The 60,948-nt window shown below is 42.8% G+C and overlaps 1 protein-coding gene across 1 annotated transcript; it reads right to left on the bottom strand.

Moving 5' to 3' along the window:
* Positions 1-2,879: 2,879 nt before the first annotated feature.
* Positions 2,880-50,124, bottom strand: CD180 (CD180 molecule). Its single transcript, XM_033929964.1, has 3 exons — positions 50,005-50,124; positions 28,583-28,749; positions 2,880-5,239 (listed from the first exon to the last, which is right to left on the bottom strand). Exons 1-3 carry the CDS (start codon positions 50,086-50,088, stop codon positions 3,505-3,507), a joined length of 1,986 nt encoding a protein of 661 aa, XP_033785855.1. The 5' UTR covers positions 50,089-50,124; the 3' UTR covers positions 2,880-3,504.
* Between the last annotated feature and the right edge of the window lie 10,824 nt (positions 50,125-60,948).

Raw genomic sequence — 60,948 nt, 5'->3', positions numbered from 1 at the left:
TATAATGAGTCCTTCCTACTGACTCAATTGACAATCTCATCACTTTTTCAGATTTTAGAGAATGTGCTGGCAAATACCTCCTCAGAGCCTGTGTTTTATACCAAGGTGCTGTTCCATAGATTATTTGATGCACAATTGTCAGAACTTTATATTCAATCCTAAACTCCATCGGTAACCAGTGTAATCGTTTTAACACTGGCGAAACGTGCTCATACCTAGATACCCCTGAAATCAGTCATACTGCAGTATTTTGCACAACCTGCAATGCCTTCACTCTGTTTTTTGCAATCCCTAAAAGCAATGCATTACAGAAGTCTAATTTTGCAATTACCTGTACTACTGTCCGAAAGTCGGACACAACATCATAGATTTTAATCTAGACAATATTTGTAGCTGAAAAAAAGCACCCTTAATCACCTGTAGTATATGAGCTTGCAGAGTAAGTCTCGTATCCAGAAGTACCCCCAGTATTCTCATATGTGACAAAATTGAAAATTTCACATCACTTACTTGCACTTCCTTTAAATTCTAAAGTGAGTTATCATTCCCTAGAAACATCATTTCTGTCTTCTGCAAATTCAGCCTTAACTGATTATCCCTCATCCAGTTTTATATCTTTTCCATACATGTGCTTTGCTTGAGTAATGTATTATTAAACATCTTTTTCTATTATCATCAAATAGGAGTCCTCTTTAGCTCCAAAATAGAGGTTTAGTATGCAATATATGTATTTTTTTTCATGTGCTTTGCTTAAGTAATGCATTATTAAACATATTTTGACCTTAATATCAACTTGGGAGTCCTCCTTAGCCCCCAAAATTAAGCCCCATTCACCTATATGCAGATGCCTCCAGTATGTCTAGGAGATGCCTAAGTCACATCTACCTAACTGAAGCCTATCTAGCGCCAAACTCACACTCAAAAGTAGACCTGCTTTTGCAAGCAGTCCTCTTGCTAAAAAATTAAAGGATTTAGTATGCAATATATATATATATATATATATTTATTTATTTATTTTATTTTTTTTCATGTACTTTGAGGAACTTAGAGGTCAAAAGAGGAACTGGACTTATTGTATTTCGCTGAATGTCCAGCACTCTTGATTGTAAACCGCCTAGAAGTCGCAAGATTGTGGCGGTATAGAAGAATAAAGTTATTATTATTATTATTATTATTGAAGGAACATGTTTGATATTTATCCTAGAGAAATGACTGTTTGTAAATCCAGAGGATATAAGCTTGGCTTTGGAATTGACATGCGGTTTATTATTTGAGTGTGTGTGGTGCAATGGTTATAGCTAAAGCCTTAGCACCCTAATGTTGTTGGTTCAAATCCCCCACTGCTCCTTGTGAACCTGGGCAACTGGAACAGAAGAGAAATATGATAAATGAGCCAAATGTAAATACCACATAGGATATAAGTGGTATATAAATTAAAAGATAAATAAAATATAATAGTGGTACCAGCCTTATACTGCATACAATTTTAATGTACAAAAGAAAAGCATAAAATTGCCATTCTAATGATGTCATAATGCTAACACATGGGAACGTTATAGATGTTTGGGCATCTATGTAATGCCTAAAAGGCGAATCTGCAAAAGACATTTAACAATATAGAAGCACTTAGATTCACTCAGCACTGCTGAGCACGATTCTCTATAGTGCAGTGTTTTTCAACCGCTGTTCCGCGGCACACTAGTGTGCCGCGAGATGTTGCCTGGTGTGCCGCAGGGCCGCCGGGCCCGGAGCTGACAGGGGGCCCGAGGCAGGGGCGCCAGTAGCTCGCCAAGGCAAAGTGAGTCGATCACCCAGGACTCACTTTGTCTTGGCGATCTAATCTATCGAGCCGATAAGTCTTCTTCTCCCCGACGTCAATTCTGCAGTCGGAGAGGAAGTTCGGGCCAGCCAATCGCTGCCTGGCTGGGTGGAACTTCCTCTCCGATTGCAGAATTGACGTCAGGGAGAGCATGCGTCGGCGTCGGCTTTGGGGCCTGTTATCCATTGGTGGGCCCTGTTCCCCGATGGCAGCGGCAGTGGCAGTGGCTTGGGGAACGGCAGGGAGAAAGAAAGAAAGGGGGCAGGCAGGGAAACAGAAGGAAAGAAGAGAAACAGAAAAAAAGAAAGAAAGGTCAGGAAGAGAGGAAGAAAAAGTTGGGGGAGGGAATGAGGTGTGGAGGAGAGAAAGCATACAGGCTGATAGAAGGGAAGAAAGATTGGATGCACAGTCAGAAGAAGAAAGTGCAACCAGAAATCACCAGACACGGTAGGAAAAATGATTTTATTTTAAATTTAGCAAAGTGGAGGCAGTATTACCACAGTTTTCAAAGGAATTTGCCCAAATAACTTAATAGTTAACTGGGTAAATTCCCAGAGATGAAAACTTCCCTTCACTTACTATGCACAGTTCTGAATTTATATCTGCTGTCTATATTTTACAATATGGTCACCTTTTACTAAACCGCAATAGTGGTTTTTAGCGCAGGGAGCCTATGAGCGTCAAGAGCAGCGCTGGACATTCAGCGCAGCTCCCTGCGCTAAAAACTGCTATTGTGGTTTAATAATAAGGATGGAGGGTATATTTGTCTATTTTTGTATGCTATAAAAACCAAATACAGAGAGAGACTGAGAGCTGTTGACGAAGAGCTACGTGTGTGTCTTTCTTCGATTCCAGCCAGAATATCAGCTTTGTGTTCAGCCAAACAGGCCCAGGTTTCGCACTGAATAAAGTATTTTATAATTTTTATAATTTTTATTTCGTAATAAAGTAATTATAAAATACTTTCTTTGTGTTTATTTGATTCCTATTCAAGAGAATTACTTTATATATAGTCAATATAGGCAGAGAGTTAAATTTTTTAACATTTTCTAATGGTGGTGTGCCTCGTGATTTTTTTCATGAAACAAGTGTGCCTTTGCCCAAAAAAGGTTGAAAAACACTGCTATAGTGTGTCTATGCATTATAGAATTGCACTCAGCATTCTGCTGCTGGCTGTCTAAACAACATCTAATTTTTAGACATCCTTTACAGAATCTGGCCCAAAGAATCCACTTCGCCGTGGTACAAAAATTCAGCAGCAGTAGTCCTGCTACATTACTCCAACCACTTCCTGCAGGTGAAAATGACATAATACAAGGCACTAACCCCCCCCCCCCTTTTTTACTAAACCGCAAAAGTGGTTATTAGTGCAGGGAGCTGCACTGAATGTTCCGCACTGTTCCCAATGCGCATAGAGTTCCTATGAGTGTCGGGAGCAACACAAAGCATTACGCGCAGCTCCTGCCAATAACCGCTATCACAGTTTAGTAAAAGAGAGGGGATACAATTTTAAATCAATGTGATAAAACAAAAATCAACAACTGAATAAAATCATGACCCACTACTCATAAATTTGATTTAAAAGCCAAACCTTTAACTGGTTCTGAAAAAGTAAATACCTAAACATGTCTCACAGTTCTTGTCTACTAGCATTCCCACTTTACACAGCCCAATGTCTGAAAGACTTAAATTGATTGATATCTTTTTTTCAGATAACATTTGATCACAACTGTGGTTGTAATGATTAGCAGTAATACTATTAATACAATAATGAGAATCATTGCAGTGGACATCCCACAGGATAGCATTAGACTGGACAGCTGCATACCTTCTACAGCTCTTGGTGTGCCACATACAGTATCTTTGGGGTCTTCAATTTTGTTTATATTCTGTTTGTACCATGAGATAAACCCAATATTGGAACAAACACAAGCCAGTGGATTATGACTTAAATTAATTATACTGTTATCAGATATGCTGTTTACCATTTCCAGAGGTATAATTTGAATCCTGTTGACAGCAAAATTGAGGTACATCGTGTTAACGACATAAAATGCATTGCTACTAAATGTAGTTAGACTATTGTAACTTAGATCCACATGTTTTAGTTTCTTCAGCATTTGGAATGCCTGGTGTTCTATGACTTTTAGTGCACAAGAAGACAAGATTAATACTTCTAGACTGGGCACAAACTGAAATAAGCTGTCATTCTGGATGGTGTCTGAATGAAAATGGTTCTCTTTGAAATCAAGTATGGTAAGTTTCAGCAGGCCCTGTAGAAGGTAGCGATTGTTAGTGTCAATAGAGCTATGAGAAAGATTCAGGACACGAAGGAGTTGTAGGTTGACAAAGGGATTCTTCGATGCCTGAAGACATGTAAAACTAAAATCAAGGATCTCCAGTTTATTGTTTTCTGGAAAAGCCAAATCATGGAGGGAGAGCAAGTCATTGTTACTTAAATTCAGATGCTTCAGATTACTAAGTCCTTTTAATTCTGTACTACAACAGTTTGACGACTTAATGCCACTGCCACTTAAATCTAAATACTGAAGCTGCAAGAGTTTTTCTAAGCAGCCAGAGCCCATTTGCAACTTTTCAAAGTTTCTGTTGACATGAAGGTGAGTTAGGAAAGAAAAGTTAGCTAAGTGGATATCGCAAAGATTTTCAAAGCTGTTTTGGTTTAGAATTAGTTCTGTCAGCAAGCTCATGTTCCCAATATCAGGGGGGAAATAGTCAATGTAGCTATGAGTTAGATCCAGTTTCTGTAGCCTGCTCAAACACTGAAACGTGGAGGCAGAAAAATCAAAGAAATGCATGTTCTCTAAACTGAGTTCAGCTACAGAAATATTGCATAAGCCTTGCAGCATGTTGGAGGTTATTTCTGATTTACCTTCTACATCATCAAATGTACCAAGTTTAAGAATGTGGGTATTTACACCCACCAGTCCGTCTAAAATAACAGAAAGATCACCCTTATTGGCACAACCTGCAAAATTAAGGCTGTAAAAGTTGTTGGAATAGAAAGCTTTGGGCTCAATATATTTAAGGGAATTTCCTTTTAAGCTAAGGCTTAAGTTGGTAATCTGCCTAAGAATTTCCACATCTTTGGTTAATATTTTTTCTATACCATTCAGTTGAAAGTCAAGATGTCTTAGGTTCTTAATTGGAAAACTGTCCAGGAGTTGCATGACTGAGATTGGATTGCTCCCTATGTCCAAGGTCTCCAAGTTATCCAAATTATGCATTGGAACAAGCAATAAGCTAGTTAGGCCTGTTTGGGTTAGGAAGAGATGCTTCAGAGAAATTGGCCCAGCAAATGCTGTGTCTGCAAGATACATCAACTGGTTTCCAATTAATACAATTGTCTGCAGATTGGGATTGCTTTGAAATGCTTCATCAAACACCCAGTTAACTTGACACCTTAAACAATGACATAAAGTTAGAGTTAACATGACTTGAATTAGCAAAGGAGTCTGGTTTTTATGGATCATTAAAATTCACATTTTATTCCAGCACCCCACTTAGAAGCCCAGGACAATAACTTAGGACTGAGAGAAAGAGAGAACAATTATTTTGAAACGGGCAAGGTACTTCAAAGTACCATATTGGAGAAGGCAGCAAGATAAGCAAATGTAAAGAAGGTAGGTTGAGACATTTTCTCATTGTGAATGAATTGGGGGGGAGAGGGGGAGTCTTCTGGTCTCAGTACTATAGCCAATGACTATGCTACCAGTTCATCATTGGACATGCATGTAGTATTGGGAGAGAATGTGCGTTATGAAAGCAATTCATTTATTTGGCACCAAGAAGTAGGTGCCACGATGTGCCATGCTTAACACCAATTCCATAATGGCCCTTAGGCTTGCCTAAGTCATTAAAGAACACTAGCACCAAAGGATACTTATATTGGGTCAATGACAAGCGAAAGCTGACAAGCCTAGGTGCCAATCAATGCGTATTCTATAAGTATGCAGTTTGGTGACATGCCCATGGCCCTCCCATGCACTGCCCTTGTGTATACCATGCAGTTACACATGGAAACATGATGGCAGATAAAGGCCACATGGCCCATCCAGTCTGCCTATCCGCAGTAACCATTATCTCTTCCTCTCTCTAAGAGATCCCACGTACAGCACTTTATATGTACATTACTGCTGATAATTAGTATAATGAAGCAAACAACTGGCACATGCTTCTCGATGCTCATATATAGAATTTCACCATATGTGCATGTAGCACACATTCTAAGAAAAGTGTGCAATATATGCTAATCAGGCACAATGAATGACATTGGTTCAAGTGACAGTGCATCCCTAGCAAAAAAAAAAAAAAAGCCTATTAAAAAGGCAAAATGGCAACATACATGGATTCCTTTTACTGAGCTGCAGAGACAAAGATTCATTCTTATTCCCTAATTGCAACAAAATATTTTTTTTCCTATTCCCACCCCATCCCCATAGGAAGCTAACCTCATCCCTTCACTGTCCCTGCATTCTCCATCCCTTCCCCCTCAAAGTTTCTGCAGTCTTAATTTTCTTCCCCGCTAATCGCTTACAGTTAGGGCCAAAGCATTTACACCAGGTAGGGCTAGTCTCAGGTAGGGCGACAGGTAGGGCTAGTCTTAGTTAAGGCGCCGGTCTTTGACCAGACGGCCGCCGTGTGAGTGGACTGCTGGGCATGATGGACCACTGGTCTGACCCAGCAGCGGCAATTCTTATGTTCGGTGCATGTATGCACATACTTAAATGGAAAAAGATAGAACTACTAATCTGTTACACTTTCACAAAAGTATATGAATGTCATGAATCAATGTAAGCAGTGCTGCTTCAGTTTCAGGAGATGTGTGTTTCTCAAAACACGGAGGAAAAAGCCTCAGGCAAATGCCCTCCCACCACCACAATGGTGGAAAAAGGTGGTAGGGTGGTAATCTTCATTGGCAGAAAACCTCCATTACACTCCCTGTTAAGTAAACTGTAAGCAGGGCTGTCTATGCAATCGACAGATGAAAATTAAGTTGAATAATTTTCATCTGTCGATTGCATAGACAGCCCTGCTTACAGTTTACTTAACAGGGAGTGTAATGGAGGTTTTCTGCCAATGAAGATTACCACCCTACCACCTTTTTCCACCATTGTGGTGGTGGGAGGGCATTTGCCTGAGGCTTTTTCCTCCGTGTTTTGAGAAACACACATCTCCTGAAACTGAAGCAGCACTGCTTACATTGATTCATGACATTCATATACTTTTGTGAAAGTGTAACAGATTAGAATATTATTGTATTTCACACATCCGAGTTTCTATCACAAAAGATAGAACTACTACCATTTATCACTTATATAGCACTGAAAGGCAAATGCAGCACTATACATTTTGAGCTGTAAGGAGTATGCAGCGCTGTACATTTTGACTGGTTTTTGTGCGTTGGGTATTTGGCACAGGCACTGAATATAGCTGGTATATTTGCTGACTCCACCCCCTGATCACCTCAGCACAAATCAGACAACTGTGGCAGTCAACAGGGTATACAATAGCTTTTTAGACTATCCTTGTAGTATGGTATTGGGCCATCTGCTACCTTCTGGAATGTATAGGTGGGAGGTGTCAGGAATGTGAGTTGTCTGTGTGTTTGATGCAGATCTTTTCCATTCATGATGGGATTCTTTTTCTTCTCATTTATATATTGTTAAACTAGTGTAACTCACCTTGATCTGACAAAGAATTGGCATTGTATCAAGTTTTAAATAAACTTACAAATCTAAAAAATGTCTTCCCCCCTTCCCCCCCCAATTTTACCTTATTGGATATTTTTTAAAATTCCATTTGCACCTTTGCTTTCCTGACTACATTACCAGTTTCTCTTTTAGACATGGAGGAAGTCACTGCTTGCTCTGGATTGGTAGCACGGAATGTTGTTACTATTTGGTTTTTTTGCCAGGTACTAGTGACCTAGATTGGCCACCATGAGGACGGGCTACTGGGGTCGGTAGCATGGAATGTTGCTATTTTTTTTTTGGGGGGGAGGGCGGTTTGCCAGGTACTAGTGACCTGGATTGGCCACTGTGAGGATGGGCTACTGGACAACTTCTCTAACTGAGGTCCCAATGCAAAGAAAGATTTCCTTGCAAGTAAGACTTGTTTAACCAGCCTTACATGCAAGGAAACTCTCCTGCCGATGCTCAAAAGGGTGCTTCATGGCTTCTATCAATCCTCGTAGCAGCCACTGAGAACCCTATGCAAATGCATTAGTATTTAAATGAACTCTCCTTGCAATGCACAAAAGACTCATTAGTATTTAAATGAGCTATTCTTGAAATGCATAAAAGGGAACACCCCCGACTCTTTTAGGGTTGCTATTTTCAGGCAGCTGTGGAGCTGCCGGTAGCTACTGTGTGTGTGTTGTGCACATACACAACACACACACCACAGCTGTGCTCCTTTAAAAAATAAAAGCACACACACAAAAAAACCACATCACCTTCTCCTTCCCTCCCATCAGATTTGTGCCTTCCCTTGCACCTGAGCCCACCCCCACCTCCCCCCCCAGCAAATTTCCCCCAGTCCTAAAAAAAAATTAATCCCTGGTGGTCTATTGGCCAGGGGCCCCTCTAACACTCCCAACTCTTATTTTGAACACCGGCAGGAGGTGATTTTGAGCCAATCAGGGCCTTCAGCTCCTCCCACTATACCCCAAGATGCATTGGGTGGGGGAAGCCCCATCATTTGCATCACACAGCCCTGCAGGCAGGTGGTAGTGAGCTTCCCTCCTGCCGGTTGCTCTTCCAAAGGTACAGGGAAGAGGATTTCAGAGATGTGGAAGGGGGGCCCAGGAATGTGTGTGTGTGGAGGAGGGGGGAGTGGAGATATCGGGGAATATCAAGGAAGATCCAGGTTGTCAGCGGGATATCAGGGAGAGATCTGGGATATCAGTGGGATATCATGGATGTCAGGGGAGGGTCCAGCTGATGGGGATTCCTTATGCTGCGATCAGCTGATGGGAAATCTACGGGTGTTTGTGTGGGTTTTTTTTGGGGGGGGGAGTTGCTCTTTGGGTGATGGGAGGGATTCATGATGACTGGGGGAGTAAGGTGGTCTTGTCAATTTGGGCACCTTTGTGGAACTTAGACACAATTCAAACAGGTCTAACTGCCAGCGTCTAAGTTCCCTCAAGGAAAGCTTTGATTATGACTGGGGTATGTCCAGGTCGAAGCCTGCCCGATTTCCACCCATAACACACCTCCCAACACGCCCCTTTGCTCTCTGTATGCACAGCAGCTTAGAATTGCTGCTGCATATCCAGAAAGTTGGTTTTAATTATTGGTACTTGGACGTCCCTGCTATTAGGACATCCAAGTGCCGTCTTAGGCTGTTTTTTTGACATTTTAAAGTTTTGATGAGCCCCAAAGTATCTATTTAAAGAGAAAACACAATCCAAATGAAAATAACAATTAATCACCACAAATAAAAGGAAAAAAAAAATTCAGCTCATCGTTAGATACATCAGACCACCAAAAGTTGGGAGGGGATATAAGGAAGACATTTTTTAAGAACCTTAAAGACAAAGGAGAAAAAAAATGATAGAAACCAAAACATTCGACATGCTCAATTTTTTTCCTACCAAGAAGTTGGTTTTCAGGTGTGCTCTTTTTTTTTTTTTTTAATGGGGGGTGGGGGAGGGGTGGACAACACCAGCTAATTATAGTTTTTTGTGCTCCAGAAAAGCGTGGAGGGGCATAATCGAAAGGAACGTCTAAGTCGCAAGTTATCCAAAGTAAAAAACAGCCTAGAACACATTTTTGAAAAATACGACCAAAATTTTTTTCTTTCGAAAATCGTCTAATTATACGTCCTGCCGATCTGATCGTCCAAGTCACTAAATCCTCCATCTTTATACCACATTTTCATCCAACTTTTCGTCCAAGTAAAAAATGCCTAGAACAAACCCTGTTGGATGTGAGAGGGGTCTGCAATGTGATGGACTGAGCACCTAAATAGTGGGGTACCTTACAGGGGCACTGCTGTGAACTTCACCAAAAGGGTGCCATGGCTTTTCCTCACTACAGCTCCCTTATAGGTCATGGTGAGCCCCCCAAACCACCTCCAGAATCCCCTAGACTCACTTATCTACCATCATAATAGCCCTTAGGGCTGCAGGAGTCACTTATATGCCAGTAAAAAAGGGTTTGGGGGTACATAGGGGAGTGCACATGTTTAAGTATCAATGGAGTGATTACAGGGGCTTATGGGCATGGGTCCTTCTCTCCATGAGTCCCTAACCCACTCCCAAGACAGCTTAAGCCGCCTCTGTGCTGGACGACTAGGCTTTCCTATGCCAGGCTGCCAGGTGATGATGGTCTGGAGGCTGAATTTTAAAGGTGTGATTATGATTTTTATGGGGTTGGGAGGGGGGTCGGTGATCACTGGGGAGAGTGTGGAGGTCTGTTTTATGTGTTTGCAGTGCTTATCTAGTGACTTTAGGTGGGTTTTTGTGACTTAGCCCATGCTTTAAATGGTCTAAATCACAACGTCCAAGTTCCGTCGATCCTGGGCTGTATAACTTTTGGTTATACATGCTGTACGACTTGAATAAGTCTAAGCCGGCCCACATCCCGCCCAACTCCCACTCTCGACACTCCTCCTGAAACGCCCCATTTAGCTTTGGTTGTTCAGCGGCACTATGAAGGCCTAGGTTGTTTAGAAATACGTCCAAAACCCGTTTTTATTATCGGCACTTGGACGTATTTGGACAATGTTCGTCCAAGTGCCGACTTAGGCCGGTTTTTGGACATTTTTCTCTTTCGATCATGAGCCCCATAGTTTATTTGGGCAGTTTTTCTGCTCTCCATGCTTGTTGAGTCTTTTTCTTTATATTGTTGTAAGAATATGTCACACCCTCAGCAGAAAAGGAAAAGTATAAAATACACACTACTTGCTTTGTATAATTGATGGTTTGAATTGTGTTCCCTTATTTTGTGTGGTTATTTGAAAATGGAAAGATGGCCATACAAAAGCCTATTCATATAATAAAATCTGCCTTCTAGATAAGCTGCCATCCTACGGTTGTTGTGCAAAGTTCGACATGCTGTGTCACACTGTGCCATGTTTGTCTGTGATGTTCTTTGTTCACATGGTAAGTTTAACGACTTGGAGACAGGGACGAACTGTGAGGTTATTAAATTTTGGATGACACCAAACTCTACAGCAGGGTTAGAACCAAGGAAGACTGTGAAGACCTGCAAAGGGACTTAACGAGATTGGAAGACTGGGCAAGAAAATGGCAAATGAGTTTTAACACTGAGAAATGCAAAGTCATGCATGTAGGGAAAAAGAACCCGATGTTCAACTATAAAATGGGGGGATCATTGCTGGGGGTGAGCAACCTTGAAAGAGACCTGGGGGTGATGGTGGACACAACATTGAAAGCATCAGCACAGTGTGCGACAGCCTCAAAGAAAGCGAACAGAATGTTGGGTATCATCAAAAAGGGTATCACGATCAGGACGAAGGAAGTCATTTTGCCGCTGTATCGGGCAATGGTGCGCCCACGTCTGGAGTACTGTGTCCAGTACTGGTCGCCGTACCTCAAAAAGGACATTGTGGTACTTGAGGGAGTCCAGAGAAGAGTGACAAAACTGATAAAAGGTATGGAAACCTTCTCATACGCTGACAGATTGGAAATGCTGGGGCTATTCTCCCTGGAAAAGCGGAGACTTAGAGGAGACATGATAGAAACCTTCAAAATCATGAAGGGCATAGAGAAGGTAGACAGGGACAAATTCTTCAGGCTGTGGGGAGCCACAAGTACAAGGGGGCACTCGGAGAAAATGAAAAAGGACAGGTTTAGAACAAATGCTAGGAAGTTCTTTTTCACTCAGAGGGTGATGGACACATGGAACGCGCTCCCGGAGGCTGTGATAGGCCAGAGCACGCTACAGGGGTTCAAGGAGGGTCTAGATAGGTTCCTGAAAGAAAAGAGGATTGAGGGGTACAGATAGAAGTGGAGGTAGGTTACAGGAATAGTCAGAAACCACAGGTCGTGGACCTGATGGGCCACCGCAGGAGCGGACCGCTGGGCACGATGGACCTCTGGTCTGACCCAGTGGAGGCAACTTCTTATGTTCTTATTATAATGTTTTAGCATATTATAGGTTTTTTTAGCATTTTATGTTATATTTTTTAGTTAAATCATGTGTCCAGTGGTGTTTTTATACGCTCCTTTTGGTGTGTCTTACTTCTGTTTCATTTTGAATTTATAGAAGTATATTTTTTAAATTTCCATCAACTTATAATTACACTAGAGCAGTGGTTCCCAACCCTGTCCTGGAGGAACACCAGGCCAATTGGGTTTTCAGGCTAGCCCTAATGAATATGCATGAAGCAAATTTGCATGCCTATCACTTCCATCATATGCAAATCTCTCTCATGCATATTCATTAGGGCTAGCCTGAAAACCCGATTGGCCTGGTGTTCCTCCAGGACAGGGTTGGGAATCATTGCACTAGAGGATATATACACTCACGGTTTTAGCATGCGGCCTTATTTATATCCCAAAGCCACATGGGGCTTTTAATCTTTTTGCCTTAACCTTTAATACAGGTCTATAAAGCTGTTTTTTCTCCACTTTTGTTGCTTTGCTTTTTACTTCAGCACAACTTCTCTTTTTACGTGCTTTCTCATTTCCTAAATCTTTGCTGTTCACCTAACTATGGTCATCAGTCAGTTTTGCTTTCTGTAGACCATTAGTCCTTATGTATCATTAGTCCTTATGTACCATTAGTCCTTATGCCATTAGTCCCTATGCATCATGCCATTTATCCTTATGTATCATGCCATATTTGTACCTGTCATTATTATTATTTTTACCTCACATGGTTGTTAATACACTGTTATATATGGATTCCAATTTATCATGTTTTATTTTCACTGCCTTTAGTGTCCATGAGTATGAACATTCAGCTTGCTCTTTAATTATTAGTTCATATATATATAATCCATTCACATCTTTGTTTCATTCATTTCATGGGTGCATTATATTTTATCGTGACCATGCTTTACATATCTTATATCATTTAACTTTAAAATTACAAGATGAAATGATTTGTCTAGTAATTTGATAGCTAAGATTGTCCTGCTGTCTTAGAACCAAGTCATTTTATTCTGTTATTTTAACTGCATTATTCTATGTGTTCATGTCCTATTATGGTTTCTTCATGTTTGAATACGATGTCTTTTTTCTATAGTTTAAAGACAATAGACTGTTTTCAGTCCAATTCTTTATATGTGAGGTTGGCAGCCATTGGTATGTATAATGTCTTCTCGTCATTATATTGTGTCACATATCTCTTCATGTTTTCAAAATCAGACACGTACCATGGTTTCTTCATTCTATTAACTTTTCATTCTTATGGCTTCTCTTAGGCACCTTATGCTTAAGTTTATACTCTAATACACACCTATGGCACTTTTTCCTCTCATGTCTCTTGTCGATGTTTCAAGCCTCTGTATATAGCATGTCACACTTGGCTCACTTGTTTTATCTTGCAGTCGAGTATAGACACTAATATGCATGCTCCAGATTGGCATCATAGTCACTTCTTATCTTTCTATCTTTTCATTTTTTATCTTTCTCTTTATCATTATTCATCATTACCTCTTCCTTTTAGGACCCCTGAGGAAGGCGTGTTTGCCGAAACATGGACCGTGTAGGGTCCGGTTGGATTTTTATCACAGTATTTTTTATCATTGTACTTTTTTAATTGAATTTTCATGGTTTTATATATCAGTGTTTAATAAATTATGTTCAGAATATCTGTATCCACAGTTTTTGTTTTTGTTTTCATCAGTGGATTGTTTTCACTGTGGATTATTGGGTCTCCCCATTTTTCTTTGTTGTGCTGCACCTGGATTTATTATGCATGTAAACTTGTAATCTGTTCTGAGCTCTCCTAGGAGGACGGGATATAAAACCAAATAAATAAATAACTATCAGGCTCTTAATCAAAAAAACATAGATGTTCAAAAAGCATCCTAAATCGGCACTTGGACATCCTAATCGCCAGGACAAGGTGTCTCAGCCTCTGTGTATCCAGAGCACAAGATGGCGTGGTAGAGGTGGGCTTTGGATGTTCCCAAGGGTGGGTTAGACATGGATGTCTTGCAGCGATAAACATTTTGCAAGACATCCTGGACGGAACTTAGACGTTTGGAACTAGACCTGTTTTAGAAGTAACTAAGTTCCACAAAGGTGACCAAACTGACCAAATGACCACTGCATTCATCAAGGTAAGACACTCCCACACTCCCCCAGTGCTCACTGACCTCATTCCACCACCCAAAAATGAGAACAAATAGGTCTCTAAAACAGCACCATCTGGTATGGGGAAGCCTAGTAGAACTGGTGGGTGGGCTAGTGAACCATAGAGAGGAGGAACTAGGCCTATAAGCCACTCTAACCACTACATTTATGGTAGAACATGTGAGCCTACCGAAACCTACTATACTGCCATATAGGTTATTTCATTGGCTTCCTCTCTTACTTTTTTAATACGATATTCGTATTCTGCTTTTTTCAGCAAAGTCAGTTTAGGCAATAGTGTAGCCTTTAGAGTCTTTGTTTAGTGTTTAACATTAGTTTAAAATATAGCTAGAATAAAGTAGCCCTACAGAGCATATTTTTTGTTGTTTATTTATATTATCTATAATAATAAAACCCTAAGCGCGCATGCGCACTCTTCTTGCGTGTTCCGTGATCAGTAGGTCCCTGGCAAATAGGAGTGCACATGCGCACTTAGGGTTCTGTTTTCGTGTAAGGCAGTTTGTCGTCTCCCCCCCCTGGTGCACCTGAACCCTCATTGACCCTCCCACCATGAGATGACTACAAACCTCCCGGCTCCAGCAGCATCCGCAGCACTCTAAACACACTGCTTCGCAGCCTTCTACTGCCCTGATTTCCTCTGCCGCATCCCTGATGGCATCATCAGAGACAGAGACGCGGCAGAGAAAATCATGGCAGTAGAAGGCCGTGAAGCAGCGTGTTTAGAGTGCTGCGGACGCTGCTGGAGCCAGGAGGTTTGTCGGTTGTCTCGCGGTGGGAGGGTCAGTGGGGTCGGCTGCACAGCAGCGGTAGTGGCGAGGGGAGATGGAAACATGCTGCTCAAGGGTTATACTGCGCAGGGGGATGGGAGGTAGGCAGGCTGGCTTCGGAGGGTGGGGGTGGGACAAAGTCTGGAAGGCAGTGAGGGGGACATAGGAAGGAGGCGCTGGGGGCATTAAGGACATAAGAGGCACTGAGGACACTAAGGCCACAGGACAGAGGCACTTGGGGCACTAAGGACATGGGAAGGAGGCACTGGGGGCACTAAGGACATGGGAAGGAGGCATTGGAGGCACTAAGGACATGGGAAGAAGGTACTGGGGGCACTAAGGACATGGGAAGAAGGTACTGGGGGCACTAAGGACATGGGAAGAAGGTACTGGGGGCACTAAGGACATGGGAAGGAGGCACTGGGGGCACTAAGGACATAGGAAGGGGCACTAAGGACATAGGAAGGAGGCACTGATGGCACTAAGAACATAGGAAGGAGGCACTGAGGGCACTAAGGACGGGACACTAAGGACATAGGAAGGCAGAACTGGGGGCACTAAGGACATAGGAAGCAGGCACTGAGGGCACTAAGGACATAGGATGGGATCTACTCTAGCACCCGTTAATGTAACGGGCTTAAATACTAGTTATTTATATACCACTTATATCCTAAGTGGTTTACATTCAGGTACTTTATCATATTTCCCTATCTGTCCCGGTAGGCTCAAATTCTATCTAGTGTACCTGGGGCAATGAGAGGATTAAGTGACCTGCCCAGGGTCACAAGGAGCAGCGAGAGATTTGAACCCACAGCCTCAGGATGCTGAGGCTGTAGCTCTAACCCCTGCGCCCTCATACTCCCATAGTTAGAAAATGTTCTTTTGTTTAGCTTTCAGTTAAGAGATGACGTCCAGAGACAGAGAGATCTGCACTGGTAAGACTTTGTTGGGGAAGTGTTTACAAACTTGGGTAAAGAGAATCCTAAAGCTAAATAGATAAGCTCAGGAACTTACTTTATTTTATTTAAATATTTGTTCACTTAGCAATGGAGTTTTAAAAACATAGAAGATGACGGCAGAAAAGGGCAATAGCCCATCAAGTCTGCCCACTCTAATGACCCACCCCCCCTTGATTTTACCCCCTAGAGATCCCACATGTGTATCCAATTTCCTTTTAAAATCTGGCACGCTGCTGGCCTCAATCACCTGAAGTGGAAGTTCATTCCAATGATCAACTACCCTTTCCGTGAAGAAGAACTTCCTGGTGTCGCCATGAAATTTCCCACCCCTGATTTTCAGCGGATGCCCTCTTGTGGCCGAGGGACCTTTAAGAAAGAAAATATCATCCTCCACCTCAATACGGTCCGTGATATATTTAAACGTCTCTATCATGTCTCCTCTCTCTCTACATTCCTCGAGTGAGTATAGCTGCAATTTATTCAGCCTTTCCTCATACGGGAGATCTTTGAGTCCCGAGACCATCCTGGTAGCCATTCGTTGAACCGACTCAACGCTCAGCACATATTTTTGGTAATGTGACCTCCAGAATTGTACACAATATTCCAGATGAGGCCTCACCATGGATCTGTACAACGGCATTATAACTTCGGACTTCCGGCTGATAAAACTTCTACGGATACAACCCATCTTTTGTCTTGCCTATGATGAAGCCTTCTCCACTTGATTGGCAGTCTTCATATCTTCACTAATGATCACCCCCAAATCACGTTCCGCCTTGGTCCTAGCTAAAGTCTCACCATTTAGTGTGTAAGTTCTGCACGGATTCCCGTTGCCAAGGTGCATGACCTTACATTTTTTAGCATTGAAGCTTAGCTGCCAAGTCGAGGACCAATGTTCCAATAGAAATAGGTCCTGCTTCAAGTTTCAAGTTTATTGGCTTTTAATATACCGACCATCAGCAAGTATCTGGCCGGTTTACAATAAAAATTTTAAAGGAAAAATTAAATAAATAGATAAATTTAAAATAATCAAAGTGTACACTGAAGACATTAACTAGACAAACTTGAAGGTGAGGAAAAAAGGGCTCGGCCCTCAGCTACAGACAAGGGTTGGCTCAGTTGACCCTTTTATAAACTTTGAGTTTACGCCCAGCAGTGTCTACGGTGAGCTGTCGAAGCTCAAGGTTAACAAAGCAATGGGGCCAGACAACCTGCACCCCAGAGTGCTTAGGGAGCTGAGTGATGTCTTGGCGGAGCCACTGTCCGCGCTCTTCAACCTCTCCCTTAGTACAGGCAGCGTCCCGTTGGACTGGAGGACGGCTAACGTCATTCCACTCCACAAGAAAGGCTCAAAGATGGAGACAGCAAACTACAGACCAGTGAGTCTAACATCGATAGTGAGCAAACTAATGGAAACTCTAATTAAACACCAATTGGATAAAATCCTGGATGAAAAGAATCTAAGGGATCCCCGACAACATGGATTTACTAAGGGGAGATCATGCCAATCCAACCTGATCAGCTTCTTTGATTGGGTGACGGAGAAGCTGGATATTGGGGAGTCCCTAGACATCGTGTACCTGGACTTTAGCAAAGCATTCGATAGTGTACCACACCGCAGGTTGCTGGGTAAGATGAGTTCTATAGGATTAGGTGACACATTGACGCAATGGGTTGGGAGCTGGCTTGGAGGTAGGCTTCAAAGGGTGGTGGTGAATGGCACCCCCTCCGAAATGACGGAGGTGATCAGTGGAGTGCCACAGGGCTCGGTCTTGGGCCCAATCCTATTCAACATCTTTATAAGGGACTTGGCAGAAGGGCTTCGAGGTAAAATAACATTATTCGCCGATGACGCCAAACTAAGTAATGTAGTGGGCAAATGCACAACAGACGAAGATTCAATGCCCGACAACATGATGCACGACCTACTCCTGCTGGAGCGCTGGTCTAAGACATGGCAACTCAACTTCAATGCCAAAAAATGCAAAATTATGCACCTGGGCAGCCAAAATCCATGCAAGTCTTATACCCTTAATGGCGAGATCCTAGCAAAAACGGTAGCAGAACGAGACTTGGGGGTAATCGTCAGTGAGGACATGAAGTCTGCCAATCAAGTGGAGCAGGCTTCATCCAAGGCAAGACAAATAATGGGTTGCATACGAAGGGGTTTCGTCAGCCGTAAGGAGGAAGTCATTATGCCATTATATAGATCCATGGTGAGGCCCCACCTGGAATACTGTGTGCAATTTTGGAGGCCACATTATCGCAAGGATGTGCTGAGACTGGAGTCGGTGCAGAGAATGGCCACCCGGATGGTCTCGGGACTCAAGGATCTTCCATATGAAGAACGGCTTGACAAATTGCAGCTATACTCGCTTGAGGAGCGCAGAGAGAGGGGAGACATGATCGAGACGTTCAAGTATCTTACGGGCCGCATCGAGGCGGAGGAAGATATCTTCTTTTTCAAGGGTCCCACGACAACAAGAGGGCATCCGTGGAAACTCAGGGGAGGGAAACTGCGAGGAGACACCAGGAAGTTCTTTTTCACTGAAAGAGTGGTTGATCGCTGGAACAGTCTTCCACTACAGGTGATTGAGGCCAGCAGCGTGCCCGATTTTAAGGCCAAATGGGATAGACACGTGGGATCTATTCACAGAGAAAGATAGGGGAGGGTCATTAGGGTGGGCAGACTAGATGGGCCGTGGCCCTTATCTGCCGTCTATGTCTATGATAGGGGGAAAGTTACATGTTAAAAGAAGAAAGGAGAAAGAGGGAAGAGGGTAAAACAAATAGGGTGGGATCGCTTTATAAAAGCGGTTGGTTAAATATAAAAAGAAGAAAAAGATGAAGAATGGAAGTAAATAGAGAAAGAAAAAGGAAAAGGAAAAAAAAACAAAAAAAAACTATATGTATGTGAAGGAAAATCTAAATACAGGGAAAGGCATCACTAAATAAGAAGTTCTTCAAGCTTATCTTAAATTTGTCGAGTTGATTTTCAGATCGGAGTAGTTGTGGCAGAGCATTCCATACTTCATACTGTCTGGCAAAGTGCTCTTACATACTATGTTGCATAGTTTGGCATCATCGGCGAATAATGTGATTTTACCCTGAAGCCCCTGAGTCAGATCTCCTACAAATATGTTGAAGAGGATCAGGCCCAAGACCGAGCCCTGCGGCACTCCATTGATCACCTCAGACGTTTTTGAAGGGGCACCATTCACCACCACTCTCTGAAGTCTACCGTTTAGCCAATCATTGACCCATGCAGTTAATGTTTCTCCCAGTCCCATTGATTTCATCTTGCTCAATAGCCTGCGGTGTGGGATGCTATCAAAAGCTTTACTAAAGTACACGACGTCTAGGGACTCCCCCTCATCCAGTTTCCTTGTTATCCAGTCAAAGAAACTAATTAGATTGGATTGGCAGGACCTGCCCTTGGTAAATCCATGTTGGCGGGGATCTCGTAGTTTCTTCTCGTCCAGGATCGTATCTAATTTATGCTTAATTAGTGTTTCCATGAGTTTACTCACTATGGATGTGAGACTCACCGGTCTGTAATTCTCAGCCTCTATCCTGCAGCCCTTTTTGTGGAGGGGGATTACATTGGCTGTTTTCCAGTCCAAGGGGACTCTTCTGGTACTCAAGGAAAGATTGAAGAAAGATTGAAGAGCACGGATAACGGCTCTGCCAGGACATCACACAGCTCTCTAAGCACCCTGGGGTGTAGATTGTCCGGTCCCATGGCTTTGTTCACTTTAAGTCTTGATAGTTCACCGTAGACGCTGCTGGGAGTAAACTCGAAATTCCAGAATGGGTCTTCTGAGCTTTGCCTTGCTTGCTTTGCCTTACCGGCGCCTCGCAGGTAAAGACTGAGCAGAAGTATTCGTTTAGTAGTTTGGCTTTATCGGAATCTGATTCTGCATAAGTCCCGTCTGCTTTCCTAAGGCGTACTATACCATCTGTGTTTCTTTTCCTATCACTGATGTACCTGAAGAAGGATTTATCCCCTTTTTTAATGTCCTTTGCTAGATTCTCTTCTATTCGAAGCTTGGCCTCTCTGACTGTCGCTTTGACAGCTTTGGACTTGGCCAGATAGTCTTCTTTTGCCTCTCTTCTTCCTGATTGTTTGTAGGAAACAAATGCTTTTTTCTTTTTCTTAACGAGGTCCGAGATTTCTGTAGTGAACCACTGGGGTCTGTTATTTCTCCGTCGTTTGCTTACTGTTTTTATATAGCGACTTGTTGCTTCATGTAGGGTAGACTTCAGGTTTGACCACATAGCCTCTACATTATTGGTTTCAGCATGGTCTTGCAGCGCCCGCTGGACAAAATCTCCCATGCATTTGAAGTCAGTGCCTCGAAAGTTAAGGACCTTTGTTGTTGTGGTTGATCTGGTGAAACCTTTCCTAAGGTTGAACCAAACCATGTTATGGTCGCTGGAGGCCAGCGTATCACCTACCGAAACTTCCGATACGCTTTCTCCGTTGGTGAGTACCAGGTCTAGTATCGCCTGGTCCCTAGGAAGTCTCTGTATACATAGGCTAACATTTCAAGGGGCTATTTTAAAATAGCTATACACTTCCCCCTCCCCATTCACGGTTTCGGCAATTGCGATTTCACATATTTGCGATTTTTGGGGGAGGGGGAAAAAAGAAAAAACCCACAGTTTAGCCTTCCCCCAGCATCCCAGCCTTACCTGGTGGTCTAGCGGGCTTTTGGGGCAGGAGCGATCTTCCTACACTCCTGCCCCTTGTAGATCGCCAATAGGAAATGGTTGTGGGGAGTTCCCGTCGTAGTCTCGAGAGACTACGGGAACTCATGGCAGCTATTTCCTATTGGCGATCTGCACGGGGCAGGAGCGTAGGAAGATCGCTCCTGCCCCGAAAGCCCGCTAGACCACCAGGTAAGGCCGGGATGCTGGGGGGAAGGCAGGAGGGAGGCGGGGGTGGGTTAGAGCCAGACCAGAAGATATTCACGGTATTTCACCATTCGCGGTCCGGCTCTGCCCCTATCCCCCGCAAATCCGGAGGGAGAAGTGTAGTATCAGTATAAAGCACCTGGTGGTGAGAAGAGCAAAAGGAGAATATGAAGAGAGGCTAGCCAGGGAAGCACAAAATTTCAAACCGTTCTTCAGATATGTTAAAGGGAAGCAGCCGGCTAGGGAGGAGGTGGGACCACTGGATGACAAAGATAGGAAAAGAGTGGTGAAGGAGGAAAAAGAAGTAGCGGATAGACTAAACATGTTCTTTTCGTCAGTATTTACAAAAGAGGACACATCCAACGTGCCAGAACCTGAAAAATATCTTCATAGGAGATCAAGCAGAAAAACTAACATCCATCGAGGTTAGCCTTGAGGACGTACACAAGCAGATAGATAGATTAAAAACTGACAAATCTCCGGGTCCGGATGGAATCCACCCTAGGGTATTGAAAGAACTAAAGGAGGAAATAGCGGAACTACAACAGAAGATTTGTAATATATCCCTGAAAACAGGCGTGATCCCGGAGGATTGGAAGATAGCTAATGTTATGCCCATCTTTAAAAAAGGGTCAAGATGTGACCCAGGGAACTACAGACCGGTGAGTTTGACCAGTTCCAGGGAAGATGGTGGAGGTGCTGATAAAAGACAGCATCGATGAGCACCTAGGAAGGAATAAACTGATGAAACCAAGCCAACATGGTTTCTGCAAGGGAAGATCGTGCCTAACGAACTTATTGCACTTCTTTGAAGGAATAAACAAACGGATGGACAAAGGGGACCCCGTAGACATCGTATACTTAGACTTCCAAAAAGCCTTTGACAAGGTACTCCATGAACGCCTACTACGGAAACTGAAGAACCATGGGGTGGAAGGAGACATACACAGATGGTTCAAAAATTGGTTGGCGGGAAGAAAGCAAAGGGTAGGAGTGAAGGGCCGCCTCTCGGACTGGAGGAGGGTCATGAGTGGAGTTCCACAGGGGTCGGTACTCGGACTGCTGCTGTTCAATGCATTTATAAATGATCTAGAAACAGGGACGAAGTGCGAAATAATAAAATTCGCAGACGACACCAAACTATTTAGTGGAGTTAGGACTAAAGAGGACTGCGAATATTTACAAATAGACTTGAACAAACTAGGAAAGTGGGCGATGAGATGGCAGATGAAGTTTAATGTACAGAAATGTAAAGTCTTGCATGTAGGAAACAGAAACCCGAGGTACAGCTATACGATGGGAGGGCTGGTAATGGGTGAAAGTACCCAAGAAAAGGACTTGGGGGTAATAGTGGACAAGACAATGAAGTTGTCAGCACAGTGCATAGCCGCCTCTAAGAAGGCGAATAGAATGCTAGGAACTATCAAGAAAGGTATTACAACCAGAACGAAATAAGTTATCCTGCCATTGTATCGGGCAATGGTGCGCCCACATCTGGAGTACTGCGTCCAATATTGGTCGCCGTACCTTAAGAAGGATATGGCGATACTCAAGAGGGTCCAGAAAAGAGTGATACGATTGATAAAATGTATGGAAAACCTTTCATATGCTGAAAGATGAGAGAAACTGGGGCTCTTTTCCCAAGAAAAGTGGAGACTTAGAGGGGACATGATAGAGACTTACAAGATCATGAAGGGTATACAGAAAGTAGAGAGGGACAGATTCTTCAAACTTTTGAAAACTACAAGAACGAGAGGGCATTCGGAAAAGTTAAGAGGGGACAGATTCAGAACCAATGCTAGGAAATTCTTCTTCACTCAAAGGGTGGTGGACGACTGGAATGCGCTTCCAGAGGGTGTGACAGGACAGAGTATGGTTTTGGGGTTCAAGAAGGGATTAGATAATTTCCTGAAGGGTATAGATAGAGAATTACTATACAGGTCCTGGACCTGATGGGCCGCCGCGTAAGCGGACTGCTGGGCATGATGGACCTCTGGTCTGACCCAGCAGAGGCACTGCTTATGTTCTAATAGGCACAGGCAGCTTCAGTTTAGACTTGACAACATTACAAAATAATAATAAAAAATAAACATTATCATATCCTAACATATAACTAGAAATCTTGGGGACCTTAGTGTACATATTCTAACTCCCTTAGCAACTTAACAAATAAATCACCAATATTAAGATGCAGGCAGCATTCCATCAGCAAGATGAGGGCTATCTAGTCTTTTGCACTGAGTGTCACATGTTTGATTATCTCCCAGTTGGTGAGAGGTCTTGTGTGTGTGCTCGGTGCAAAGAGCTCCTAGCATTCAGGGATCGGTCTGATCTCTTGAGGTTAGAGTAGCAGACTTGGAGGAACTGAGGGAGACAGAGAGGAGCAAAGAGGAAACCTACAGGGACGTTGTAAAGAAGTCCCACCTCCAGTCTGGCAGAAGGGCTTCGAGATAAAATAACATTATTCGCTGATGACGCCAAACTAAGTAATGTAGTGGGCAAATGCACAACAGATGAAGATTCAATGCCCGACAACACGATGCACGGCCTACTCCTACTGGAGCGCTGGTCTAGGACATGGCAACTCAACTTCAATGCCAAAAAATGCAAAGTTATGCACCTGGGCAGCCAAAATCCATGCAAGTCTCTCATACCCTTAATGGCGAGATCCTAGCAAAAACGGTAGTAGAACGAGACTTGGGGGTAATCGTCAGTGAGTACATGAAGTCTGCCAATCAAGTGGAGTAGGCTTCGTCCAAGGCAAGACAAATCATAGGTTGCATACGAAGGGGTTTCGTCAGCCGTAAGGCGGAAGTCATTATGCCATTGTATAGATCCATGGTGAGGCCCCACCTGGAATACTGTGTGCAATTCTGGAGGCCGCATTATCGCAAGGATGTGCTGAGACTGGAGTCGGTGCAGAGAATGGCCACCCGGATGGTCTTGGGACTCAAGAATCTTCCATACGAAGAACGGCTTGACAAATTACAGCTATACTCGCTCGAGGAGCGCAGGGAGAGGGGGGACATGATCGAGACGTTCAAGTATCTTACGGGCCGCATCGAGGCAGAGGAAGATATCTTCTTTTTCAAGGGTCCCACGACAACTAGAGGGCATCCGTGGAAAATCAGGGGCGGGAAACTACGAGGTGATACCAGGAAATTCTTTTTCACTGAAAGGGTGGTTGATCGCTGGAATAGTCTTCTACTACAGGTGATTGAGGCCAGCAGCGTGCCTGATTTTAAGGCCAAATGGGATCGGCACATGGGATCTATTCACAGGGCAAAGGTAGGGGAGGGACATTAGGGTGGGCAGACTAGATGGGCCGTGGCCCTTATCTGCCGTCTATTTCTATGTTTCTATGAGGGAGGTAATCTTAAAGGAGAGCATCATCCTGGTGAAATAGGAGGCAATCCTGTAGCCAGGCCCTGCCCACTAGAGGATGCCGTGTCCTTTCACATCAAGGATGTGTCTCCAGTGGCTTCTGCCCAGGAGGGAAGGGTTAGGCTGGGAGATAGTGGGAGATTCAATCATTAGGCATGTAGATAGCTGGGTGGCTAACAGACGTAAGGATTGCTTGGTAACATGCCTGCTTGGTGCTAAGGTGGCAGACCTCGTTTGTCACCTAGATAAGATTTTAGATAGTGCTAGGGAAGGAGTATGCTATCTTGCTACATGTGGGTACCAGTGACATAGGGAATGTGGTAGGGAGGTTCTGGAAGCCAAATTTAGACTCTTAGATAGGAAGCTAAAATCCAGAATTTTCAGGGTAGCATTTTCAGAAGTGCTTCCTGTTTTATGTGCAGGGCCCAAAAGACAAAACAGACTGACTATAGTAATAATGTTTAACAGTGAGGAGGGAGTGGACCTCAGCTAAGTGCATTACATCATTTTGTCCATATAGAGAACTTTTTGTTATAAGTTTTGGAATAACACTGCATTGAGTATATGAACCTATACTTTTACCAGTGACCAGAGAGTGATTTTCTACATGTAAATGCAATGATTGGATGGTAAACTCTTCCTTTCAAGAGGTGGTTTTCACCCCCTCTTCAGGGTTTCACTTCTCTGAGCATTTTTTGAACACCAGTAGGTCCACTCCCTCCTCACTGTTAAACATTATTACTATAGTCAGTCTGTTTTTTCTATCATTTAGCAATTTTCTGACTACATTGATATATATCCCTGTATCCTCTTAAACGGGGCCCAAAAGACAGGCAGAGCTTCAGAGTAGTGCTGCCTGATTCAGTGAAAAATATTTTGATTCAATTCGATTCACCCTGTTGAATCGGTTTTTCGATTTGATTCGATTCATTTTCAATGACACAGCTTTTTAAGTTTAAACATTTTATTTAAATAAGACAATATCAAGGAAATTGGGTGGCACTACCATATTCCCCCTCCCCAGCCCCCTTCCCGATTCTCAGCTTCCCCAGGCCCAGAGCATCCCCAAAGAAATAGGCTCCATATTCCCTTCCCTAGGCCCCTCCCCAGAGCATCCCCAAAGCCCCAGCTTCCCCAGAGCAACCCCAAAGAAAGGACCCCATATTCCCCCTCCCCAGCTCCCCCAATTCTCAGCTTCCCCAGGCCCAGAGCATCACCAAAGAAATAGGCCCCTTATTCCCCCTCCCCAGCCCCCTCCCCGATTCTCAGCTTCCCCAGAGCATCCCCAAATAGTCTCCATATTCCCGCTCCCCAGCCCCCCTCCCCGATTCTCAGCTTCCCTAAAGAAAGGTCCTCAGCTTCCCCCTTTGCCCCCCCCCAGTTCCATGGCCTCAGGAAAAGAAGAGAGAACTGCAGCAAAGAGATCCTATACTTACGCTTAAAGTTAGATGCGGGGACTCGAGAGGAGAAATGCTTTTGGGAACGAGCCAACCAAGAGCCAACAACAACAAAAAAAATCAACGTGCTTGCAAGTTGCCACCACCGCCACGGATCACACACTCGTTTTTTTTTTTCTCCTGCACTCATTGGTTGTGAGCGCCTCCGCCTCCACCATCTATTTTCCCAGCCCGCTGCCTGGGGAGATGATCTGCGGTTACTCTAAGGCCGCCACCGGCGCTTACAGGAGAGTTAAGTCAAGGGATCACTCACTTCCTGGAGAGAACCCACCCCTTGCTCCCCCCTCCCCCCAGCTCTGATCAGCAGCAACCAGGTTTGCCTTTCCTGTTGCCTCCGGCTCTTTCACTTTGACATGTCTGCATTAGATGAAGGACTCCGGCGGCTGCAGCAGAAGAAAAGCCTGAATGCGAGTGGGTCTCAAGGGGGCCGCCCTTTGAATCGGTGAGTTTGATTTTTTTTTTTTTTTTTTTTGTGCAAATGAATTGATTTGAACCGATTCACCCAAAGTGAATTGGTGAATCGATTCGAATCGTGAATTGGGCAGCACTACTTCAGAGTCTCAATGCGTGGATGAGGTGATGATGCAGGGAGGAGGGTTTTAAATTTATTAAGAATTGGGCCACATATTGAGGAAGGGGGACCCTATTCCACAAAGATGGGCTCCATATTAACCAGGTGGAACCAAGCTGCTGGCATCAACATTTAACAAGGAGATAGAGCAACTTTTAAACTAGAAACAAGTGGAAGGCTGATAGTTGCTCAAAAGAGCATGGTTCAGAACAAGGTATCATTAAAAGATATCATCATAAAACGGAAGACAGAGCATCCCAATAGCGAGATTGCAATACAGGCCACAGTAGACCAGGTTTCCTTAAATAGAGAGCAGGTTGATTTTAAAGATTGTATATTATCCATGCCAACTGCTGAGCAAATTATTTGAAATGACTGTATGCAAATACCAGAAGCCTAAAAAACAAAGATGGGATAGTTATATCTATCTTTTTATTTAGTGTCATCTATTCTAATTGGCATCTCATAGACCTGATAGAAGGAAGATAACCAATGGGACACTCATACTGGGGTACAAACAATATCGTAGTGATAGAGTGGATCGAATGGTGGAGGGGTAGCGTTATATGTTAAGGAAGGCCTTGAATCGAATGGATTGAAAATTCTACAGGAGCAGAAACACACTTTGAAACCCCAATGGGTAGAAATTCCATATGGTAAGGGGAAAAAGGATAGTGCTAGGAGTGTACTACCCTCTGGCTAGGATGAACAGACAGATGTTGAAATGTTATCAGAAATTAGGGAGGCTAACACAATAATAATGGGTGATTTCAAATACCCCGATATTGATTGGGTAAATGGAACATCAGGGCATGCTAGGGAGAGAAAATTCTTTGATGAAATCAAAGAATGCTTTATGGAACAGCTGGTTCAGGAACTGACAGGAAGCGAAGCAATTGTAGACCTAGTTCTTAGTGGAGAGCATGATTTTCAAAAGGCATTTGTCAAAGTACCTCAGGAAAGACATCTGAGGAAATTGGAAAGTCATGAGATAGGATGTAATGTCCTATTATGGATTAAGGAATGGCTGAAAGGCAGTAAACAAAGAGTAGGTTTAAATGGTCAATATTCTCATTGTAGAAGGGTATATAGTAGAGTTACCAAGGGGTCTGTCCTGGGACCACTGCTTTTTAACATATTTATCAATGATCTAGAGAGGATAATAACTAGTGATATAATTACATTTGCTGATGACACAAAGTTGTTAAATTTCAAGAGGGTTGAGAAAAATTGCAATAGGACCTTGGGAGACTGTGCATCAAAATGACAGATGACATTTAAAGTAAGCAAGTGCAAAGTGATGTATGTGGGAAAGAGGAACACAAAATATAGACACGTAATGCAGGGTTCCACATTAATAGTCACTGCCCAGGAAAAGGATTTGGGCTTCATCGTGAGGATATGTTGAAACCCTCTGCTCAATGTGCGGCAGTGGCTAAGAAAGTAAATAGAATGTTAGGAATTATCAGGAAAGGAATGGAAAATAAAGACGAAAATGTTATAATGCCCTTATATTGCTCTATGATAAGGCCGCACATCAAATACTATGTGCAATTCTGGTCATCGTATCTCAATATCGATATAGCTGAATTAGAAAGGTACAGAGAAGGGCGATGAAAATGATAAAAGGGATGGGACGACTTCCCTTTGAGGAAAGGTTAAAGAAGCTAGGGCTCTGCAGCTTGGAGAAGAGATTGCTCAGGAGTGATATGATAGAGGTGTATAAAATACTGAGTGGAGTGGAAAGAGTAGATGCGAGTTACTGGTATACTCTTTCCAAAAATACTAGGACTAGGAGGCATGCAATGAAGCTACTAAGTAGAAGATTTAAAACACACCAGAGAAATATTTCTTCACACAATGTGTAATTAAACTCTGGTATTCATTGTCAGAGAATATGCTTAGCAGGGTTTTAAAAAATCAGCTTAGCAGGGTTTTAAAAAAATCTATGGATAAATTCCTATAAGAGAAGGCCATAGGCCATTATTGAGTTGACTTGGGAAAATCTACTGCTTATTCCTAGGATAAACAGCATAACATCTGTTTTACTACTTGGGATTGAGGTAGGTACTTGGGACCTAGGATGACCACTGTTGGAAACAGGATACTGAGCTTAATGGACCTTCGGTCTGTCCCAGTATGGCAATTCTTATGTTCTTGTGTTCTGTTCTTCTTTATTCTGTATAATGTACCCATACAGGTCTGCTGAACAGATCAGAATGATGCTGCAACCAGCAATAGTCAAGAAATCTGAAAAGGTACATTCCAAATACAAGTGAGGGAGGTACATTCCAAATAGAAATGAATATGGTGCATTCCAAATACAAATGAATAAGGATCCATCAAGATCAAATGCTTAAATGTAAAACATAAATGAGAATAAAGAAAATCTTACCTTGTCAAATCTAAATAAACCAGCTCCTTTAAACTGCTAAAAGTGAAACTGTAGAGTGCTGAGAGTGCATTGAAGCTGAAGTCTAAGTTCTCTGTAGTAAATGGGAGACTTTCTGGAACTTCCTTCAATCCTAGACCTTCACAACTGTAGGTTTTGTTAACAATGACCTATGAATAAAATATATGCCATCTTGAATACAGGTATAGCTATTCTTTTTTCACAAATAAATCTGTGGTTACATTTTGCTTCTTCAATTCTCACCTACAGATGTAAATAAATGCACCAAAATCCATAGGAATTTAATGGGCTTTGGCACTTACCATGACAGTATTGCAACTGCAGCTTTGTAAAAGGAGCCCTTAGGCATTAGACAAAACAAAGTTATACAGGCAGTAACATAGTAAAAGGGGGTGCCTCTCTTCCTCTCCGCCCCCCACGTACCTCCTTAAATGTTTGGTGCGAGCAGCATCTTCCACTTAATGCTCGTGCCAACGTTGGCTTCCTTCTGACGTCATTTCCTGGTTGAGGAACCAGGACGTGATGTCAGAAGGGAGTTGAGGCTGGCGTAAGCAGTGGGTGGAAGATGCTGCTCACACCAGAGAACATTTCAAATGGTACACGGGGGTGCCCAAGCAGCAGGGAAGAGTGTGGGTGGGTGTGTTGGGGGGCACTACCACCCTGGACGCCAACCTCCTTTGCTATGTCTCTGAGCACAGGGTTATCAAAAAATATCACAAACAGCAAGAGATAGTCATGAGATTGATGGTTTGTTAGATTTATGGAAAGTCTCTATGGCGAATTTAGAAAAGATTAAGGTCTATGTATCAAATATATTTTTCATTTGTATTTATGTAAAAAATGTATCCCATATTATCTAAAAATTTTAAGTGGAAGGCAATGAAACATATGCAATTAAATATGTGAGGAGGGGGATTTCTGTGTTCACTGAATCTTTCAAACTGCAGAAATTCAGCAAACAGGCCTATGATGTTATAGGAAACTGTCTGTACATTTATATAGACTCCTCTTGAAAGGTCACTTGGACACACAAAGTCAAAGGCGTGAAGAAAATACAAGTTTTATTCACAGCATGCATGCTGGACCCCTGAGCTCCAAGCTGGCTCAGAAGTGCCGAAACCAGGAAGTTACTCTTATCTATTCAGCTTACAATGTGGTAAGGTAGGGACATACATTTTAGGCAGATGAAGTCAATAGATTATACACTGTTTTCAGCTATGTAGGCCAGAGCAATATTTTAAACAACAGTTAACTATTTCATGACCCTACATTCCCCCCTTTCAGGCTGGCGTACCTAAGGAGCCAAGCCTGACAAAATAAAGTTAGGGGTCAGGAAAGTCGGGGTCCCCAGTGGGTAAGGGACGATACTGGGAGAGGGCCAATGCAGCAGTGGAACGTTTGACAGCAGAGTCCATAGTTCAGTGGAGCAGCTTTATGGCTATGGGGACCACACAGGGCAGGCAGCAAAGGAGCAGAGAAGACAGGGCGGCAACCAGCAAGATGATATTCAGTGCTGAACCAGAGGGCAACCAGGAGCTGAAGGTACCAGAGATCCAGTCTGCAGTAAGATCACGCCAGGTCTGCTCAGGAACATGAGCCAGTTTGGTGATACGATCCACATCGTTTTCAATCACTTTACTCAAGTTCAAGGCAGCAGTTGGAGAGGTTGAATTTATCACAGGCACAGCAGCTAGTAAATAGTCCAAAGCTAGACGATTCTGATAAATAGCAGTGCGCATTTTAGCATTCGCTCTGCCAATGGTACTCAAAGCTCGGGAGGTCTCATTGGTTATCAGTTCGAGTACAGCTTGTAGATAAATAATGCAGTTCAGCATATAGATTGGGGTCCGATAGCCCCAGATGTCATCCTCGGTCCATGTGGCAGGTTCATAAGCAGCAATGATCCGTTCTGCAGGCCAGTCATCACCCCATTCACCTATTTTAAGGGAATTGGTGGAAGTAGACCACTTTTGGCGACCTCTGGTGTTGAATACAGGGGCTCCCAGGTGTTCACCATCGGGAAGAAGCTGGGACGAATCATGCGAAGCACACGTACCAGTCTAGTTAGCAGGCAATCAAGAGTAGGCAAACAGATCACAGAGCCAGTATCAACTATCAGGAGCTGACCATCATTCATAGGAAGTTCCATTAAGCAGTGTCTGAAGGGCGCTGAAGACAGTGGGAAGCAACAATGGAGGTTCACAAGGCCCATCGTGAAGGTCGTGGACCTGACGTAAAAGTGAGGGTCTGTGAAGTCAGGTTTAACATGTCCAGCTGCTTTGCCTCCCATAGCCACTGTTCTCCCATACCAGTCCCTCCTCATACAAAATAATTGCTAACATTAAGAGTCTGACCTATAGTTTCAGCAAACTATATAAACAGATTTCTAGTGATTACAGGATATCAGTATCTACTTTCATAAAACTGGGGAAACACCAAAGAGTGATGGACAGGAGCACATGAGCGGGATACAATTCAGACATATACATCAGTACCTGAGTCTCACCTTTTACCATCAATATACAATGCCATGCAGTCTCTGGCCTTCTGGACTTGGACATTGGCATTCCAGTTATATGGGTCAGTGATAGTGAAAACCATGGGATTACAGTAGCCTGTAGTACACAAGGGGCCGGAGCTAGGACCTATAGTAAGGGAGGCAGACGGGGTATTCTTTCTCATAAAGGACAGGCTCCACCATTAGTGAAGGTTTCCTCATAGGGGCAGTTCTTAAAGGCATCAGGTTATACAGACCTATATACTTAGCACATTTGGTATAATAACGCTGTCAATCTAGGGAGCCACACAAAACTGAATTAGGGGTAGTAACATGACCTTGAGAAACATCAAATAGCACACATGTATCACAATACAAAGACACCGGGCGAGTGGGGTCTACAATAAGAGTCTAGTTGATAAGTGGACCCTCAACATCATCAATGTAGATTTCCGCCCACTTTTAAACTTCATCACCAGTAGGTTGAAAACAGAAAATACCCTCAAATGTTTGACATTTTCTGTACTTAACTCCTTCATGCAAACAAACATCAGGCAAAGGGGCTGCACTTGTTAAGTACAAAATACAGAAGAAAGAAACATAAGTGAGGGCAACACAAATATCATATCTATATATACTAACATAGGAAGCTCATTTTTCTTTCAGGCACAACTTAGAAAACTTCAAACAGTTATACTCAAGACACTTGCTAAAGGCAGTGTGAACCACAGGCAGTCAATTAAACTCAAACACTTATAAAGAATTATATTCAGAACACCTGCTAAGTACAGTGGTAAATATTCAGAACTTTTGAGGTCTTAGAAAGCTTCAGCTGAAGATCCGTGTTGTAGTGGAACCAAGTTTCATGTCCGGACACCTTGACAACTGTAAGAGAAGAAATTATTACAGTAAAAGGACCTATCCACCTAAGTTTCAGGGGGTCTGACTTCCAAGTTTTAGCCATACTGTATTTACAGGGACATACCCATGGACTTGTGTAGCTATCGATAGTGGGGCCCTTTCCAGGACCCATTTGTGGAGCTCTTAAAGGGCTTTAGCTAAAGACTGGACCTGACTCTGGAGGATATCTGATCCCAGAGTAGCAAAGGAACCAGGATCTGGGTTCACAATGGGTGGTGGCCGGCCGGACATGAGCTCAAATGGGGCTTAGATGGGATGCATCTAATCTGAAAAAGAACAGAAAGCAGCAGGACAGGCCAGGACAGATTAGTTTCTTCAATTCATTTTGTGAGAAGGGTCTTAAGAGTTCTATTTATTCTTTCGACCTGACCAGAGCTCTCAGGATGGTAAGCAGCATATAATTTCTATTCAATTTGGAGGGCCTGAGCAATTTGTTGGACAACATCGGCAATGAAAGCAGGGCCATTGTCACTGCCTATAAAAACAAGGAGATCAAGGCACGGAATTATTCAGGAGGTGTTTGGTTACGTCTCTGGCGCGTTCAGTGCAAATAAGGAAGGCTTTGACCCATCTAGTCAGGGTGTCTGTGAAGACTAGGAAGTGACTGAGGGAACGGGAAATGGGCATGTGGGTAAAATCTACAGACAGAACCTGCATCGGATATGTTCCAATAGGTTGGTATCCAAGAGGTGGCAGTCATCTGATTGGGAATTTTATTCTAGAACCGACAACACACTGTCGGACCATATTCCGGACTAGCTGATCAAGGTGATTGATAAAGAAATGTCTCTTGAGAGTCAATTTTAATAGCGGGTTCTCCAGAGTGTGCCAGATCATGGCATCTTTTGACAATTGTGAGGGCCAGGTGTTGAGGAATAACTATGAGGGTGTTGTGCTTGCGTTTGAAGTATCAGTGTGTGGGTCTGGATTGGCACTTGAATTGGCGCATTTTGTATCCACCCCCCTTTCAGGACAGACTGGCCCAAAATAATGCATGCCCAAGTCTGTTCCTGAGAAGCGTACTGGGGTGTAAGGGAATCCAGAAAAGGAATGATTGTATACAGAGGGGCCGAAAGAGGGGGCAGAGACTGGCAGCTCGGGCTGTGCGGTCGGCAAGGGCATTGCCACGAGAGACAAGGTCCGTCACGCATCTGTAAGCATGGCAGTGCATAACAGAAACACGTGAGGGTAGTTGTACGGCCTCAAGAAGGTCAAGAATGAGGGGAGCATGATGGATCAGGCGGCCGGAGGCTGTAATGAAACCTCGATATTTCCAGATGGCCCTATGGGAATGCAAGTTAAGGAAAGCATATTTGGAGTCAGTATATATATTGCAAGACTGAGAGGCAGAGTGGCGCAAGGCAGAAGTGAGGGCATACAGCTCAGCTTCATGGGCAGAAGGGCCAGAGGGCAGGGGCCTGAGTCAGAAGTTTTTGGAGGCAGCGAAAAGACCGCTCCTGAAGTTGGGTCCAGACAAAAGGGGCTGAGTCAGCGCCTTTGGTGGAATCATACAGAGGACGAGCAATAGTAGAGAAATCAGGGATCCAGATGGGACAGTATCCTGCAATACTGAGAAAGGTGCTCAGAGCCTTGCAGTTATCAGGGACAGGGAGACTACAGACAGCCTGGACACGGGTGTAGGAAGGGACCTGGATTTGAAAGCCAAGGTAGGTGACACGAGGAAGGCATACTTGAAAGCAATGTAAATATGGCCACAGGAAAATTTAAAAGGCAGACCCACTATCTGAAAGACTCAGATAAATAATAATAATAACAGTTTATATACCGCAATACCGTGAAGAGCTATGTGGTTTACAAAAGATTAGAGAAGGTACAAAATAATTGAACTTAAGATGTGTACTAACACATAAGAATTGTTCTCAATCCCTATTCTATATCAGGTTCCTACCCCAAAGAGCTGACTTATAAAATTAAGCTAAATGCAGTTCTGGATCCACCCACTAAGCAAGGTAGTCTGACACAAGCGCTCTCTAAAGCAGCAGTCCCTTCACTATCAGCTGACTGGCAAAAATATTTACTTCAATACAAAAGCATTCCTAAAAATTACATTGTTATACCTAAACTTACATTTTTTATATACAGAAATACAAAACAAAGATTGGAATATACAGTAAAACTTTGGATTGCAAATAACTTGGTTTGCAAGTGTTCTATAAGACAAGCAATGATTAAATTTTAACTTGCTATACCAGCAACGTCTTGCAATACACGTACATACAGTATAGAAGCATCACATTTTTACAACTGAGCCAATGGTTCCTCTCTATATGTCGCTGCAGGAATGCAGTGACTGTTCCAAACGAGCAAGGGCTTGCAATACAAGTATGTATATTTTTGTACACTAGTGCCCTGGAATACAAGCATACTTCTGGAACAAATTATGTCCCAAACCAAAGTTTTACTGTACTCACAAGTTTAAACATTGTTCATTTTTATTTTTTTTTACAATCAACATGGGTCTCAGTAGAGACTTACTCCCCCTTCCTACAGAATTTCACAAAGGAGAGAGAGTTGCTTAAAGATCAAAGAGATCAAATTACAGATGTAGTCCTTTTCAGAATTTTTAAATTTAGACAAATAACTACTAAATTTGGACAAAGAACTTCTTTTTAGCATGGAATATAATTTCCAGAAATCATATTTTTCGTTTATATGCATTTCTGAATATGCATATACATTTTATAACATAGCCAAAAACTTCAAATGCAAAACCACTTATCTGTTTCAGGAGAAACCACATTTGAAGTGCTAAACATTTCATGGCCCTTATCAGCACAAAAGGAAAAGTACTCTCCTCTCATGCTGTGAACAACTGACAGTTTAAACTTCACTAATACATTTGGACAGACAGAACTCATAAAAAAACCCGGGATACTGCAGGACTTGGGAATCAGATGAAGGGAAGAATTTGGCAAGGTCTGAAGCAAGGACGGTGAAGGGTTTTCCAATAGGAATGCAAAATAGGCTGACTGGAAGAGGAACCGACAGCAAACGAATGCATAAAAACTTAACGGGTTATGTCCTCTTCCAGGGAGCCAGAGGGGGCCAGCCCACACCAAATATCGGCCATTCTAACTGGCACAGACAAATAAGGGTTGATTTGTTAAGTATAATCAAAGACAAATTCCTTTTTTAAAATTAGCTAACATATCAAGGGATCCCCACAGGTAGACAGACATCCCCCCATTGTGCAATGGAGGACAAAAACACTTCCCTGAATTCCTGGCCCCGCCCATCTCTGGACTAGGGAAACGCAGTACTAACAGGTCCACACTCGCTTCGTCCTCAAGGACGTCTCAGACACTCTCAAACACACAAAACACAACAGATTTCAGTTCAGTTACTCAACCAGAAAATAACAGTTCCTAGAATCCCTTTCCCACAACTTTTCAGCGACAGATCACGTGGCTTACTAGGCAGGAGATGAGAGACAGGATAGGGATGATCAATCCCCACTTACCAGATAGTGGCCACTCCAGGTACAGATACAGATACAGATTCTTGTACTTTAAACTGAGACTAGATAAGTCAGTTGAAGCGGTCCAACGTCCTGAGGTCTGCCAACCCCCCAAAAGGAAGGCAGCCGGCTAAGCAGACATATCAGCCGTAGGACCAGAAACAAGTGACCAATCGAGTAACCAGTGGTCAAGAGACCTTCAAGTCCCTGTTCGGAAGCCAAATGAAAGGTCACTTGGACACACAAAGTCAGAGGCGTGAAGAAAATACAAGTTTTATTCACAGCATGCATGCTGGACCCCTGAGCTCCAAGCTGGCTCAGAAGTGCCGAAACCAGGAAGTTACAGAGATATTTATTCATTTTTCTGGCTATACAACTGAATTCTAGAAAAAGCTTTTCACGTGTTACTTTTCTTAACACTCATTGGTTCTAAGCTCACACTAGCAGGTCACTAGCAGGACACTTATCTAACTCTTACAGTTAAATGTACAGAAGGGCAGGGTACATCATGGCTCAAACTCTTATCTATTCAGCTTACAATGTGGTAAGGTAGGGACATACATTTTAGGCAGATGAAGTCAATAGATTATACACTGTTTTCAGCTATGTAGGCCAGAGCAATATTTTAAACAACAGTTAACTATTTCATGACCCTACACTCTCACTGCCAAGAGCAGACAGCTACTATTGGCTGTTTTGAAAGATACAGAGTTTTTTGGGTTTTTTACCTGAGAAACAATTTAGAGAAAAGACAGAAAGCAGTTGGTGTGAGAAGGGGAAGTGAGCAGTTGGGAGTAGGAAGAAACAGTTTTTCTGTTACGTCCCTTCCGGATTCTATACGCTAGGTGTTCAATCCTAACCTGCAGTCCGGGTGTTGCAAAAATCTAAATTTTTTCAGAACACATGCTACACTCCCCTTAGTGGTAGAATCAGTTTCAATTTCTGCAAGCGGTGACTTCAGTGTCTTGAGACCCCTTCCCGGTGGTCCGCTGTAGGAGAAAAGGACACAATCCTGCGGAGCCGGATTGCAGCTTCACAGAGAAACTCTGGTGGATCTGTGAAGCCAGCCTGATATGTGCCACCTTCTGGAAGTACCCAGGGTCCCTTCCTTGGAATTTGCTGGCTGGTGACCCCACAGTCACAGGTTTCTAGCGCAGGCTGAGTGCCTCTGGACAGGAACCCACCCGGATTTCAAGGAGCAGGCTGCCTTTCCAGCTCCCGACCACGTAGCAGAGAACATAAGAACATAAGAAGTTGCCTCCGTTGAGGCAGACCAGAGGCCCATCAGGCCTATTGCCTGAGCAGTGGTCCTTGACTGTCCCTATAACCTACCTCTACGCCTATCTGTACCCCTCAATCCCTTTATCCTCTAGGAACCTATCCAAACCTTCTTTGAAGCCCTAAACATGCTCCGGCCTATCACAGCCTCCGGAAGCGCATTCCATGTATCCACCACCCTCTGGGTGAAAAAGAACTTCCTAGCGTTGTTCTAAACCTGCCCCCTTTTAATTTTTCCAAGTGCCCCCTTGTACTTGTGGTTCCCCATAATCTGAAAAATCAGTCCCTGTCTACCTTTTCTATGCCCTTCAGGATCTTGAAGGTTTCTATCATGTCTCCTCTAAGTCTCCGCTTTTCCAGGAGAACAGCCCCAGCTTTTTCAGTCTGTCAGTATATGAGAGGTTTTCCATCCCCTTTATCAGTTTAGTTGCTCTTCTCTGGACTCCCTCAAGTACTGCCATGTCCTTCTTGAGGTACGGTGACCAGTACTGGACACAGTACTCCAGATGCGGGTGCACCATTGCACGATACAGTGGCAGGATGACTTCCTTTGTCCTGGTCGTGATACCCTTCTTAATGATACCCAACATTTTGTTTGCTTTCCTTGAGACTGTGGCGCACTGTGCTGACGCCTTCAATGTTGTGTCTACCATCACTCCCAGGTCTCTTTCAAGGTTACTTACCCCTAGCAGTGATCCCCCCATTTTGTAGGTGAACATTGGGTTCTTTTTCCCTACATGCATGACCTTGCATTTCCCTATGTTAAAGCTCATTTGCCACTTTTTGGCCCACTCTTCCAGTGTTGTTAGGTCCCTTTGGAGATCTTCGCAGTCTTCCGTGGTTTTAACCCTGCTGTAGAGTTTGGTGTCATCCGCAAATTTAATAACCTCACATTTTGTTCCCGCCTCCAGATCGTTAATAAATATATTGAACAGGAGCGGTCCCAGCACCGACCCCTGCGGAACTCCGCTCGTGACCCATTGCCAGTCAGAGTAATGGCCCTTTACTCCAACCTTCTGTTTCCTGCCTGCCAGCCAGTTTTTGATCCATCGGGGGACCTCCCCTTGCACCCCGTGATTCCACAGCTTATTGAGCAGTCGTTCGTGTGGTACCTTGTCGAAGACTTTTTGGAAGTCAAGGTAAATGATGTCTATGGATTCCCCTTTATCCACCAGGCTGTTTACCCCCTCAAAGAAGTACAATAAGTTGGTGAGGCATGACCTACCCTTGCAGAAGCCGTGCTGACTCAACTTTAGCTGTCCATTGTTTTCTATGTGTTCACAGATGCTGTCCTTAATCAGTGCTTCCATAATCTTTCCCAGGACCGAGGTCAAGCTCACTGGCCTGTAGTTTCCCGGGTCACCCATTGAACCCTTCTTCAAGATGGGCGTGACATTTGCTATTTTCCAGTCCTTCGGGATCTCTCCAGTTTTTAAGGATAGGTTACATATTTGGCGAAGTGGCTCTGCCATTTCGTTCCTTAGTTCCTTGAGTACCCTTGGGTGAATGCCGTCCGGACCTGGCGATTTGTCGCTCTTTAGTCTGTCTATCTGCCTGAGGACATCCTCTTGGCTTACCTCTAGTTGGACCGGCTTTTCATCCTGATCCCCATTTACGATCTCCTCGGGTTCCGGAATCGTGAAGACTGATGTGAAGAACTTATTCAACCTGTCAGCTATCTCTTTTTCCTCTTTTACCACTCCCTTTTTGTCTCCATCATCCAATGGCCCCACTTCCTCCCTTGCCGGTTGCTTCCCCTTCACGTACCTGAAGAACGATTTGAAGTTTGTTGCTTCCCCCGCCAGTCTCTCCTCATATTCTCTTTTTGCTTTCCTAACCACTTGGTGACACTCCCTTTGGTTTTCTTTGTGCTCCTTTTGGTTGTCCTTTTTCCATTTATTGAACGATGCTTTCTTGTCACTTATCGCCTTTTTCACTGCATTTGTTATCCACACTGGGTTTTTTGTTCGATTTTTTTTTTTTTTTGCACCCTTTCCTGAACCTGGGGACATACAGGGGAGTGAAGTTTCAGGTCTCTCAGGATTGCGAGAGCCTGCTAAGATACAAAATATTCTTTTCAAGCATCCTCAGGTAGCCAAGTAGCTGTAGCCACTTAATTTCTGGCATGTGCCTGTCATTCTGGCCTGCGCAATGCGTCCTCTGTGGTGGTGCATGCCTGTTCTCCACTGGTGCGGGTTGGTGTGGTTGCGGTGCTGGGCATCCTTTATGATTTATTTTGAGTCTTAGTACATATTCTTCTGGTGCAGAGTCTGAGAGACGGTCTCTTTGTACCTGTCTTTGGATGCGAACACTGTTAACATAAAAACATAAGCAATGCCTCTGCTGGGTCAGACCTGAGGTTCATTGTGCCCAGCAGTCCGCTCACGCGGCGGCCCAACAGGTCCAGGACATGTGCAGTAATCCTCTATCTATACCCCTCTATCCCCTCTTCCAGCAGGAAATTGTCCAATCCTTTCTTGAACCCCAGTACTGTACTCTGCCCTATTACGCCCTCTGGAAGCGCATTCCAGATGTCCACAACACGTTGGGTAAAGAAGAACCTCCTAGCATGCATTTTGAATCTGTCCCCTTTCAACTTTTCCGAGTGCCCTCTTGTTCTTTTATTTTTCTAAAGTTTGAAGAATCTGTCCCTCTCCACTCTCTCTATGCCCTTCATGTTCTTGTAAGTCTCTATCATATCCCCTCTAAGTCTCCTCTTCTCCAGGGAAAAGAGTCCCAGTTTCTCCAATCTCTCAGCGTATGAAAGGTTTTCCATACCTTTTATCAGACGTGTCTGAACCCTCTCGAGTAACGCCATATCCTTCTTAAGGTACAGCGACCAATATTGGATGCAGTACTCCAGATGCGGACGCACCATCGCCCGATACAATGGCAGGATAACTTCTTTCGTTCTGGTAATAATACCCTTCTTGATTATACCTAGCATTCTATTCGCTCTCTTAGCGGCCGCTGCACACTGTGCCGTCGGCTTCATTGTCATTTCTACCATTACCCCCTAAGTCCCTTTCTTGGGTACTCTCCTTCAATAACATCCCTCCCATCGTATAGCTGTACCTCGGGTTTCTGCTTCCCACATGTAGTACTTTACATTTCTCAACGTTGAACTTTATCTGCTATCTCGTTGCCCATTCCCCTAGTTTGTTCAAGTCCCTTTGCATTTCTTCACAGTCCTCTTTAGTCCGAGCTCCACTAAATAGTTTGGTGTCATCCGCAAATTTTATTATCTCACACTTCGTCCCTGTTTCTAGATCATTTATAAATATATTAAATAGCAGCAGCCTGAGCACCGAGCCCTGCGGGACACTACTTGTGACTCTCCTCCAGTCCGAATAGTGGCCCTTCACTCCTACCCTCTGTTTCCTACCCGCCAACTAGTTTCTGATCCATCTATGTACATCTTCTTCCACCCCATGGTTCTTCAGTTTCCGAAGGAGGCGTTCATGGGGTACCTTGTCAAAGGCTTTTTGGAAATCTAGATATATGATGTCTATGGGGTCTCCTCTGTCTATCCGTTTGTTAATTCCTTCGAAGAAACGCAATAAGTTCATTAGGCACGATCTCCCCTTGCAGAAACCATGTTGACTGGTTATCAGAAGTTTGTTTCTTTCAAAATGTTCATCAATGTTGTTTTTTATCAGTACTTCCGCCATTTTCCCCGGAACCGAGATCAGACTCTGTAGTTTCCCGGGTCACCTCTTGATCCCTTTTTAAAGATGGGCGTAACGTTGGCTATCTTCCAATCCTCCGGGATCACACCTGTTTCGAGGTTCACCTTCAGCAGCTGTCCTTTCAAGGGCCGAATTCTTGTCAGTATAGGTTGGACTGACCTCTTCTCAGGTATGGTGCTCACTGTCCTAAGTTGCTCCCTGTAATCCAGTTTCGCTGGCTGTTGGGAGGGGATCCGTAGTTCTTTTCGTTTCTCCCACAGGTTTCATCAAAGATATTCAGATTTTTCCTCCTAGAGACATTCACAGGGCTACACCTCCATTACCACGGTTCTGATTCCAGACATCCTCAAGTTCCTGTGCAGTGGCTATGCCACACAACCCCCTCCCCAGAGTAGGCATAGTTTCCTCATAGGAGGCACTCACAGGCTGTCTTCTACTGTTTTGTCAGAGTCAATTCGAATTGGACACTTGTTAATCCTATTTTGTCTGCCTCCAGCTTGGTTTCTGGACTCCAGCAAGATGCTGGTAACAGAGTCCAGGGTCTGCAATATTCTGCAGTGCATCTTAGTCTTCGGGATCCTTGAACCTGTTCCAGTACCACAAATGAGGGCTTAGGTGGATATTCCTTATACTTCCTCGTGCCAGAAGGGCTCAGTGATTTGGAGAATTATTCTAGTTCTATGGTCGGTCACCCACTTTTTGCGAATTCCCCTTTTCCGAATGGTGAATAGAATACACTGTGCTAGCTGCTGTCTCCAGGGGAGTTTCTAGTGTCTTTGGATCTCCCAGAGGTTTAGCTCCATAATCTCCCCAGAGCATCGCAGATTTCTACGTTTCCATGTTTCCAAATCAGCATTTCCAGTTCGCAGTTTTGTTCCTTGGCCTTGCAATGGCTCCTGCACTTTCATCCCAGTGATTGTAATTCAGGTGGCTTTCTGCCAACAGGGGGGTCCACATCCTTCCTTCCTGGGACAGCGGGTACTCCAGGCTCGGTCTCATTGAGTGTATGAAAATGTGGTAGGGACGGCAGTGTCTCTGCTGCAGACGTAGGCAAGTTCAGGAAGAGATGTGGAGAACCCTTTTTCTGTATGATAAAACACAGGTGTTTTCTTCCATACTGTTCCTTCTTGTTGATGGTACTCTCAGCTTTCTGAGTCAATGTGGAGGTAAGTTTGCCTGCATTTCATATGACAGGTTTGGAGCGCGAAGATCAGATCTTCTGCAGATTAGATATTTGGAGGATCATGCTCCTTTATTTGGAAAACATTCCTGAGTTCTGGGCTGTCTGATCACTTTTTTGTACTTATTGCTATGCCTCACCATGGTTGGCCAACATCCAAGTCCTCAATCGCTCAATGGATATGAAGGACCATTTCTGTGACTTATATCACCCTTGGCGAGCAGCCACTGATTTTGCTTACCACACTCTTGACAGGAAGGGTAGCATCGTCGTGGGTGGTATCTCGCTAGGTCAAGAAATGGTTGAGTGAAAAGCAACAGAGGGTAGTGATCATTGGAGATCACTCTGAGGAAAGGGATGTTACCAGTGTTGTGCCTCAAGGTTCTGTTCTTGGGCCTGTTCTTTTTAACATTTTTATAAACAATATTGTTGAAGGGATGTCAGGTAAAATTTGCTTCTTTGTGGATGATACCAAAATCTGCAATAGAGTAGACACGTTGGAAGGTGAGATTTAACATGAAGAAAGAACTGGTGAAGCTTAAAGAATGGTCTGAAATTTGGCAGCTAAAATTTAATGCTAAGAAATGCAAGGTCATGCATTTGGGCTGCAAAAACCCGAGAGAATGGTACAGTTTAGGGGATGAAGAACTTATGTGCATGACAAAAGAGCAGAACTTGGGTGTGATTGTATGTGATGATCTTAAGGTGGCTAAACAAGTTGAAAAGGTGATGGTGAAAGCTTGAAGGATGCTAGGGTGCATAGGGAGAGGTATGGCCAGTATAAGACTTTGGTGAGACCTCATTTAGAATATTGTGTACAATTCTGGAGGCTGCACATTTAAAAAGATATAAAAAGGATGGAGTCAGTCCAGAGGAAGGTTACCAAAATGTTACGTTGTTTTCATCATAAGGCGTTTGGGGACAGACTTAAAGATCTCAATCTGTATACTTTGGAGAAAAGGCAAGAGGGGGAGATATGATAGAGATGAGAGGACATAGGATGAAGTTAAGCGGTAATAGACTCAGGAGTAATCTAAGGAAATACTTTTTTACAGAAAGGGTGATAGATACATGGAACAGTCTCCCAGTAGAGGTGGTGGAGACTGAGACTGTGTCTGATTTCAAGAAAGCCTGGAATAGTCATGTGGGATCTCTTAGGGAGAGAAAGAGATAAATGTTTTTTGCAGATGGGCAGACTAGATGGACCATTTGGCCTTTATCTGCCATCATGTTTCTATGTTTCATCGCAAAATAGCTAGATTAGGATCAGCTCCACTACCTCAACTCCTAGCACCTCCTATCATTAGTTCAATGATCAGTTGTCCAATGAATTAAGCCCCTTATCTCCTCCTTCACAGACAAAAAATATATTTTGCTATAACAGTGATCTAAGACCAATGTACCCTTTGCAAAGACACAACTACCCTTCTGTAGCTTTCTCTATAGAGTCTCCTTCTGATTCCTCTCAACACTTTGGAGAAACATTTTTTTCTCCTTTTAAGAGAAAGCTTGGTCTCCTCCTTTCCTGGAACACCCTTAGGAGCATAACCTTCCTGGCTGCCTCTCACAGGTTCTCTCGATTCCATGATGCCATGGAGTTCTTCTCTTATATTCTGACTCCTATTCTTGGAATTAAAAGAAAATACACCTCCCTCTGATACCACAAAACTCAACCCTCTCAAGCCTGAATTTAATACATAGAACAGACAGACAGTGGCGTACCTAGCATATGTGACACCCGGGGCCCATCATTTTTTGACACCCCCCATCTATATGAAAAATATGATTTTTAGTAACAATCTACATATTGCACAACAAGAGTGTACCTAGGAAAATGCAGCATCTTAAACACTGCAGTGAGCACTAGAACACCAACATATACATTGTAAAACTAAACAAACCAGATCCTGCACAGTCAATTGATCCTGTACAGTCAATGCTATCAGAAAGCCATGTCCCTTTCATACACACAGACAGATACACCCTTGCCCAATATGGAATAATCACAATCTAAAAATAGAAATATGTAGACAAAAGTTAAACTGAACTGCCAAGAAACCAGACTCTGCATACAATGCAACACCACAAAAACAGTAATACATGTCCTCTAATACTGTGCAAAATATAAAGACAGTAGATGTAAATTTGAAAAAACTGATACATAACAATCACCACTTTACAAATTAACAAATAAAAATAAAACAAATAATGAGAAATAAGAAAATACCATTTTATTGGACTAATCCCCGTAAGCTCAGTCCCCATCCCCGCAAACCACCTGATTCCATCCACACAAGCCTTGAATTGTTTATAATAAAGTATAAAAAGAAACAATATTCTGTACAATTGTCAATTTATAAATCAGTGTCTTTTCCCCACTCTCTGTTCCCCATTTCCCTTCAGCGTCCTCAGCCCACTCTCTCTCCTCTTTCCTTCAGCGCACGCACATAAAAACAAGCAAGTAATTTTATATAATATTCATTCTATTCATTCATAAAAATTAAAGTCTAAATAATGCTAGTCACATAACAAAACATGATTTTACAAAAATAATTCCCTGCACAGTCAAGCCTGCAAGGATTACTAGATGTTTTTCAGCAGCTCCCCTCCCTCCCCCCTTACCTTCGTGGCCAAGTCAAAATGATCTACCAACAATAAAATTTTAAAAACACAAAGCACACTGTACGTAGAGAAAATGTTAATTATCATTTATATTCCATGGGTTTTCAAGGAGGTCAAGGCAGATGACTTTATGCAATGTCACCTCAGTAACAACTATACAAAAATAGACAAATATACTCCCTCCCTTTTTACTAAACCGCGATTGTGTTTTTTAGCACAGGGAGCTACGCTGAATGCCCCACGCTGCTCTCGACGCTCATAGGCTCCCTGCGCTAAAAACTGTTATTGCAGTTTAGTAAAAGGGGCCCATAGTGCAAAATATAGACAGCATATATAAATTCTCAAAACCGACACATTTTGATCACTAAATTGAAAATAAAATCATTTTTCCTACCTTTGTTTGGTAATTTCATCAGTCTCTGGTTGCTTCAAATATTTATTCCCTTCTTTCAGCCTCCTGTATGCTTCCTCTCCTCCAGACCTCATTCCCTCCCCCATCTTTTTCTTTATTTCATCCTGCCCCCTTCTTTCTTTCTCTCTCCATGCCCCCTTTCTTTCTGTATGTCTGTCTTTCTCTTTCTCTCTTCGTGCCCCATTTCTTTCTTTGTTTCACCCTGCCCCCTTCTTTCTCTCTCCATGCCCCCTTTCTTTCTCTATGTCTGTCTTTCTCTCTCTCTCCCCATGCCCCATTTTTTTTCTTTCTTTCACCCTGCCCCCTTTCTTTCTTTCTAGATCACTGTTTCCCCCCCCCTTTCTTTCTTTCTGGATCCCTGTCCCCACCTTTCTTTCTTTCTGGCTCCCTGTTTCCCCCCCTTTCTTTCTTTCTCCCTGCCCTCCCCCATGCCACTGCTGCCACCAGCACCATGCTGCCACCACCGCTGGGGAAAGGCTGCCACTGGCCATTGGAAACAGGCCTGCGCCGAAATCGCCCTGCTTCGTTTCCCGCGGGCCAACCAACTCAGGCTCTCCGACATCAATTCTAACGTCGGAGAGGACATTCCGGGCCTGCCAGGCAGCAATTGGCTGGCCCAGAACGTCCTCTCCGATGCCAGAATTGACGTCGAACGGCTATAGTTTGGTCGGCCCGCGGGAAAAAAAGCAGGGTGAATTCGGAGGGAGGGAGAACTGGCGCCGGCTTCTTTCAGATGATTGCTATGGCAGCCTTTCCCCGGTGGCATGCCAGCAGTGCACCCCTTGGGCCCGTGCACCTGGGGCGGACTGCCCCCCCACCCCCCCTAGGTACGCCACTGCAGACAGAGATATCTTTTTTGGATCCTAGGGGTCTATACACCCATTTCTCAGAAAGAGGTGTGAATCCAAATAGGGCTAAACCTCATAAACAAACTGGTTCCATTCATTTGCTAGAGCACAAAGACCGATTTAATTTTCTGGAAAATAATGTTCGGTTCACTGGAGCATATCATCTAACTTGTGCCATTTTTCATAATATTGGTTCCCTATTCTACTGTGAGAAAGTTTCAGTTCCATCTAGCCTTACAACTACATAAATTCTCTTGTATTTCTATTTGATTAGTACTTCATTTTAAAGTATGTAATATTTTTTAAACTCTCTTTGTTATTTTATATGATTGTACAACTTTTATAGAGACCGTAAGGATCTTTTGCCCATAGGACTACAGAGACCTCTAGTGGCCCTAGGTGAGTATTAGACTTTGACATATCCCCACAGTTTCTCGAGCAAAGTGATACAGACCGAAGATCTATCAAACATAGCATCCTGTTTCCAACAGTGGCCAACCCAGGTCACAAGTTCCTGGCAAGATCCCAAGGAGAAAAACAAATGCTGCTTATCCTAGGAATAAGCAGTGAATTTACCCAAGCTATCGTAATAATGTCGTACAGGCTTTTAAGAAATTATCCAAACCTTTTCTAAACTCTCCAAGCTAACCGCTTTCACTATATTCTCCGGCAATGAATTCCAGAGTTTAATTACCCATTGAGTGAAGAAATATTTTCTCCAGTTTGTTTTAAATCTACTACTTAGCAGTTTCATCGCATACCTCTAGTCCTAGTATTTACATTGACTCATTCCACTCCACTCAGTATTTTATAGACCTCTATCATATCACCTTTGAGCCATCTATTCTCCAGGCTGAAGAGCCTTAGCCACATTAGCCTGTCCTCATAGGGAAATCGTTTCGTCATTTTATTGTTTCGTCATTTTATCATTATCCTCACCCTTCTCTATGCCTTTTCTAATTCCGCTAGATCTTTTTTGAGATACAGTAACCATAACTGCACACAGTATTCAAAGTGCAATAGAGCGATACAAAGGCATGATAGCATTTTCATCTTTGTTTTCCATTCCTTTCCTGATAATTCCTATCATTCTATTTGCTTTCTTAACTGCTGCCACACACTGAGCTGAGGCCTTCAGCATATCCTCAGCAATAATACCTAGATCCTTTTCCTGGGCAGTGACATCTAACATGGAACCCTAAATCACATAGCTATAGTTCAGGTTCCTCTTTCCCACATGTATCACTTTGCACTTGCTCACATTAAACATCATCTACCATTTTGATGCCCAAAGTTTCCCAGGGTTCTTTTGCAATTTTTCACCAGCCTCTTGCAATTTAACAACTTTGAACAATGTTGTATCATCAGCAAATTTAATTATCTCACTAGTTATTCCTATCTTTAGATCATTGATAGATATGTTAAAAAGCAGTGGTCCTTTCCATCTTTCATCTACTCCCCACTGCCACATTTCTACATATGCATTCACTATCCTCCTTTCACTCATCTTCTTGCAACCCCCTATTTGCCTCTCCTATATAGTTCCACAATTTACGGTATTTCCCCTCCCTCTTCCTCCACCCCCACTCTTATGGCTCAGTATCTCCTCCCCTCCCCCATCATGTCCAGGAAAATGTTCTAGATGTCATCACCGAGGATATGTTGAAGCTCTCAGCTCAGTGTGGCAGAGAGAGCTAAGAAAGCAAATAGAATGTTTGGAATTATCAGGAAAAGAAAGATGAGATTGTTATAATGCCCTAGTATCACTCCACGGTGCGGCTGCACCTCAAATACTGTGTGCAATTCTTGTGCTGCATAAGAAAAAAGTTATATAAAGGAGAAAACGGAGGGTAATACGATGTTCATATAAAACTTTGGGCTCCTTTTCCAAAGGTGCGCTAGCGGTTTTAGTGCGCGTTAGCCGCTACCACCTCCTTTTAAGCAGGTGGTAATTTTTCAGCTAGCGTGTGCTGTAGCGCGCGCTAATCTTGTGCATGCGCTAAATACGCTAGCGCACCTTTGGAAAAGGAGCCCTTTGTGTATCAAAATTTTTTTAAATCCTTTAATGTACTACTAATAGCTACTGCAGAAATACCATTCCAAACTCATTCCAACCAGGGCAGGATTAATTCGTCGAGGGCCCCTAGGCACACAAGCACACTGGGCCCCCTGCCCCGCCCCACCCCACCATGCACCCAGGCGGAAACAGGAAGCTGCGTCAGAGGGAAGCTTTGGGCAAGCAGCACCGCTTGCACAATTACAGTTCCTGTTGCCTTTCTTACCCGCGTTGCATGCTTGTTTTACTTTCCGTCGATGGGGGGGGGGGGGGCGCATTGCCGATCGGGGTGGGGCCCGCGTTGCTGATCAGGGTGGGCCCGCGTTGCCAATCAATGCTGGAGGGGCCCATCGCCGTTTGGAAAAAACAATGTTGATGCCCTCCTTCATCGGGCCCCTCTGACCATTTCGGGCCCTAGGCACGTGCCTACTTGGCCTATTGATTAATCCTGCCCTGATTCCAACAAATCTTCATCAAAATGTCATATTATTTCAATTTTATATCAGTTTTGTAAATGTTTCTATTTAGAAAAATTGTATGTGTCTTTCACTTGGGATTTGAGGTGCTGAATGATCAGATCATAGGACCTATTATGATCTATATATCATTCCAGGTTCACATCCTGGATAGAAATGTTGTAGTCATTTATGCTGCAATCCTCCTATCTTCCATATAAGTGTTTTATCCACAAGTGCTGGACAAAAATATTTTTTATGTATATAATATGAAACCCTATCATTTAAATCATTCAATGTGCATAACTAGGGTGAAATATGCCAAAACCACCATACTATCATTTAAAATACGCTTAAAGAAAAAGGCAAAACTTATCTAGGTGGAATCAGCCATCACCAGCACTGGTATTGTTCAATACTATTCCCGACGCTCACTGGTAAGAAAGAGCATTTCAGTCTTGAACAGATCTTCTTCGGGGGATGAATCAAGAAAGTTGCCTTTCCTTGTAAGCCATTCAAATGCAAATCAATGCTTAACATGGGGTTCCGATGCTGCGACCAGTGGTCTGGAAGTCTTGTAATAAAAGTTATAACAGAATTAGAAAAGGTACAGAGAAGGGTAACAAAAATGATAAAATGGATGGGACAACTTCCCTATGTGGAAAGGCTAAAGTGGCTAGGACTCTTCAGCCTGAAGTAGAGACGGCTCAGGGGAGATATGATAGAGGTCTATAAAATAGATGTGAATCACTTGTTCACTCTTTCCCAAAATACTAGGACTAGGGGACATGCAATAAAGCTACTAAGGTAGATTTAAAACAAACCGGAAAAAATTAAACTTTGGAATTCGTTTCCGGAGAATGTAGTGAAATCAGTTAACTTAGCAGAGTTAAAAATGTTTGGATAAATTTCTAAAAGGAAAGTCCATGGGCCATTATTGAAATAGCTTAGGGAAATCCACTGCGTATTCCTAGGATAAGCAGGATAAAATCTGCTTTAATCTTTGGGATCTTGCTAGGTACTTGTGACCTGGTTTGACCACTGTTGGAAACAGGATACTGGGTTTGATGGACGTTCAGTCTGTCCCAGTATGGCAACTCTTATGTTCTTATGCTTTTATTCTTACTTTTTGCTAATATGTTTCTATGGGGCTCTTCTGCTAAAGGATGTTACACCCTAATGCATGTGTAGCGTGCAAAAAGCTTAGCGCAAAACACTTTAAAGCATTTCGCAGTAATCTATCTGCTAGCACATTACTTTTATTTTTTTAAAAAAATATTTTTGGCAGGGGTTATGGCATGGAAGCATTATTCAGTTAACATGTTTGCATTAGTGCATGCTTCTCAAATAACTTAATGTGGGTGTACTTAGCGCCTCCTACATAGGAAGCAGTAAGTGCTCCTGTATTAACTTTTTTTTAGGTCATGTGAGCATTAGCACATGACCTGAAAAAAAATTGACAACTGCCTTAATTAAGACCACATTAGAAATGGGCCCCCTTTTACAAAGCTGTGGTAGCAATTTCTGCACGGTAAATGTGACACATAGCCCATTCAATTCCTATGGGCTGCGTCACATTTGCCGTTCCAGGACTTGCTGTCACAGCTTTGTACAAAGGGCCCTTAGTGGCAGAAAGGCCCTGGGTTAAACCACACTATGCCCCTTTTTCAAACATGTTTTAGTAAAAGGGTCCCTTTGGTATTTTTCATTGCAAGCATGATACTTTGTTCTAATAAATAGATGAATAAAAAAAAAATAAAATAAAAAGATAAAGGAGGTCTTTTACTAAGATTAACTCATTTAGCTCATGGGCTCTGCTCCAGATAACGTGCTAAATTTTTGTAAAAGATCTCCAAAGTACTAAAATGAGCTGATATCCTTTCAAGCAATGAAATATACTGTATACACGTATATTCAAATATCAATATAAGACTGAAGAAAGGAAGACATACTGAATCTCTGGCTTACCTCTCTGCATGTTGTATCTGCTTCAGATGCAGAACTGACTTGGCAAAGAATGATGACTCCATAAAAATATTTATTGAAATCCATTGTGCAGAGGAACTAAATTCAGTAGCCAAACTCAGCTGTTCCAGTGAAAAGATAGTAGAAACTGAATGCCCAGCTACCCTGACAGTGTGGTAAAGCAAAGCCCCTCCCAAAGGGAAATAGTTTCCGATTGAACTTTAATGCAACTATGCAGTCCAATCAGCAGAAACTTACTTTGATATGACTCAGACGTCTTTCTGTGTTTTCTGCTGTTTAAACTGTAGTCTTTTGAATAATATTTCTCTTGCAAGGCAAGCCACGCTGCTGGTAAGATTTAAAGTAAAAGAACAACCACAAATTAGCAAAAGAAACACACTGAACACATGCTGATCAGAACCGGAACGGAGAGGAACGTCCACTGCATAAAATGAGATCGACCGTTCACTTTCATTCCACATAATTCCGTTTCCTCTTTTTTTTCAGTAGATGTGTGTATATAATCATAGGCAGCAGAACACTTTTTTGTTTGACGAGTGGGCTCCTAAAGCTCCGCCCTAGACCCCACTCCAGACCTGCTCAAGCTTCTCTTCAGACCCCGCCCCCATAATAATAGTACTAATAATACATGCCATTTCTTCTATTCATTTTTCATATACACACAATATAATCTTATTAACAATACATAATGGTGGCCACAAAATTAAACTACACAAAACATACTCTTTTTCTCCTCCCCACCCCTGCACAGCATTTCTTCCTCTCTCTTCCACCCACCATGTGTAACGTCTCTCTCTCTCTGTCTCTCTCTCATTACCTCCCTTGCTGCAAAGGGAGTTGGGAAAGGGAGAGAGAGGGATCCAGGGTGCATCTCTCCAACTCTCTCTACTGCTACATTCAACATTTCTCCCTCTCTATCCCCTGGACTGTGTGCAGCATCTTTTGCCCCTGCCCACCAGCCTCATGACCAACATTTCTCCTTCTATCACCAGAGAAAGCCTTGCCAAAGAAGTGTGAGCAAAGTTTCTTATTTCCTTGAGTGAAATGGTGTCTCCAGTATGCAAATATATATGTTGCAAATATCATTCTGCATTCATACTATAGGAGTCAACTTTTCAAAATGATTGAGGGTGCTTGACTCGCCACAAATTACCAAGTCCCTATAAAAGAAATTAAAGCATGGTGGGTTCTGAACACAACTGTACAGGCTGTTTTACATGAAGAGCACAGGGAGTACATAGGTAAATTAAATGCCACACAGGAAGGACATGTGGGTGAAAGGAATGCTAGGGGTAGCGTTGCAAGTCCCACCAGTCTCTCTTACTCCCCAACCCCAACTTATCACCACAGTTGACTATCCTACTCCCAGCTGATATACGCCATAATTTGCCTTCCTGTCCACCCTGGTCCATCTTTACCAGTGTTTATCAACATTTTCAAGCCAAGTACCCCCTAGGTCTAACAAATATTAACTGAGTAGACATGTCCAAGCTCTGTCCTTGGCCTGCCCAAACTCCACCCCTGACCCCACCCCCATAATAATAGTACTACCGCCAGGAGCAGACTTGGATTTTCCACTGGCAGACGGTAGTTCCTAATGGATTAAGCCGTGAGGTGGAATGGTGGGCGTTTCTCCATTGGTAATTGACAGCTCTAGTGGCAGAAACATGGTGTACAGCTGAGGGAGTTACATCATTACACTGCAAAACATAAGAACATAAGAAGTTGCCTCCGCTGGGTCAGACCAGGGGTCCATTGCGCCCAGCAGTCCGCTCCTGCGGCGGCCCATCAGGTCCATGACCTGTAAGTGATCCTTTGACTAAAACCTTTCAATCCTCATTATTCTTCTATCTATACCCTTTTATGAACCTATCTCTACCTTTATCTATATCCCTCAATCCCCGTATCCTTCAGGAACTTGTCCAATCCCTCTTTGAATCCCCTTAATGTACTCTGTCCTATCACAGCCTCCGGAAGCGCATTCCAGGTGTCCACCACCCTCTGAGTGAAGAAAAATTTCCTAGCATTGGTTCTAAACCTGTCCCCTTTCAATTTGTCTGAGTGCCCCCTTGTTCTTGTAGTTTCCAATAGGCTGAAGAATCTGTCCCTTTCCACCTTCTCTATGCCCTTCATGATCTTGTAAGTCTCTATCATGTCTTCTCTGAGTCTCCGCTTTTCCAGGGTGAAGAGCCCCAGCCTTTCTAGCCTCTCAGCGTATGAAAGGTTTTACATACCTTTTATCATTCTTGTCGCTCTTCTCTGAACCCTCTCAAGTATCTCCATGTCCTTCTTTAGGTACAGCGACCAATATTGGACACAGTATTCCAGATGCGGTCGCACCATCGCGCGATACAGCAGCATGATGACTTCCTTCGTTCTGGTTGTAATACTCTTCTTAATAATACCCAACATTCTGTTTGCCTTCTTTGAGGCTGCTGCGCATTGTGACATTGACTTCATTGTTGTGTCCACCAGCACACCCAAGTCTTTTTCAAGGTTACTTCCCTCTAGTACTAATCCCCCCATTTGGTAGCTGAACATCGGGTTCTTTTTCCCTATATGCATGACTTTGCATTTCCCTACATTGAAGCTCATCTGCCATTTATTCGCCCACTCCTCCAGTTTGTTCAGGTCCCTTTGTAGGTCGTCACATTCTTCCACAGTTCTAACCCTGCTACAGAGTTTAGTGTCATCCTCAAATTTTATAACTTCACATTTCGTCCTCGTTTCTAGGTCATTAATAAATACATTGAACAGCAGCGGTCCGAATACCGACCCCTGCGGAACTCCGCTCATGACCCTCCTCCAGTCCGAGTAGTGGCCCTTCACTCCAACCCTTTGCTTCCTGCCTGCCAACCAGTGTTTAACCCATCTGTGTACGTCCCCTTCTACCCCATGGTTCCTCAGCTTCCTAAGAAGCCGCTCATGGGGTACCTTGTCAAAGGCCTTTTGGAAGTCGAGATAAATGATATCTATGGGTTCCCCTTTGTCCATCTGGCTGTTTACCCCCTCAAAGAAGTGCAGTAAGTTTGTTAGGCATGATCTTCCTTTGCAGAAGCCATGTTGGCTCTCTTTCATTAGTTCATTTCTTTCAATGTGCTCACAGATGCTGTCCTTTATCAGTGCTTCTAACATCTTGCCTGGAACCGATGTCAAACTTACTGGGCTGTAGTTTCCCGGGTCACCTCTCAATCCCTTTTTAAAGATAGGTATAACATTTGCTATCTTCCAGTCCTCTGGGACCTCGCCAGTTTTCAAGGATAGGTTGCAAACTCGTTGGAGTATTTCCGCTACTTCATTTCTTTGTTCTTTTAGTACCCTTGGGTGGATTCCATCCGGGCCTGGTGATTTGGCGCTTTTCAATCTATCTATCTGTTGGAGGACATCCTCATGGCTCACCTCTATTGTCGACAGTTTTTCTTCCTGGTCTCCATCGAAGATCTCTTCGGGTTCTGTTACACTGGATGTGTCCTCACTTGTGAAGATTGATGAGAAGAACTTGTTTAACCTATCAGCTACCTCTTTTTCCTCCTTTATCACTCCCTTTCTGTCTCTATCATCCAACTGTCCTACTTCTTCCTTCACTGGTTGCTTCCCTTTAACATATTTGAAGAACGATTTGAAATTTTTTGCCTCCCCTGCTAGTCTTTCTTCGTATTCCCTTTTCGCTCTCCTAACCACTCGATGACATTCTTTTTGGCATTTCCTGTGTTCCTTCCAGTTTTCCACGGTTTGGTCCTTTTTCCATTTCCACAACTTGTAGTTGTGAAGGAGCAGCAAATTCAAAGTGGGTACCCTATTTTGTTAGTATTAGTATTATGTATGTTAACCTGTAACCCGTTCTGAGCTCTTTGGGGAGAATAGAATAGAAAAAAAATTTGAATAAATAAATAAAATCTAGGTTCTGTATAGCAATATGTAGCAATTTATTCTCCTTTTTCAACTTGAGTTGTATTGGTATTCTTAACATTTGCAGTAATGGTGTTTTAGGTAGGGGTTTGCCAAGTCTGAGTTCTTGGAATTGGTCCTAGTATTTTGGTTTTGTTTTGTTTTCCGGGGGAGGGGGGGGTGTATTTTGATATGTACTGTCCGTTGTGGAAAGGGAACTTGATCAAACAATAGGAAAGTAGGAAATAAAAGAAACAGAACACAAAAGGCGGACAAGGAGACCAGGAAATATATGTAACCTTTTGGGTGTCTGCATGGTTTTGTGTTGCTTTACACAGTATTTGGTAGTGGAGGATGTCTGTGTTGCTGCTGTTGATGTGGCACCAGAGTCTGAATTGTGAAACATTGCATTTCTGTTTTGCAGAGGTTGGGTGGAGTTCTATTGGCTGGTCTGGGAATGTCCCATGTGAATGACTAATTATTTTCTATGGTAGTAATTTCATAAAATTCATCCACAGTATTGCTCGGAGACGATCCTCACTAAGGTGACCCCCCCTTGCACGACTAGTTTCACAGGTGCCAGGATTCTCTTGTATGTTGTTGAGCTCCACTTTGCTCCTTCTAAAGGATACCCCTGCTCCCCTGAGGAGGATGTTTTAATCAAAACATGGACCGTGTCGGGTCCCGGTTTCTCTAAAACAAAGGTGGATCATTTTTTTAAACAACGTTTTGGTTGACTCAATAAAGTACCTGCATCAAGTACATCTGTTCTGCAGTTTCTCTTTTGGTTTTAGTAATTTCATAAACCACAATTCAAATAAGTCAGTATTCAAACTGAGCACATTGATAAAACAAAACATGTATGCATAAACTTTAAAGGAAACTTTAACAAATTGCTTCTGCCTATACTGGCTCCAATCCCAAGATGCTCACTGAGACCTGCAGCAGCAGTGTTGTATGACAAAGGATCACTAGGGTGTGTAAGGTAGGTCTTGGGGGAGGGGAACTGGCTGATGGGTGGGTCTAGGAGGGGGGAAAGGAGGCTGGAAGCTGTTGGCATTGGTGACAGCAGCAGTGAGGGTGTGGGGGGGGGGGTGAGGAAAGGGGAGGTGAGTGAGGGGAAAGTGGAGGTTGGGCCAATTTTTGTGCCTAAACTGAAATTCAGTCGGCCTCTACTCTCTTCCACCGTTTCCCCAAATTGACACGTCCCTGCTTTTTCTGCTATAACACTGTGGTTTTATATCACAGTACTGTATATCAAGTATTAAAATCAAATCAAATTCAAAGCTGCTTTGGAAACTCGCCTGTTCTCCCAAGCATATGGGGGCTCTGGTTTGGAGGGATGTGACAGATTCAGACTTTGTCTTTCTCTTTTTTTCATTTTACCTTTTTTTCTTTTAGATAAGAACATAACGACAGCCATACTGGGTCAGACTAATGGTCCATATAGCCCAGTTTTCTGTTTCCAGTCATGGCCAATCCAGGTCACAAATACCTAGCAGAAACCCAAATAGCAGCACCATTTCAGGCCACTGATCCCAGGGCTTCCTATGCTGTCCATACTATTCCAAATCCATATTGTATCTGTTCTCCTTTGTAATTTTCTTGTAAACTGTGCCGAGCTCTACTGTTATAGTGAAGATGCGGTATATAAGCCTAAGGTTTAGTGTAGTTTAGTCCTGTTTGATAGAGTTCCATTTCTAATTTCCTTTTTGTCTTTGTATACTGCCTTTTCTTTGTAAGGAAGGCGGCATATTTAATTCAAATAAACAGAGACATAAATGTCTGCATCTGCAAGGTACCAACAGAAGATTATATCTACCTCACATCAAATTTCAAATTTTTTGAACCTCAACAACACCACTCGAAGCTTCATTGCCCTGAGAGTTACGTGTCAGTTCATCATAGGTTCATTGCCCACTACATCACTAACCCCCTTCCCCCTTTTACTAAACCGCAATAGTGGTTATTAGTTCAGGGAGCTGTGCTGAATGCTCTGCGCTGCTCCCAATGGTCATAGAGTTCTTATGAGCATCGGGAGCAGTGCGGCTCCCTGCTCTAATAACCGCTATCGCGGTTTAGTAAAAGGGGGAGGGGGGTTAATCATTAATTTTATTAATATTTTATCTACTTTAAATATTTTAAATATAATTTAGCGATTACACTTATCTTAGTGGTCTCTTATCAGGGAATCACGATCAACGAGGGTCAAGATAAGGAAATTGGGTCATTAAGGCATAGACAGGGGGTGGGTAAGCAGAGTGGGCAGACTTGATGGGCTGTAGCCCTTTTCTGCCGTCATCTTCTATGTTCTATGTTTCTAACATGTTTCGCTGTTGCTTTCTCAAGACCATTCCCCTATAAACTCACCACCATCCCATTCGACCACTTAATCAACTACTCACAGTCTTTAACCAGGTGCCCTGTTATAAAATTACCCTCTATGTGCATGTAAAATGCTTTGTTTAAAGTATTTGTACGAGACTTTAGTGAAGATGTATTCTAGGGCAGTGTTTTTCAACTCTGTCCTGGAGTACCCTTTGCCAGTCAGGTTTTCAGGATATACAGACTGAATATACATGCCAAAAATTTGTATATAATGGAGGCAGTATATGCAAATCAAATTTATGGGTATTCATTGTAGATATCCTGAAAACCTGACTGGCAAGGGGTACTCTAGGACTGAGTCGAGAAACACTGTTTTAGGGCAGAGTTTTGGTGGAACACGGGTAAAGTTACAATTTATAAAATACATGTGATTAGGGTGGATAAAAAAATAAATGATTTTTATTTATAGAAATTTTTTAAAAAATCTGTTTTTTTTAAAATTTAAATCAGATTATTTTATTTAAATTGGATTTTTTTACAAATAAAATGCCTTTTTACAGAAAAATCTGTCTAAAGATATAGTAGTTTTCTATTCAAGATACATTATAGTTCAAAAGTTATTCATAATGAAATAAGGATTAGTTGTTAATTATATATGAGTAGCAAGAGGCTGTATATCCATGCAATGTTTAATTTTTTTTTGTGAATGAATGCCATTAATTCCTTAATAATGTCATGGGCAAGATTTAAATCAAGTCTTTCTGACTAGTGATTTAAATCAAATCTAAACTGCATGTGATTGTGTTTACCCTATGAATGTAGGCACGCCATAAAAGGCTCCTTTTACAAAGATGTGTTACGGCCTTAATGTGCAGAATAGCGCGCACTAGCTGCTACCGCCTCCTCTTGAGAGACAATAGTTTTTCGGGTAGCACGCGCTGATCTGGTGCGTGCGCTAAAAACGCTAGCGCGCCTTTGTAAAAGGAGCCCTAAGTTGTTTCACTGTTTAAATAACAATAAAATCTTGAAACAGAAAAAATAATTATCTCAAGGCCCCATGAAAAGAATAATCTGGAGAAAATGTCAGTCTTGCTATATTTCAGTACAATGCCAATTTGTGGATAATGTGAGGAAAAAAAAAATGGATCCATCACTGCCAAATACTTTGCATTGTGTATACTGCATTGATAAAGAGAGAGAAGAAGGGAGAAGGACTTATCTGTCAGGTTATGATCTTAAGATGATCAATAACGGCTAAGTAGAGTATCAGTAACTACTTAACAATGCTTCCTTTCTTGTCCAGAATAAATAGAGTCCTGTTTCTCTTTTTAAGCTAACGTACTAGTGTAACAGCACACTTGAGCATGAAGCAAGGAAGCCTGGAAAAACAGCAGCACTGTTGTTATTGATCAAGATTGCTGGCTGGCACCTGTTGTAGACCTTTGAATTCTCATCCAATGTGATGTGACGTCTGTGATGTTAGTAACACCGTGCCTTTCAATTCTTTGTCTTCCAGCTATCTCCCATCAAGGACATACTTTGTTAGTTCATGACCGTGCAAACTAAGGGGCTTGGCAATAAAACAAATAGAGTTTTCTCAGTCTTGTGAAGCCCAAGGCACACCTGCATTATTAAAAATGCTGTTCGATACACCAACCTTGCAAAAGAGGCAAAATATTAAAAATTGAACTAAGGCCAGTACTGGGCAGACTTGCACGGTCTGTGTGTGTATATGGCCATTTGGTGGAGGATGGGCTGGGGAGGCCTTTAATGGCTGGGAGGGTGTAGATGGGCTGGAGTAGGTTTTAACAGAGATTTCGGCAGTAGGAACCCAAGCACAGTACCGGTAGAGCTTTGGATTCTTGCCCAGAAATAGCTAAGAAGAAAAAATTAAAAAAAGACATGTCTGGCCAAAATAGGAGCTAGAGAAGCACCAAAAGCCCTACCAGTCTCTCCTCCATATTTAAAAATAAGAAGAAAGGGGGACGTCATTTAAAATGGCTTACCATAAGATTTATTTATATTTTGCATATACTACAATTCTATGCAGATTACAAATTATTCAGGTACTCAAAGCAACCTAGACTTAGTCGTACTGCAGGGATAATCGAAAGTTTAACAAGGCTGCCTGGATGGAACTTATACATTGCAACTTAGGCGATCTAAAACCTGGTCTAAGTGCCCAGAAGGTATCCAAAGATAACCACTGCAGACACAAAGTACAGACCCCACACACTCCCCTAGTAATCACTGAGCCCCTCACACCGCCATAAAAATCAGAATAAAAATGTACACACCTGCCTCCGGAACATCAGCACCTACTATAAGAAAGCCTAGTACAGCTGCACAGAGGTTTCTTAAGTAGCCTATGGGGTGAGTTAGTGAACCATAGAGAGGAGGACCTAGAAGTCACTCTAACCACTACATCCATGGTGGAAAATGTGAGGCTACCAAAAAAAACCCAAACCCTACTGTGCTGCCATATAGGTGCCACCTGCAGCCATAAGGGCTATTGGGGTTGTAGACAGGTGGGCATCGTGGGTTTTGGGGAGGCTCAACATTACTTATATGGGAGTTCTGGTGAGATGTTTATGTGGTACCCCCTTTTTGTGAAGTTCACAGCAGTGCCCTACTGCTCTGTTGCCATGTCTGGGTGACCAGTCCATCACATTGCTTTTTGTTCTGGGCATTTGGGGACTTGGATGAATATTTGGATGAGAATGTGGTATAAAGGTCTGGATGATCAAACACCTGGACATACAGATAGACAATTTTTGAAAAAAGTATACTTTAGATGTATTTTTCGAGAATGGACATGTGTGCTCTTGGGTGACTAGTGCCCTACGTACAAATTGGACTTAGATGTATGTTTTGATTATGCCTCTCTATGTATATAATGTATATATCATTCCCAAGAAAGCTGACAGGGAGTTTTGTTTTAGCAGATTCCTTTGTGTTGGCAGATTCCTTTATTGAAGCTTTAATTCTAGAAACATTGTCAGAATATGGACTGTCTGATGAAACACTGAAGTTCCAAACTTACATTTATGAACTTCTGTCTAGCATGCTTTTGGAAGATTTCCATTCAGCCAGAGAAACTGCCTGAAACCTGCTGCTTCATTTGTGGGACTCTTTGATCATAGATAATTGACTATATGAATGTGTTAAACATTTTTTAAAATCAATGATTATACACATGAAAGGACTGAATTACTACTTGTTTTATTTCTAGATTTTTTTTCTCTTCTGCCAGCTTTCTCTTGGTGGAAGGCAACAGGGAACATAAAATCCATGTTTGATACTTGTGAAGAACAGTGGTAATTATCATGACTTCAGCCTCAGTTAACAACCGTGTATCTAATTTAAATGTGTATATAAGTAGCGATATAAATTTACATAGTCACTAAAATGGTAAGCCTCTTTTAAGACAAAAGAATGTACTAGGAATGACTTGAGAAAAAATAACAAAAGAAAGAAAATGAGCATTAATGCATTCATTCCTTGATTAATAATAATAACAGCTTATATACCGCAGGACCGTGAAGTTCTATGCGGTTTACAATGATTAAAAGATGGTACAGATTGAGTGAGCTTAGCAGAGTTAAAAGCTAGTGATTAATAGCTCTAGGGATCAGTTATTGTGGAGAAAGAGTTGTACAGGTCAGCTGCCTAGATACTTCAGGAACAGATATGTTTTTAGGCATTTCCTAAATTCCCCAGAAGTAGTAGGCGTAAGCAATTGTTCTAGATCTTTACCCCATAATGCTGCCTGATGTGAGAAGAGGTGTTGATGATGTCTTTTGAGTTTACATCCTCTAACTGGAGGGGAAACAAAGTTCAAATGAAGGAGTTTCCCTTAACCCAAAGAATCAGTACAAAACATGTGATGCCTTTGAGGGAGTCAGAAAAGAACCAACAAAAACTGCTGAAAAATACGAAGCAGAGAGCAAAACAAAAGCTGCAGTGAAACGTACAAGGAGCAAGAATTTATCAAAAAGTCATAAAAACAGATATAGAATAAAAAATCCAAAAACTGGTCCTACTATCCTCGTGGACTTGACGAGGATATTAGGACCAGTTTTGGGATTTTTTATTCTATATCTGTTATATATGTTTTTATGACTTTTTAATAAAGTCCTGCTCCTTGTACATTCCACTGCAGCTTTGGTTTTGTTCTCTGCTTCGTATTTTTCAGCAGTTTTTGTTGGTTCTTTTCTGTTTTGTTTTTTGCCTGTGAGGGAGTCTACAGGAAATTACTGTATCCCATTCATAGCAATCCCTCATAGTCACAGAGCCACCTTATAATGCGAGCCACAGAGCAAAGAAGAGATGATAGCAGGAGAGCAGGAGAGTAGAGCAAGATGGTTGTGTTCAAGACAGGATAAAAACTTAGCACAGATTAGTCAGGGAGGCCCAGAGGAGAGAAGAGAACCTCTACCACAGAAGTGTAAGCTGCACCAGCTCTACTGAGGTAGGCCAACCCACTGAAACTGTAAAATTAGAAATAAGGGGCAAGCTTGGACGCAACTGTGCTGAATACTGAATGACAGTGCTTTAACTCTAGGACTCTGATTCTGATTCAGAGCTGGTTATACTGCCTTTTGAGAGCCAAGCTAGAGCAGGCCACAGGACAGAACTTTATATAATAAGGACTGGTGGGTTTTTTTTGTGTGTGTTTAGAAATGATAAACTATAGGCAATTTAACCTTA

This window comes from Geotrypetes seraphini, chromosome 1, assembly GCF_902459505.1.
Source record: "Geotrypetes seraphini chromosome 1, aGeoSer1.1, whole genome shotgun sequence".
NCBI lineage: Eukaryota > Metazoa > Chordata > Amphibia > Gymnophiona > Dermophiidae > Geotrypetes > Geotrypetes seraphini.
The sequence above is the reverse complement of the archived record's forward strand: the minus strand, read 5'-3'. Positions and strand labels throughout refer to the sequence as shown.

Excerpts from the sequence above, each read along its gene's own strand:
- CD180 (XM_033929964.1), bottom strand. The coding sequence starts at position 50,088 with ATGGATTTCAATAAATATTTTTATGGAGTCATCATTCTTTGCCAAGTC. Across the intron at positions 28,750-50,004 it reads CAGATACAACATGCAGAGAG|GTCATTGTTAACAAAACCTA; the intron begins GTAAGCCAGAGA and ends TTTTATTCATAG. Across the intron at positions 5,240-28,582 it reads GTTTATTTAGATTTGACAAG|GTGTCAAGTTAACTGGGTGT; the intron begins GTAAGATTTTCT and ends TCATTGTTTAAG.